General features: G+C 31.4%; 3 protein-coding genes across 6 annotated transcripts; 2 read left to right on the forward strand and 1 right to left on the reverse strand.

Annotated features, from left to right (window-relative positions):
- The first annotated feature begins 38,426 nt into the window (after nucleotides 1–38,426).
- On the forward strand, nucleotides 38,427–45,315 carry LOC123212826 (65-kDa microtubule-associated protein 6-like). Its single transcript, XM_044632035.1, has 12 exons — nucleotides 38,427–38,990; nucleotides 39,848–40,051; nucleotides 40,851–41,108; nucleotides 42,717–42,932; nucleotides 43,010–43,165; nucleotides 43,239–43,398; nucleotides 43,516–43,667; nucleotides 43,913–44,000; nucleotides 44,076–44,149; nucleotides 44,228–44,302; nucleotides 44,547–44,904; nucleotides 45,004–45,315. The coding sequence occupies exons 1-11, from the start codon at nucleotides 38,919–38,921 to the stop codon at nucleotides 44,883–44,885; spliced, it is 1,794 nt and encodes a 597-aa protein (XP_044487970.1). The 5' UTR covers nucleotides 38,427–38,918; the 3' UTR covers nucleotides 44,886–44,904; nucleotides 45,004–45,315.
- Nucleotides 45,316–48,122: 2,807 nt separating this feature from the next.
- Nucleotides 48,123–54,575, forward strand: LOC123214587 (IAA-alanine resistance protein 1-like). 4 transcript variants are annotated; one of them, XR_006501857.1, is made up of 12 exons: nucleotides 48,123–48,807; nucleotides 48,908–48,991; nucleotides 49,092–49,141; nucleotides 49,282–49,333; nucleotides 49,739–49,834; nucleotides 50,752–51,002; nucleotides 51,818–51,967; nucleotides 52,106–52,213; nucleotides 52,877–53,043; nucleotides 54,005–54,106; nucleotides 54,198–54,242; nucleotides 54,333–54,575. XR_006501857.1 is itself a non-coding variant. In XM_044634450.1 (11 exons), the coding sequence occupies exons 1-11, from the start codon at nucleotides 48,489–48,491 to the stop codon at nucleotides 54,486–54,488; spliced, it is 1,413 nt and encodes a 470-aa protein (XP_044490385.1). In that variant the 5' UTR covers nucleotides 48,128–48,488; the 3' UTR covers nucleotides 54,489–54,575. The 4 variants fall into 4 exon arrangements, 2 of the variants coding, with proteins under 2 accessions (XP_044490386.1, XP_044490385.1); XR_006501858.1 differs by lacking the exon at nucleotides 54,333–54,575 and having other exon boundaries at nucleotides 52,877–52,949; XM_044634450.1 differs by lacking the exon at nucleotides 52,877–53,043 and having other exon boundaries at nucleotides 48,128–48,807.
- Nucleotides 54,576–55,679: 1,104 nt separating this feature from the next.
- Nucleotides 55,680–56,992, reverse strand: LOC123214946. The gene is made up of 3 exons (XM_044634977.1): nucleotides 56,752–56,992; nucleotides 56,417–56,584; nucleotides 55,680–56,123 (listed from the first exon to the last, which is right to left on the reverse strand). The coding sequence occupies exons 1-3, from the start codon at nucleotides 56,776–56,778 to the stop codon at nucleotides 55,866–55,868; spliced, it is 453 nt and encodes a 150-aa protein (XP_044490912.1). The 5' UTR covers nucleotides 56,779–56,992; the 3' UTR covers nucleotides 55,680–55,865.
- Between the last annotated feature and the right edge of the window lie 3,956 nt (nucleotides 56,993–60,948).

Raw genomic sequence — 60,948 nt, forward strand, 5'->3', positions numbered from 1 at the left:
ACGGATAAATATATAGTCATGTAAAATTTTTTTTTAGGTATAATGTGATCATTTTGAATGTTCAATGTACTCCATATAACATATTTAGATTATAACAATACAAATATAAACAATTAAATTTATTAGGGTTATAATAGAATGGTTTAGTAAAATTATTATAAAAATAGAGATAGGTTCTTAATCAAATTTAGGTACCATTAAAACTTCACTCCAAAATATCATTATTCAAGACATTACTAGAAAAGAATATCAGTTTTTATCAGATTGATGATTGATCAAACAAAGAAATGATTCCATATCAACTATACTGTAATTAGGTGTGTCTAATTCTCTATATTCATTTTAGTACTTAATAACTTTTATATATATATATATATATATATATATATATATATGAATCTATATTAATGTTAAGATTAGATTAATTGATTATGTGGCTCATTTTATATGAAATCGGTGTAAATTTAAGTGTATATTCCCAAGTCAATGTTTGCAAAAATGTTTTATTAAAATATAGCTTCATGCGAGCACTTGAGTTGAAATATCTCTACATCAATGACAGACAATTGCCGGATTAAGTTCCAAAAGGTTTTATTGAGCTGGGATTCTTTATGCCTTATTAATGTTAGACAATTTCTTTGCGTATGTTAACATTAATTATGATTTTATTTTAAATAAAATAAAAAAATTAAATAATCCCATAACAACTTATAAATAGATTTAGGTGATAATAAACATAAATCTAATACATTTAAAAGTTATTATCTGAGTAAACAAGATAAGTGTGAACATTAAGATTTATTAAAACTTTGAAGAGATTTATTACCCTACTATAAATTAGTTAGATTCCCTCTCAGAAACCAATGCAATATAATTTCACCTATTGAAAAATGTCATTCAATGAGTTTTAAAAACAAAAAACCAATCACTTCAATATAAGTAATTTCAGAAGCTCTATAATTTTATATTGCATGATGGCGTTTTAGGTTTTCCTATAACTCTTAAGTATTCAATTCATCAATATTTTATACCCTATACTTAAATCTTGTGGTATTAAGATTGAATCACCTTTTATTTAGTTCATTCAAAATAAATCTAACAGTTAAAACTTGTCTGACCTATCCAAGCAGATGATTTTGTTACTCAAATTACTTTTAAAACACATTGATTTGATAAGTAGGTAAAGTTTTTGGATGTTTCTCAATCTCTCCTAACCTCACCCACCTTAATCATTTTGACTCCATACTACCTTAATAACATTCATTTTAATGATTTCCCAATGCAACAAATGGGAAATCCACTCTATCAATGATTGACAATTGGAATGTCTAAGTCGAGTGATCGACAATGGAACCCTCAACTACTGAACAGGTAAAACTCTCAATTGAAAACCCAAATTAGACTAAATCTGCACCTAAACCTCTTCACTAACCCTTGACAGGAAAAAAATGACTCTTCTCTGAATTAGTAACCAAGCCAGAAACTCTTGCAAACTTATCCAAAGAGGACTTAATAACTCCTACAAAAATGACATCAGCATGACAAAATACCATTAGATTATCAACAAAGCAAAAGTGAGTGATACATGTTTTCTGACAATGCCAATAGTGTTAGAAATCAAGGACCTAAGTAGTCTCTTACAAGATACCACTCAAACCCTTCATGGCTAACACAAAGAGTTATGGGGATAATGGATCGCCTTGTCTAATTTCTCTGGGTTAAAAGAAAAACCAATGTAACTCTCAATTTAGCGTAACTGAAAAATGCATTATGGACAAACATGTTTCAATCCACTAAACGATTCTATTTGGAACACCCACTGTTTGTAATGCCAAAAGGATAAAATCCCAAGTCACGATGTCAAAGGCCTTACGAATGTCAACCTTCAAAGCACATTAAGCTGGGGAGCCCTTAGTATGGTAATTATGCATAAGCTCAAGTCAACAAAATATTATTTGCAATTTGTGTCTAGAGAAAAAAAATGCCAACTATAAACTCTCAATAATAGTAGGTAACACATCTTTAAACCAATTTGCAATCACCTTGTAAATCACATTACAATAAGAAATCGATCTAAAGAAACTCATTCTTCTAAGACTCTCCACATTAGGAACCAAAGCTATCCTCATAGTATTGACTCATTTATGCAGTCAGAAACAAAGAAATACCTTATTGTAGCTCTAAAATCATCCCCAATAATATCATTGTACCTTTTGAAAAATAATGAAGTAAACTTATCTGGTCGAGGAGATTTATCATTTGGAATAGAGAAAAGTGCATGTTTAATCTCCACTAGAATATAACCAAAAAAATACCTAAAGGCACCCTCAATAGATGGTCATGTTGGGGCATTAAGTAAGCCTTGGAAGAACCATACATCTAAACTACCTAGATCCTACTGATTAGAAGTTGTAACACCTTATCTAGCTATATACCTCTCTACATAATATAACTCAAAGAGACATGTACAACTTGACCTCTTAATTAAAGTAATAGAAATTAATAAAGTAAGCATGTAATTACACTTATACCTATGCATGCAAAAAGGTGCAATAAATTAATTGAATAACTTCATTATAAATTAAACTACTCAAATAATTGTCTTAAAACATCATTATACTAAAATAGTGTATAAATATCCATAAAGGTTATAATTAAAATACAAAATGCATAAATAGAGTAATAATCAACAAAAGATGATTTTGCTCTTCACTCTCATGGACTAGCTTGGTTAGACCATTGGCTCCCCTGTATGCCTCACTACTGACCTCTACTTGTAAACCACAAAAAAGGAAGGCATGAGTGAAAATCATTTAGTAAGTCAATGACCTCTCAACATCTTACATAAAACAAAAAACTGAGAAACCTGGTGTCCTATAATGAGTCTCAGTGTAGTCATAACTCAACACTCCCATGCCCTAACATAAGCCATTGATAAAGGTTATTGAGGCCTAAGTTGATTTTGACATATATGATGCTCTGGCGAAAGCATATGACATTTTGTGTGCCTACATACTATCATGTCTTACGCACATGTCATATGACCTATTAGGATAACTAACTATGATACCCTGGTCAAATAGAAAATATAGTTACAGTCCTTCTCTTATCACATATGTTAGCTATGAGACTACTTTCTGAAAATCATCTTCAAATGGTTACTACCATAGGTACATATATGATACATCTCACTAACCACGTAAGAAACTAACTGAAAAGGCTACATCCCTTACCATGCATACCTAAATTGAATTGAACTGTGTGGATAATATGTCTTAGCATTGAGTACATGATGAATCTTATGAGTGTTTATCTTTTATATAGCCTTATTGCTTTCACTTATTTCACCGTGTATGCACACAATTGGTGGCTATCTAGATATGTACCATTTTCCTTAACTTTCTTGATTTTTGATCCAAATCTGACTTGGTTAAGATTTACATTGTCTTCCACACAGTCAGACACCTTGTCTTTGGCTAACTAACTTGTCTTGTCTTATTGAAGTATTTTTATTCTTTTCCTTTCCTCTTTCCTTTCCTTGCACATAGCTTAAGGGTAAAATAGTCTTTTTCTATTTCTTAGTGGATACATGGGTGTGTCTATGTCTTGCAGTCTTGTGTCCCCGTTCTATGTATATACATATGTGTGTTGTTCTAGACACACCCTTGTGTACTTACTAACACCGATACATAGGTGTGCCAACTTTAAAACACAACGTCCACTTTTGGAAAGTCACACATAGGCATATGTCTTATACCACATGGCTTTATATGCCTCTCCTCAAAACAAACGCGTAAAAAACAAAACTTTACTTTTTCATGTAAGGGATACACGACATTGTATCGTGATCTATACATTGTTCCCTATGGGTCTCTACAAATTCCGGCTAACTACCAACAACCTACTTATATACAAATGATCTTATCATGCTCTAAGCAATTATAATCCATTTTCTCTAATTATAAAAACTTATACATACATAACAATCGTAGATCATGTCATTATCATTAACAAAACACAGTTTTATCTTAACTAGCATGTCAACAAGATTCATAATGTCAATATAGCATAGTTTATACACATAATGATATAATATAGATCATCAAAACTCTATTAGAATACCTTGAAAACTGTCATTCAATAACTTAGTGCATAATTTCCTTTTTGTCAATCTTAAACAACCAAGAAAATAACCGACTTACTTATCCTTTGAAGAATACGTTAATCTTCACGTGGTTGTGACTTTTCCAAAACCCTTAATCTCAACTCCCTCCCTTCTCTTTTAGTTCGTGTGGCTAGATTCTATAAAGAATAACACAACTATGTTAAACACTCATTTCTATTTTCATTTTTGAACACAATTTATGAGCATGTATTTTATACACACAAGTGTGTATGACATTATACAACTAAGACAGTTTTCAATTCTGTCACAATTTTCATCTTATCTTAAATTCAAACTTTGTTGACGATGCATAGACATGTATACCAACATATATGGGTATGCACCCCCACTAAAAACTCATATTAAACTCAAATAAATATAAGGGGAAGTACCAAATTGCCTTTAGGCCCTTTATATGAATTTTATCTCCAAAATTCACTCAAAACGTTATAGAAATCTTTGTCTCATGTCTTACTCAACCTTTCATGTGGGCTCTTTAACTCTGTAATTCCTTTATAGAACCTTGATTAAGGGAATTTCTCTACGTCTAAGCTTTTTGACTCGTTTGTCTAAAATCTGAATTAGGTGCACCTCATACATCAACTTATCATTGAGCTCAACATCCTCAATTGTTAGCACATAAGTGAGGGTGCTAATATAATTACACAACAATGACACATGGAATATGTTATGAATATGATTCACGCTTGTTGGTAACACAAGCTAATATGCAACCTTATCTATGCCTTATAAGATTTCAAATGGTCCTACAAATCTTAGAGTTAACTTGTCTTTCTTGTTGAACCTCATGACATACTTATTAGGGCTGCTCTAACAAACACTTTATCGCCCACCTCAAACTTGAGATCTCATCTTCTTTTATCTGTATAACTCTTCTGACAATTTTAAGCTTGCCTCATCTTTTCCCTTATCTATCTGACATCCTCTATCATCATTTGGGTTATCTCAAGTCCCAATGCCTTAGTCAAGCCATCCTTCTTGTTTATCTCATCTTAATATAATGATGATTTGCACTTTTTATATAAAGCCTCATATGGTGACATCTTAATAGTTGTTTGGTAATAATTGTTGTACATAAACTCTATTAGTAGCAAAATATCCATCTAATTCACTCTTTTGTCTAGGCACATATCTTCAATCACCTAATTGACCCTTTCAATTTGTCCATTAGTCTAAGGATCATACGTTGTGCTAAAATCTAATCTCGTACCTAGGGACCTCTGCATACTTAACTAGAAAATTGAAACTAACATGGTATCTTAATATGATACTATGGTCTTGGGTAACCCATGAAGTTTGACTATCTTTTTAACATATATTTGACCTAACTGATTAAATCTTTTGGTGTCCTTAACTAAAACAAAGTATGTTAAATTGCTCAATCAATCAACTATAATCAATAACCATTATATCCTCTTCTAACCCTTGACAAACCAACCACAAAGACTATTGAGATATATTTATATTTTCACTTCGAAATACTAAAAGGTTATAATAACCATGATGGTTTCTTGTGTTTAGCCTTGACCTATTGAAAACAAGGCACTTAGCCACAAAATCTGTTATATTTTTCTTTATTCCAAACTACCAAAAAAATCACCTTAGATCTTGATACATCTTTACACTCTTAGGGTAGGTAGTGTAAAAGGAACTATTCATCTCAGTGAGGATCTTGTCTCTCAAACCCTGATCTCAAGGAATATATATTCAATCTCTGAATCTCATAATGTCCTCTTCTACACTAAAATCTACCTCGGTACCCTTAACAACTTTTTATCTCATCTGAACACACCATTCATCTAATACTTAGGCTACCAAATCTTGTCTAAAAGGGTTAACTAAATTTAAAAACCTACCTACTATCCTGTGATTATCACAATCTGTTTTCTAATTAACTTTTATTGTAACTTTTAATGAGTTATGACCTATGACATGACTACTTTCCTACTTAGGATATCTGTAACTACATTGGTATGGCATAGATGTTATCTGATCTCACAACATAATCTTTCACTAGCTCCAACCACTACCTCTATCTGAGCTCCTTCTTGTGTAAAGATATACTTTAGGCTCTTGCCATCTGTATATATATCACTTTTGACCCTATACAGGTAATGTGACCATATCTTTAGTGCAAATACAACTGTTGCCAGCTCAAGGTCATGTGTCAAGTACAGGGTCTCATACTTTTTTAACTGATGAAAGGTATAGGAAATGACTTTTCTTTTCTATATCAACACCACCCTCAATCCCTAATATGAGGTATCTATGAAAATGTCATACTCTTTGCCCTTCATTGGTAAGTTCAAAATGGGAGCTAATATCAACCTCCTTTTTAACTCTTGAAAACTTTGCTTACACATATCGAACCATCTAAAAAAACATCCTTGTGAGTCAACTTTATGAGTGGTCAAGCTAACTTGACAAAAACTTGCATGTAGTCTCTTGCCAACCCAAGGAAACTTCTCACCTCTTCAGCTATCTTAGGCCTCTGCCACTCTAATGTAGTCTCTATCTTACGAGGGTCTACCAAGATACCATCTGCTAAGACCACATGTCTAACAACCCGAGGAAAGTTACTCGGTTCAATCAGAACTCACACTTAGAAAACTTGGCATACAGTTGCCTCTCTCTTAACTTTTATATCATAAACCTTAGATGTTATATATGCTCTTATTGTGTTCTAGAGTACACCAAGATATCATATATAAACACCACTATGAATTTGTCTAAGTAGTCTTAGAGCAACCTGTTTATAAGATCCATAAACATTGTTAACGGCAAACTTATAATGCTCATACCTTATTCTAAATGTAGACTTGGGTATGTTTTGCTTGGTAACCTAGACTTGATGATATCCTGACCTTAGGTCAAATAAATCATTTATCCTAAGGAGTAGACACTTATTCTTCATTGTATCTTTGTTCAACTTCTTGTAATCGATGTACATCCTCATTGATTTATTCTTTTTTTTTACAAATAGGATCGGTGCACCCCATCATGAGTGACTTACTCTGATGAAGCCACTATCTAACAGTTCTTGCAATTGTTTCTTCAACTCTTATAGTTTAGTTAAAGTCATTCTATATGGTGTTTTTTACATTAATGTTATGTCCAAGGCTAACTCAATGTTGAACTTCACCTCCCTCTCTGGTGTTAACTTTGGAAGGTTGTTAAGGAACACATTTGAAAACTTTTGAACCATTGGAGTATCTCTCACACCCAAGACTACCTCATCTATCTTGTTTACTATATGCACCAAAAATGTAATGCACCCCTTACTCAACATCTTTTTGGCCTTAACAATATTGATCATCATATTGAGAACTCAACCCTTCCCAATGACGAACTTCTCATCATTATCTAAGCCAAAATAAACCTTCTTCATTCTATAGTCAATTTCTACCCCATATCAGCTCAAGAAGTCTATGTTAAGTATCACATCAAAATATGGCATGTCTATCACTATTAGGACTATGGTCAATTCTCAACCTTTCAAAGAAATTGTCTTTTTAATTAACATATGACTATTATGGATTATGTCTCCATTAGGCATCTTTATATTGCTCCATAAGATTAGTGTAAGCTCTAGTCCTATTCTCTCTACTATGCCACTTGTAATAAAATAATGCATAGCACCAAAGTCAATTAATGCATACAAAAAACAAGAATAAATTCATCACTATTATCAGACTGGCCTTGGCTTGAGTCTGGGTAGTTGCATACATTCTAGCATGTCCTCCCCTAACTCTTTGATCTATAAGGGTTGATGTTATTGTGGTTCACCTTAGGCAAAGTGGTCTGATTATTTACACTTATGGTATACCCTCTGACTGGCTAGGCACTCACTAACATGTCTTTGCCTACATTTATGGTAAGTAGAAAGATCATCACGTATGTCTAAAATTTGAATCAAGTGCTCCTTATACAACAAGTTATCCTTAATCTCAACATTATTAATTCTTAGCACATGGTTGGTTCACTGATATACTTGTGCAGTAATGACACATAGAACACGTTATGAATACAATTCATGTTTGCCAAGAGCACGAGTTGGTAAGAAACCTTATTTGTACCCTCTAATACTTCAAATGGTCCCACAAATCTTAATGCTAACTTGTCTTTTCTATCGAACCTTATGACATGTTTATAGGGAGATACTCTGACAAACACTTTTGCACCCATCTTAAGTTCAAGATGTTGTCTCCCTTGATCAATATGCAGAATCAATGTACAGTGAGCACGATAGAAGATGCATGTAGAAATCAACACAAGGAAAAGGCTTTTTGGTAAAGAAGATAATAGATTTAGGATGCCAAAGATCAGACAGAATTGGATCACCGACAAACGATATTCAGAATCCTATTAAGGCACCAAAAAATGAGTCTAACACAATCATGCAGCCAACGTGAAATGATGAATTTACCCTTCTCAATACATGAATGGACGTCTACCCTATGGTGCATGTCCATTTCAATTCACAAACAATAATTACTCAAATTAAATTCCCCAAATTCAAAAGCAAAGCAAAAAACAAAAATACTCTTAAGCATACCTATAAGTGTTATATTGAACGAATATTATTAACAAAATATTGTATAATATATAATATTATAATATAGTCTGAAATTGAATCCTAATACTATGAAATAGGAAAAATAATATACAAACAATTAAAACAAATCAAATGAAATCAAAATTAGGATCTAATCAAACAAAAGAGTATTGACTAGTTTTATGCTTATTATGATATTTTATTATTATGCCCTCTCAAGATCATGGTCAATGAGAAAGCATTGATTTTGAAACAAAGAGATTGTAGTTGTTGGCGTGACAAAGGTTTTGCAAGAACATCTGTTACTTGATCTTTGGAAGAGACATGGGAGACTCACAATTCACTATTTTGGACCATATCACAAACAAAATAAAATCAATAGCAATGTGTTTCATTTTCAAGTGGAATATTGGATTTGCACATAAATAAGTTACACCAATGTTATTACAATATATTTTAGAAACAGTTGAGAGGCGAACTCCAAATTCTTGCAGTAAAGATTGTAACAATATGATTTTAGCAGTGATGGAGGCTACAATACAATATGCAACTTTGGTGGAGGAGCAGACAACTGATCATCGTTTTCCTAAAACTCTAAGAAATTGTGTTATGATTAAAAAAAAAAAAAAAAAAAACAACAACAACAGAAGCACTCTGATGGTAATTAAAGTCTTTCATGGACTCCGCGAGCCTTCTAAACTAATCACTTACGTGTGTGTCCGGCCATTTCCACTTTATTTTGCTCTTCAGTCACAACTTAATACTATTTAAGAGTGATTGACGATCTTCAGTCCTGGTCACAACTTAATACTATTTAAGAGTGATTAATGGTCTTCCTGAACTCACGGCCTGTGTTGTAGGCATGTCGTTTACATCTGCCAAATCATCTTATATAATTCATTTCATCATGGCCATCGAGATTGATTGATGACCAACTTCCATTTCTGATCATTAATAATTCTGTGGACCACGGTACAATTAGTACACGAGCTACATTTAATTTGTGGCTTAGTAACTTTATCAATTTTGAAGATGATGTTCACTACAATTATTGGAAAGGCAAGGCAACAACCTCTGCGTTACCCCTTTCTATCTTCTCACCCAATCTCTGCTTCGGATTCCCCGGGGTGGAATACAGATGGTTTATAGAATCCAATTTTATGGGCCCTCGTCTATATGTCCTAACTCTGAAATAAGGACATATAGCTCTTTGAAAATTTTACGAACTTGGGCATGTTTTAATAAGGTTTTTTAGGTATAATATGATTTTTTTTTTTTAAGGTACAATATGATCATTTTGAATGCTCAATACATTTTATAAAATAAATATAGAGTATAATGATATAAGTATGAGTTATTAAATGTGTTGGATTTATGATGGGAAACCCAATAAAATTATTACAAAAAGAGAACTAGGTTTCTTTCCAAATACACACAAGATTAAAACTCCATTCCAAAATATCATTATTCAAAGCATCTGTAAAAAAGGTCAGATTCAAAGCATCAATCATTTTATATGAATTTGTGTAAAGTTAATCATACATTCCCAAGTCAGAGTTAGTAAAAATGTTTTATAAAAGTAAAGATTCAGGAGAGCATTTGGAGCTGGAATATCTCTGAATTAATGGCCGATAATTATCGGATTAAATTCTAAAAAGTTTTATGAAGTTGGTATTCATTACGTCCTACTAAAACTTCGCTGATCTATCCAGGCATATGATTTTGCTAATCAAGTTACTCCTAAAACACATTAATTTGATTAGTAGGTAGAGTTTTTGGTGTTTCTCTTTAAAAATTTATTTCCAAGTTGCATGGGAAAATCATTAAAATGAATGCCACTGAATTTGGTAGCACCGAGTCTAAATGATGAACGTGGGTGAGGTTAGGAGAGATTCTCGATACTCACAGCCTGTCTCTTCCAAATTTTGGTCTTTATCCAGAGGGAGGAAACATAATATTTAACTACTTATGATGAGTACTATCAAATAATATTGAAGGACCCACTTCGACCCACCAGTTCTCCATTTTTAGCGACCTTGCTTTCAAGCAAGTTCGATGCCCTTACTGCATCTGCGCTGCACCAACTCTACTAACTTGTTTTGTTGGGTACTTCCTGTATTTATTATTTCTCTAGTAATGTGCTATCATAATTATCTTGTACTTCCTATTCTATTCAGTTGTTATGTCTCTATGTATTGTATTCTTTCTTCTGACATGCATGATATGATGCCTGCACCAAACGCTCACGTAGTTTCTCTTTCTCTGGCTTAGAATTTCGAGTTAGCTTGTACAAATGTAATCGGTGATTTTGTCATTTTCTTGATAGTTTGGATTCACATGCTGCTACAATGCTGCAACCCTAGGCAGTAAATACATATATAATTTATGTATTAATCATAATTTTATATAATTCACATATTAAATATATTTTTAAAAAATTTAATTTAAAATATATTAAATTTATATTTTATGTCTTTTTTGTATTAAATAAAATTATACACTATATTTTATATTTATCATATTTTTAAATTTTTTATTAAATTTAAAGTACAAAATTATCTATTTATTTTTAATTATTTACAAAAATTTCACTGTCATTTAAAAAAAAACTAACAACATTTCTTTCTGAATTCTTAACGTTAAATTTGTGTTTTCCTCCTCTATGGGCTATACAAAAATTTACTCTAATCTGAAGTTTGAAATTCAAACTGATTAATCTGTTTATTTTTCCTAACTGACTAATACGTTATTTATTGTATAAAGAATTTTAATTATATATTTTATTATATTATGTTTAATAGTTAATTAAATATTTTATATTTGAATTGTTATATTGATTTTCAATAGAAGATTCGTGAAAATTACTAAAATTATTATAATATTACTATATTTTTATAAACATATTATTGACAATGTGTCATGTTAAACTCATATATACACATTTTGTATCTTTTCTATATAAAAATTTTAGGGGGTTTTTTACAAACGTATTTTTCATTATTCGTCGTATTATACTCGTATAATTTAAGCACCATTTTTTTTCAGTTTCTGTATTTACTAACTAGGTTTGCAATAAGCCAAACAAGATAAAAAATCTGTTGGAGGTGCATGATGTGTCGGATTAATCACATCAATTTTAACATATATATTCATCCAACTAATTAATTAAACCTAAACATTATAATTTGTACACATATAGGTTATAGAATACAGGAATTAAAAGTGTAGAGATACAAATAAATTTGGTAGTTGATATAGAAGTAATTCAAATCCCATTGATTTTTTATCTATGAACCAATCTTCTTCCTCAATAACACACAATATAAAATGTAATGACTATGAGTGGATACATATATGGCTTCTATATGTTTTGAGAAGGGATCTAATCCTTTTATAATAAGTTTATTGAGTCATTCCATTACAAGTCCAATAGACTACAATAACCCATATTTGTTACCCAAATTAAAAGACCCAATATAAAATATAATAGGTTTTTACAATATAATCTTATAATACCCAATAAACTGAGTCTAGACTATACATTTACCAAGTTTTATTATAATCAAATGAAAAGTATAATTAATGTATGCCCACATAAGAAATTCCAATACTCTCCCACTTAGGCAATATTGATTATCAATTTTTTTTCTTAAGAAAAGAAAACCTTTTTCATTAGTTAAACGACCATTCAATTTTTAAAATGGCTACTCATTTTATGGAAAATAGTATAGTTCAGAAACAACACTTTCACCAAGCAATCTTGTCAATATGATTATTGATAAATACCCAAAACAATCTATATATATCAAAACAATATAAAATATTCATGATTACAATTACTGACAGTCATATCACATGGATCACTAATTTGAAAGTGTGACAAGAATACTATCCAAAAGTAATTACAAAAATATGTTATCACATGTTAGTTCTCATTATAATTTTTCTTTAATTAATATGTTTAAATATAAAATATATATAAATCCACATCTTCTAATAAAGCTAGTATGTTTCACCAATAGTCTCAAGATAAATAAAAATATATATTCATATAACTGTAATACTCAAGATGAATCATATTCTTAAGACAAATATTGTGTATATATATTTTAGTATAATCAACCATGCAACTGTTATACTCAAGAGAAACTTTATTCTTGAGACACATGTTGCACATATAAATTTTAATAATATAAATCATCAATAGTCTCAAGATAAACAAACATACTCATATAACGGTCATACTTAAGATAAACTATATTCTTGAGACACATATTGTACTATAGCTATATATATATGCACATATATAAAATATAATTATATATTTATATCTAAATGATCATGATCAATGAAATTATCTACTCAATCATAAAGAATATGTCATTAAGTTAACGTACCACAGTATCTCCCACTAACTCTAAATATCAAAAGACCATAAATACCCTCATGTTTGCAATATAACTTTATAAGGTACAGGTTTTAGTCATTTGGTTAGAGGATTTAACATTATCAATTATGTATTTATGTACTCTTTTATAATGATTACCTTCTTTGTATTTATGTACTCTTTTATAATGATTACCTTCTTTATAAGCTTTTTAACTACATAATATTTTATTTCTTTATATATAGATCTATTTATGGTATTGTTATTCTTAGCAAATAACACATATGCATTACTATCATAGTTGATCCAAAGTCATTTGGAAATTGAATAAGCAGTTTAGAATACAATCCTTCAACCACACAATCTGAGACATAACAAGTCATAAATTTCATGTACATGGTTAAGAGCACTACTAACTACTGTTTGACATTTTATTTAGAATATGATCCCTTCAATAAGTATAATAACATATATAGAGCTAGATTTCATTACATCTTGACAAAAATCATTATCCTTGATTTTTTGCTAATATCTCATTACCTCCATAGTTGTAACCCATTAATCAAAATCTAGATTTGTGAGCATCAACTAATAGCTTCAATTGCAAAGGCAATATCAGGTTTCATGCATATTTATATGTACATCTAACTTGCAATAGTTCATCATAAAGGACAATTCATGTGTATTCTTTAAATAGTCATTGATGCTAGTCTTATCTCATTTCACAACAAGCACATCATTTGCCTTGCTATTTTGCATTTTGCACCTATTAAGCATACATTCCATGTATGCCATTTCAAGATAAGTTAAAAAGGTTTATAATTTCTGTTAGTAGATTTCAATACCAAGAACAATTATGTATCTTTTAGATCCTTTACATCAAAGTTTTGGACAAGAACTAGTTTTGGTCTTAAAAACATGGTGTAAATATTACCAACATAAAAAACCATACAATGAAGATACATGTACTCACACTTATCTTCATATTCACATATTGGCTCAATTTGTTCTTTATGAAGTCATGTAAAATTACAACTTCGTTGTTTATAGCATACCATTGTTAAAAAGTCTTGTTCAACCATAAATAGATTTCTTTAGTTTATAGTCTAAAAGCTTCATTTTTTATGCTTCAGACCAAATTGACTACACAAAATAAACTTCTTTATAGAGTCTTCCATTTAGAAATATAAATTTGACAACCATCTAGTAAATCTCTAATCAAATGAGTTATCATGCATATTGACCTTGAATGAGTCCTTGATCGATACTGAAAGAATGACTTATCAATGTGTTCTCTTTGGGTAGACCGTTTTGCAAGTTATTTTGCATCATAACTTTTAATTTTGCCTTTTGAATTCTCTTTTGATTTTGTAAAAAATTTGCAACTCATAAGTCTATCGGTTTATTCCATAAGATCTTACACCTCATTCGAGAGTCAACACAATTTGAGTAGAGTCATTTTATATAAGATACTAAATAACATTATATTAACTATAGAACAAACTTATAGCAACGGAACATATATCCAACCCTTGCATAGGGTTATCTAAGTCCATACTAAGAACAACTAAAACTTTTGGACAAAATTGCTATGTACCCTTACTCCAAAACATATTGCAAATATGGATGTCTTGTCACTTCTAAAAGATCTACTAATAAGCACATGTTCTAAGATAGTAACTAATAGTACACCAATCTCAGAAACTCAAATAACAATAGCCATACTTGCTTTTAGCCATTTTTTCTTATAAGGACACATAAAGCATGACAAATTAGGGTACTAGCTTTAGTAATAACATCACATCATTGCATTCATTATCAGTCCCAACTACTTTAACATAAATGGGACTAAAATGACTCATTCCTTGGACATTAATATATGCGGTAAAAACATCACCTCGAATTATATGACCCTGCCAAATCAGATGCTCAAAACGTAGTCAATGATCATTAATCATTCTTGAAGGAAAAACAATACCATCAAGAAAAAAAAAACTAACGATCCTTGAACATTTAGGATTTGTTCAAAATTAGCTCACATCAGATACATTCTAGAAATTACATGCATGTCTTATAGAGTGTCTAATTACCTATCATAAGAAAGTTATTGTAACACCCTTTTTAGAAGTACTATCATCTAGAGAAGAACATCACTAAATTGTCTATTTTGAGTATGCAATCAATTCAAAACTAGTTATAAATTTATTAAAAAGCTAAATAAAATATCATTTATTAAAAACTAGTAAAATTACTAAAATACTCTTGTCAAAACTAAATCAAAAAATTTCAAAACATGTCAAAACATGAAAACATAAACTAAAATATAGTATGTGTAGTTTGATATATCTATGAAAATCTAAATAAAATAAAAGATAAAAAGATGAAAATGCCCTCACTGCTCTACGCCCGTGGACTACCACTCGGCTCATAACCATTATGAGTACCTATACCTACACACATGAAAGTAGAAAAGTGAATGACAAAACACTTAGTAAATAGAAGATTCTATTGATAACTTTTTATTGAAATACCTAAAATGCCCTTAGTCTTGACCGGTACTAATTTTATCATATGGAGTCGACATTAAACTCCCATGTGGATGATGATCGGTCCTATATGTTGTCTTTGTGCTCATACTATGCTTTAAGGGTTATCTAGGTGGTATATTAACACTCTCGAATTGAAATATGTCATGTTTGGTCACTAAGGAACTACTCCCCCAAATTTCTATCTGGTGTGACCTATATAACATAGTGGAAGATTCTGAATATGAAAACTATAATTGAAGTTATATATTAGGCTAATCGATTTAGATCGAATACAGGGATTTGACACCTTAGTTATGTAAGCTATCTTTTTGTTTCACTATACCAACTGTATCTTAATTAGGCTCTACTATGAGCATGTAACCCATTGTGGATGGTTTAGTGGTTGTATACTCATAGTGCCCCTTCATAACGATCCTATGATATCTAGCATGCATGTATCTCGAGTCTTTGCTTAACTTAGCTTGCTGTCACTTCCACTTAACAGTATATCTCGTGCCCTACTATGACTGAACTCTTAGGCACATTGGGTATTATTGCGTACCTAGAATCTTCATATTATTACTTGAGATAACCTTTAAATCTCTAGCCTAGTTCCCGTACTTTTTTTTTCTTCTATACTGAACACATGGGCATGTACATCTAGACACATGAGGTGTGTCTTTTTGTTTGACTTGCACACAACCACCTCCTCATAACTTCTCCTCATGTGCTATTATTGACAAATACATGAAAATGAGTCCCAACTAACATGGACATGTATCCTTCAGATATTTATGTACTTTTTTTCTATTATTTTCTCAACTATTATATTTCTCAAGAGTATTCTAGTCATTTTACCACACACATAGTCATGTTTAAACTATACATGAGAAGTCCACATATCCTGGTTGACCACTAATCGGTTAATGTTGTCTAATGTTCATCAGAATGTTAATTGAATTTTGAGCTATGTGTATATAGTCGTGTGTCTCATACCACACAACTATGTGTCATATTCAGAATGTAGAAAATGTCTAGTTAAACCCTAATTTGATCTCTAAAGAAAAAGTTTTTCCTTTCATCAAAACAAGCATCTTACTTCTATGATATTATACCCAAGAATCATTAGCACAACATGTTTACCTAACCACAATTCACATACACGAAATGACATCAACGAAACTTGCATAAACACGACATAAGATCAATAGATACAATAGTTATCTCTAACATCATATTCTTATCATTATATCACATACACATCATCATCAACATTCCCAAATATGCCTACCTACCAGGATCATGGCACCAATTCACACTGAGACATGATTCATATATAGATTTCATAAATCTCAATGAAAAGTTATCAACCTAATACAATATCGCACTCTAATCTCCACAACAACAAAACCATACAACCTCAATATGCATCATATATCTACATATTTATATATAAACATTGCAAATCCTACTTACCTTTTAACCAAAAGTCACCAAAGTCCAAGTTAATCTATAGAAGTTGGAATTCATAACTAGGCACCCTTCTTTCTAGATTTTTTCTCACCGTGCCACCAAAAAATGATCACCAAACTTATTACATTGAATCCAGATCATTAATCTCTCTTTCTTTTACTCAAATTTTGAGGATTTTGTACATTTAAAGATTATGAAATCATAATACCAAAAATGGAGTGGTGTGTCATAAATAAACTGAAAACATATTACACATACACAAGTGTGTGTTCAAGGCACATGATTGTGTGTCACTTAATTATGAATTCCTACAAAATCAGTCTAATCTAATTGATATGACATGACACACAGGCATGGCTTCTCCATACACCATCTATGACACCCAAAACTCATATTTTAACTTTCAAATCTTACTGACGCATACAAAAAAAGCTATCTTACTCTATCTTATATGGGTCGATATACTTAGGAGCCAACTCACCTTTTTTTTTAAACCTTATCATATGCCTAAACCAAGCTATTATGATAAAAATTATATCACCTACACAAAACTCCAAATCTTGATGTCTTTGATCTGTGTAACTTTTCTGTTGATCCTAAGCTTATTTCATTCTACATATGATCAGCTGAACATTCCCAATCATTTTTTCTAAGCTAACTATGGTCTAAGAGACTGAATCAAAGCATCTTTCTCACCCTACTCATCCCAATGTAGAAAAGAATGACACATTCTACCATAAAGTGCCATATAGGGCATCATGTTAATTGTCGCATGATAACTATTATCATAGATAAACTCTACTAAGGGCAATATCTTAACCCAACTAGACATATGGTCTAAGCAACATGCTCTCAACAAATCCTCTAACACTTAGCTGGTTCTTTCAATCTGACCATATGTTTATGGGTGATAAATTGTACAGAATGCTAAATAGTGGCTAATGATCTATGCAAACTCGTCCAGAAGGCTAACATAAACCTTATGTCCTTGTCTAATATTGTTGTCTTGGGCACACATGTAACTTGACGATCTCTCAAACATATAACTTCCCTAATTGTTCTATAAGAATAGGCAGAAAATGTATTATTTTAGTCAACTTTTTCAACTATTAACCAAAGTGCATTATATCCACTCTAGAGTCCAACAATAAAGTCCATAGAAACATGTTTCCATTTCTACTCTAATACACTCAAAGGCTAAAGTAATCCTAATGGTCTTTAGTGTTCTGCCTTAATCTATTAATAGGTGAGACACTTAGTCACATACTCACTCACATCTTTCTTCATGTCAGACCACCAGAAACTTCTTCTCAAATCTTAATATATTTGTACACCCTAAGATAGGTAGTGTAAAGAGAATTGTGGGCCTCTGTAAGAATCTTCTACCTTAACTCTGACATTGGTAGAGCACAAACTTTACCTTTGAACCTAAGGACACCATCTAACTCTTGAAAGTCTATCCTAATTCTATTGTGAACTCTCTAAATCCTCAATTTACATCAATCATTTTAAAGCTGAAATGTCTTAATCTCTTATACTAACATGGATTTGATCTCTAATTTGGATAAAGCCCCAATTACTAACTTCATCTACGCTTAATCTAGATCTGTCTGAATCTCCCTCTGAACTGTCAATTGTGGTAGGAACACTTTTCTACTAAGGGCATATACAACTACATTAGCTTTGTCTGGATGATATTTGATATCACAATCATAATCCTTCACTAGCTCGAGCCATCTTTTTTGTCTTATGTTAAACTCTTTATAAGTGAAGAAGTATTTAAGGCTTTTGTGATCAGTGTAGATATTGCGTCTTGCCCCATATAAGTAATGTCTCCAAATCTTGAAGGTAAACACTACAGCTACTAGCTCTAAATCATGAGTGTGGTATTTAGTCTTGAAATCTTTCAACTGTCTAGAAGTATATGTTATAACCTTATCTTTCTATATCAATACTGCTCCTAAACCATCATGAGATACAATGGTGTACAGATCATACTCAACCCCCTCCTCAGGTAAGGCCAATATTACAGTAAAATTTACTCTTCGTTTTAACTTTTGGAAACTTTCATCACAAGAATCTAACCATTAAAACTAAGTTTCTTTTTTGGTAAGAGTTGTGAGAGGTCTTGCTAGCTTGGTGAATCCCTTAACGAACCGTTAGTAGTATCTAACCAAACCTATAAAACTACAAACCTTTTCAATTATCTTTGACCTCTACTAATCTATAACTATCTCAATTTTGCTCAGATCCACTAATATACCCTCTGTTTAAACCACATGCCTTAAGAAGGTCATTCTATCAAGCCAAAATTAACACTTAAAGAACTTTGCATATAGTTGTTTTTCCCTCAACCTCTACAAAGTAAGTCTTAAATGTTGTTCATGCTCCTCATAACTCTTAAAATACACTAATATGTCATTGTTGAAAACCACTATAAACTTATCTAAGTAGTCATGAAATACTTTGTTTATCAAATCCATAAACATTATTGGGGTATTGGTTAGTCCGAACGGTATCATTACAAACTTAAAATGGTCATACCTTGTTTAAAAAGTTATGTTGTGTATGTACTACTTAGATACCCTTACTTGATGATAGTTGGACTTTAGATCAATCTTAGAGAATACCACTGATCTCTTCAACTGATCAAATAGATCATCTATTATAGGTAACGGGTACTTGTTCTTCACTGTGACCTCATTCAACTCTCAATAGTCTATACACATTCTTATAGACCTATTTTTCTTCTTGACAAATAGAATGAGAGCTCCCCAAAGAGAGTAACTCGACCTGATGAATATACTTTCAAGTAACTCTTAGAGTTGTTTCTTTAATTCTTGTAACTCGATAGGTTGTCTTAAAGATAGGTGTTATGTCTAGTGTCAGTTCAATACTAAACTCTATCTCTCACTTAAAAGCTAATCCTAGTAACCTTGTTGGGAACATATACGAAAACTCCTAAACAACTGACATCTCCTTATTACTTGAGCCTAACTTTACCTTACACACTACATAGGCTAAGAGACCTATATACCCTTACTTAACACTTTTCTAACCTTTGTAGCACTTATCATCATACTCTTGATACACCCTTCGTAGTTAATCTCATTCTCCAGACTGAATTAAACTTTCTTACAATAATAGTTAATTTCAACTCTATTTTTCCCTAAGAAATCCATCCCTAGAATCATGTTAAAGTCTGACATCTGAAACACTATTAGGTCCACTAGAAGTTTTTTACCCTATATATCAATGACTTTTCTCATCATCATCTCAGCATTTTTGGTATCTTAACCCTCTAGGCTACCCTAACTAGTTATACTCTTATTCTCTCAATTAAACTTTTGGCTACAAAACAATGTATAGTACTACAATCAACCAAAATGTAATTAAGAATACCAAAAAAAAGAATTTAACTAATAACTATTGTTGGGTTGGCCTTAGTTGAACACTAAGTAATAGTGAACATTCTGGTAGTAGCTTTTCTCATTGGCTACTTGGGCCAAGTTAGAGCCTTGGGAAAAGATTGAGCCATTTGCTATGGCTAGTGTTTGTAGCAAACTATTTGTCCTGTCAAGTACTATCCTCTGTGATGTTTGCTACATCTCTGACATCTTGGAATCTCTAGCCCTCTCTGTTTCTTATTACTCTTCTAACCTTTCTTATTACCTTTAAGTTGGAATAGTATCTTCTCTTTTCTTCTCTAAAAAGGTATCTCTTTGAATCAAGGCACTACTACTGCCTCGACTATGTTATTAGAATTAGTACTGGTAGGGGTACTAATTAGGTTAAGGTCTAACTGTACATCCTCCTCAAAAATACCTCTCCTCTTAAAGCCCTACTTAGAGTCTTACTGTAATCCTAGGGCAATTGTATACTTGTCATGACGTCTCTGGCTATAGCTTGATCAAACTTGTACATAAATTTCTCTATTTGTCATGTCTCTGTACTGGTTATCTCAGGGGCATACATCACCAGATGATTAAAATCAATAGAATACTCATTTACAAAGTTTGTGCCTTGAGTCAAGGTGAGGAACTCTTAAGCTCTGATGCACTTTACATCTACCCCTTTATACTTGGCCTCAAATCTCCTTCTAAACTCTATTTAGAACATTTTAAAGGTCTTGGTCATCTTCCTAAACAGATTCTACCATGTTCGAGCACTTGACTAAAAAAAGTAAATGGCATATCTAACTTTCTCCTAGTTGGTCATATCAAATAAGGTTATAGCACTTTCCACCGACTCTAGCCATTCCTCAATTACAATCAAATCCTTAGCACCATTAAATATCTAGGGCTAATGCATGTTCAATAAATTTAAGATAGGGTGCAACTGAGTCTTGGTTGGTGCTACTATTAGTACTACTGTCAACAGTGAGGTCACCTCTACTAAGCTTTATACTTGTGTCAATAGTACCTATATCGACTCACTAGCTTGAGCTGGATAACCTCTCTACTCCTTAAACTTCTCCCTGAATATGTCTCTAACATCTTGAGCACTTAGACTTACTTGGGAAACTAAAGGTATAACCCCCTTACTCTAGCTTTTTTATGGGTTTTCAATCTGAGTATTCTTGGTGTTAACTTTTGTTCTCCTCATCTTTCATGAAAAACCCATAACTATGAGTCTCTATGAAAACTTAACAGGTACAAATAAAATTGAACTTACAATGTTTGATTATGAGTATTGTCAATGTGGTGTGAAAGACTGATATTCCTACTTGATTTGACTACACATATGTTTTAAAACATCTTTTAGGTACCAAAACTATACTCTGATACTAACTTATAACACTTTTTCCAAAAGTATTACTCTTCAGAGGAAATCACTAAATTGTCTATTTTGAGCATATAATTAATTCAAACCAGTAATAAATTTATTAAATAGTTGAGTAAAACCCTATTTATTAAAAACAGGTAAAAATACTTATATACCCTTGTCAAAACTAAATCAGAAACGTTCAAAAGATATTAAAACACGAAAACATAAATTAAAAACATAGTATGTGTAGTCTGATACATCTATGAAAATCTTAATAAAATAAAAACTAAAAAGATGGAAACATCCTCGCTACTCTACTCTCGCAAACCACTATTCAATCCATAGCCATCACGAATATCTGTACCTACACACATGAAAGTAAGGAAGTGAGCGATAAAACACTCAATAAGGAAAAGACTTTATTAATAACTTTTTACTAGAATCCCAAAAACGCCTTTTAGTCTTGATCCATACTAACTTTGTCATCCAAAGTTAGTATTAAACTCTTCTATGGATGATGACGAGTCATATATACTGTCTTTGTGCTTATACTATGCTCTAGAGGTTGTCTAAATAGTATATCAAAACTCTTAGGTCAAACTATGTCTCGTTCGATCACTAAGGAACCACTTTCCTAAATTTTTGTCTATTATAACCCTATTTGACTTAATGGAAGCTTCTGAATCTAAAACTATAACTGAAGTTGTATGCCAGGCCGATCAATCTAGATCGAATATAGGGGTTCAGCACCTTGGCCATGTAAGTTGTCTTTCTATTTCACTATACCAACTGTATTTTAACTTGAGCTATACTGCGAGCATATACCCTACTATAGGTCCGATATCCTACTTTTGACAGTGTAGTAACTATATACTTAATATGCCCTCTTATAATAATTCTATGATGTCTAGCTTGCATGCATCTTAAGTCTTTACTTAACTTAACTCGCTCTTGCTTCCATCTAACAATATATCTCATGCCTTACTATAACTAAAATTTTTAGCACATGAGGTACTATTGCTTACCCGGAATCTCTATATTGTTACTCAAGACAACCTTTAAATCTCTAGTCTAGACTTTTTTTTTTCTTTTGCCTTAAACACACGAACATGTACATATAGACACACGAGGTGTGTCTTTTTGTTTCTCGCACATGACCACTTCTCCATGGCTTTTTCTCGTGTGCTATTATTGACAATTACACAAGCGTATGTCCCAACTAACATGGGTATGTATCTTTAAGATATTTATGTACTTTCTTTTTTTGTTCTTATCTCAGTTGCTATATTTCTCAAGGGTATTCTAGTTATTTCACTGCACACATGATCGTGTTTAAGCTATACATAAGAACTTCACGTGTCTTGGTTAACCACTCACCGGTCAATGACATTTGACATTCGTTAGAATGCCAAAAAGCATCGTCTGAATTTTGAGCTATGTGTATATAGTTGTGTCTCTTATATGACACGATAATATGTCATATTCAAAATGTAAAAAATGTCCATTTGAACCCTAATTCGATCTCTAAAGAAAGTATTTTTCTTTTCGTAGAAACAAGCACCTCACTTCTATGATATTATGCCTCAAGGATCATTCTCATAGCAAGTTTACTTAACATAATTGAAATACGCATAATGACATCAACAAAACTTGCATAAACATGACATAGGATCAATATATACAACACAGATGTCCAACATCATATTTTCATCATTATATCACATATACATCATTATCAACATTCTTAGATATGCCTACCCACAAGGAACATGGCACCAATTCATATTGAGGCATGATTCATATATAGATTCCATAAATCTGAATGAAAAGCTATCAACCCAATATAATATCACACTATAATTTCCATAACAACAAAACTATACAACCTCAATAGGCATGATATATCTACATATCTATATATAAACATTGCATATCCTACTTACCTTTTAACCAAAAGTTGCCAAAGTCCAAGTTGATCTCTAGAAGTTGGAATGCATAACTAGGTTCCCTTCTCTCTAGATTTCCTCTCACCATGTCACCGAAAAATGATTGTCGAAGTTGCTACATGGAAGTCAGTTGATTAATCTCTCTCCTTCACTCAAATTTTAGGGATTTTGTGTGTTTAGAGATTATGAGATCATAATCCCAAAAAAGCAAAAATGTGTCATATATAAACTGAAAACACGTTACATACACATGAGCATGTATTCTTAATTATGAATTCTCGCAGAATCAGTCTAATCCGATTGATGTGGCACAACACACAGGCATGGTCTCTCTATACACAATTGTGTGTCACTTATAACTCATATTTTGACTTTCAAATCATGCCAACTCATGTAAAAAGACTATTTTACCCTTGAGTCATACATGTAGGTATTACAACTATGCATCCTAGGTGAAGGTGAAAGTTTTCTCTAGTGTGGCTCCATATTTTTCCAATTAGTATCTTGCATACCATGCAAAAAATTTTCAAAATTATCATGGTCACCAAAAGACAACATTGACACATTTGTTCCATGAATTCCACCATATTACAATCTAGGAAAATTATCATCCACCATTTAACGATTATGACCAAATATATCCATTTGAGAAGGTTTTAATAGAATATCACCTAAAAGCATTTCTAGTCTTAGCCATTTCATTCTAAGACAAGAAAACAATCATATTATGAAGTCTCAAAATCTTGAAATTTTTGGCAAAAATATCATTGTGCCTTACTTCAACGTTTGCATTGTTCTCAATTATTAATTTGGACTCCTTCTTACTTAGTCTTCATCTATTAACCAGCCACATGTTCTTATAAAAAAACTTGATTCCTTTGGAAATCTCATCGGAGTTAAATCACTCACAAATTGAGAGACTCAATTATTTCCAATGTATTAAACTTCTAACTTTGGTGATAAACTCTTAAACATTTATGATTTAAGGCAAAAGATAATTTAGGTAATCAACAATGTATGTGTGTGTGTGTCTGTGCATATATATATATATGTGTATGTGTGTGTGTGTATGTATATATATGTATGTATGTATGTATGTATGTATGTATGTATGTATGTATGTATGAATGTTTATGTATATCTATATGTATGTATGTATGTATGTATGTATGTATATGTATGTATGTATGTGTGTGTGTATGTATATATATATGTGTGTGTGCGTGTGTATGTATATATATATGTGTGTGTGCATGTGTGTGTGTATGTATGTATATATGTGTGTGTGTGTGTGTGTGTGTGTGTGTGTGTGTGTGTGTGTGTGTGTGTGTATCGAAGGCAAGCGATAATAGCTCATTGGAATTCCCCCACTCAAAATGGAAATCCTTTTTTGTTCAAATGAACTTTTATCTCTATGCTTGGGTGGTTCATCAACTCACAAGGCTAATTTTATATCCTTGATATGCATTACGGACTTAATATCATACCTCCAACTTTTAAAGTTAGAGTTAGTCTAGACCTTTATTGTGGCATCACTATTATTGTTCCCATTAATAAAGTCTATCAAATAAAACAATGCAACAAAGCAATATTATTAGCAATAAATAGTTTCAAAACTTTATAAGCTACTCTTTATAGTCTTCCTAATGCATTAACATGAACTCTCCTTTGGGCAAAGAATATGACATGCAATTAGAGTCCCTCTAAGCACAAGGTTACCAATAACAAGTACATATAACTTTGGAAAGTCTATTTCTTTTGGGCAAACAAGCCTCATAAGTTATTGTTTTCTTTCTCACCAATAGGAAATACATATATCAATTGAAAAATCATAAACACCTTTAGATGAATTGTAATTTTCATGACCAATATAATTTCACAATCACCTCATGCAACCATAAATTTCTGTACATACAATAACTACCTTTGGGTAAGAAATCATATGCATCAAAATTGAATAATGTCTCTTATACTAAATATAAAAATTTTACATGCTTCAATTAATGCATTGCTTTAACAGTCAAATATTCTAACAACTTATAATAATTTTTATTTAAGACTAAATGTAATTGCCAAAATTAAGATTTTATAAAATACAACACAATTATCTCGAATAATCTTAATATATATTGTAACAAAACAATATTATTAAATAATAAATAATCAAAATAGTTTTGAAACATTATGAGCTACATCTTACATGGAATCTTGGTGCATCATCATTAACTCCTATTTGGGTAGGAAAAATGACAAGCTATTAGGATCTCAAAGACAAGATTGTAAAGATAAAATGAGGATCTTTTGAACATATGATTTTTGAAAGAAATAACACCTTTAAGTAGATAAACTTTTTATACTACTGTTCATCCTCTACCAGATAGAAAAACAAATGTCAATTAAATAAACCTAATGACCTTTGGGTGTATTGAATATATTCACGACCAGTGTATTTTCAAAAAATTACCCTTATGCTTAAAAAAATTGAAGAATGTAATATTGCTATATGAAAATTTTGTAAGTTTTAACGAATGTACTATTTTGCCAATTAAACATTCTAACAAAAACAAAATTATTCCAATTATACCAAATATTATTATTTTAATTAAGATTTCATGAGAAATGATACCATATTATCTCTGACAATCTTAATAAAAATTTTTACATCTTAACCTGTGAACAATAATTTTTAAGCCTTATGTACTATCTTAGCGACATGATATAAAATTGATACTATAATATTATATATTCATCAATTCGAACATAAAAAGAGTGCTTTATCATAATATTTAATTCATAATTCAATTCAACTCTAAATAGAGTCTCATAAGCATCTCATACGCCTTTACATACCACCACAAGCCTTTTGTGCATCACCATACATTGTTACTTGCCTTTCACATGTTACCATACACTTTCACATGCACCATGTGTCATTCATGCACTTTGATGTGCTTCAATAAGTCATTCATGCCCTCTTAAGCACTAACACGTATCTTTAATGCACGTCACACGCCACCTTAAATTTTTAATGGACTATAATATGTTTCAATTATCTTTATGCACTCATACTCACTCTAAAAAACCTTTGATGAGCACTAATGCACTTTTAGAAACCCTCACACACTCTTAGGACCATTTCATGTGCCTCTGTGCACTATAGAAACACTTCACACATCAACTTAACACAATTATAAATCGTTAAGTGCATGCACGCACTTCGACACACCAAAACAATGTTTTAACATGTAGCCACCTATGATCACATGTCACCACACACTAGAATATCACCATTACGCATACTCACACATTTAAAAACCCATACACTTGCCTACATGTGTCGAAGGAATGTTATCATGTGCTCACACATGTTGACCACCACTCAAACTCTTTTGCACGTGCTTTCACGCACCAATAAGAGTCAAAAAGACATCAACATGCACTCTCACACGCTGATGGGAATCAAAAAGACATCATGTCACATCATCATGCGCTCATATGTCATATCTTGCTTTAACACGCACTGTCTCAAATTAATAGAATTAATCCATGTGCCACATGCACATTAATTACCCTTTTACGTGCAAGTAGATTCATGTGCTAACAAGTTGGATCAAGCTTATCCATCATGTATTCAGATCGAGTTTTTGGGAATTCCCACCTAGATGTAACCCATGATTTGATAAACCCTAGATTTCGAAACCTAATGTTGATCCAACTAATTCTGCCTTAGATTAGTCATTTCAATCAACAATTAAGATACTTAACATATCGATAGTAACAACAAAGGTTAGAAAATGTTGGATTCAGCTAAAAATGATTCCAACTGTTAGAATTGCGTCGCGATAGAAAGGTGAAAATTACTTCCTTCAATAGCAATTTAAGGCTCAATTAAGCTTGAAGATGGTGCTAGAGACAACGTTTGATGATCACCAGGTCACAATGATGTCCAATTTCTCTCCAAAATCTACTTAAATCAATTCAATAAAAAAATTTCCTAATTTGCCTATAAATCCTAAATAGGAATTATCCAAATTAATCCACAATCGTCAATTTTAATTTGACATAGTGATTCTATAGCCTAATATGCAAGTCTCTAATATCATATGTTGGATTAATCACACGAATTTTAACATATATATTCATGCAACTAATCAGTTAAGCCTAAACATTATAATTCATTCACATATAGGTTATAGAATACAAGAATTAAAAGTTTAGGGATACAGAAAACCTTGGTAGTTGATTTAGAAGCAATTCAAATCCTATCGATTGTCAATCTGTGAACTGGTCTTTCTATCCAATAACACTCAAAACCAAAATGCAATTACTATAAATGAGTACATGTATTGCTTTTGTATGTCTTGGGAATGAGACTTAGCCCTTTTATAATAAGTTTATTGAGTTCTCTCATTAAAAGTCTAATAGGCTACAACAATTCACACTTGTCATCCAAATTAAAAAATCTAATATGAAATGTAATGAATCTTTATAATATAATCACATAATACTCAATAACTGAGTTTGAACTATACATTTATTCGGTTTTATTTTAATCAAATGAAAAGTATAATCAATGTATGCCCACATAAGAAATTTCAATATGATGATCTAATAAACTTTCCATACGGGTTTCCTTGAAATTTTTCTGAATATTAATTCCAATTTATTATATAATATTCTCATGTCCATCTCTAACTGTATCAACTATGTTGGGCACATGTGTGAAACATTCTGGTGCAAGTTTAGTTTTGCCATTGAACATTTTATGATTTGGAAGTATAAACTCTGAATCATGCTTCTGTTTTGGGGTCATAAAATCTGATTTATGTCAGAAAATGAGGTGTTCAAGAGACAAAGATCTAAGCATACAAATGAAAGTTTTATTATTGAATGCAGTGAAGTTTATAACAGCATCCAAAGAAGAGGATACTGTTGAGATTGTCCAAGACATTCTAAAGCATGTGTTTGAGCCATGTTGATTCCAAGCTCGTGAAGATAAAGCATCTTATGGGTAAGCATTTTCAGTCACTTTATACTATGCTGTTGAATGATTGCCATGATTTAGTGGTTTAAAATATGTAGGGAAAAAACAGTGGGACCTTTAATAAAATTGAGAAAATACTTTCCAACTCATATTAGGGTTGGGATCTGATGGCACGTGGGCTCTTCCACACGGCCAGTTAATTTCACTTGGGAATTGACGTCAACTTTACCACTTTTTTATTGCCTGCCGGCCATTTTGATTTTAGAAAAACATCGTTTATAATGCGTAAAGTTAACAGATTCAAAACAGAAATTATTAATATAAATTTGATGTTCCTTGTGTTAAAGTGTTACAACATCTATAAGGAAAAAATATTGCTTATACTATGACAATTAAAACATAATGAAATGTTTGAGGGTTTTGAGTAGGAATCTAATAGATGACAAAATAGAGAAGGTTGGTGGTTTCTTCACTATAGCTAGATAATTGTATTAAATTCATGAGTCGAAGATGGACATGAAGACCCTATATAGTTAATGTGTGAATGTATAATCCTGCAATCAAGTTGTTTCTTAATTATCATCTTTATGGTATTGTGTTTATGGCTTGTATCTTTTAAATACTTCTCCGTAGCAGCCATGATTGAAATCATTATAATAGAAATCTCAGAGCTCTTATCATTCAACATTTTCATATGTAAAGTTTACATTTAAAAGTGTTATTTATGTTGCCAAAAGCTAGTCTACACCACGTTTTTATGTTTTCTGAATAAGAATTGTCAAGGATTTTCATATAAGAACAATTATATAAATACCCTTAAAAACATCTTATATCAAGAAATGAATACAATAATACTTTTTGTACAAATAATGGATATTAACGAATAAAAACAAACTAATATATTATTATATGATTTGTAATTTTAAATTAAAAATAATATAAACAATTAAATCTTTCAAACACATAATAATATCTTAGTTTATTTGTACATGTTAATAGTCTGTGTTTGTTTATGTAGTAATGTTCAATTTATTGTTATAATTTTTTATTATTTTATAAGCACAACAAATATAGTTTTTTTTTTTATTGTCAATATCTATATTTTATTTTTATAAATCTGGATTATTGTTCATTTTTGTCATTTAATATTAAAAAGACAAAATTCTAAATCTTTGAGGTAAAGAAAGTTTAGTCAAATTTTGTTTAGTGCTATCCCATATTGATATATTTCTCATAAAAAAATGTTAACAATTATATCAAAAAAGTTGAAACAAACATGACCAGATTTTGTTTCATCGTTGTATACAAACAATATGATATGTCTTCAATTTTCTACGCATGAGTCTCTCTCGTTGTAAATACAATAGTGAATATTGACAAAAGTCACAAATAATTTCTTTAATAATAAAATTTGATTAATAATTTATTATATATCAATTGATTTAAATAAATTCATAAAATCAATATTTAATTAGATAATTTAAGAAAAAATAAATACAACAAATTATTTTACCCATTAATACTTATCCTTCTTACATCTAATATTACTCTTTTCTTTAAGGTATCCAATGTCAATGGCATACAAGGTCACTTTACTTAATTTTGTCCACTAATAATAATTCGAAACAAAACAGCCAACCCCACTTACTCCAATAAATCAAAGTTGCCAAAGTATGCACACAAATTATGAGGTAATTTTATACTTATTTTCTTTTCTAATTTTAGTTTTAATTTCTTTAATTGTAATATCTTAGGTTGAATGACTGTTTCCCACCTGACATTGAAGAAATGACATTTTCCACCCAAAGTATTTGAAAAGTTTATTTTTCAACTTATCTTATCAAAGTAAGAAGGTATTTTTATTATTTTGTATAATACATAATATGGTTGACATTATTTACACCCTAATGGTACAAATAAATTATATTTTCACCATAACTATTTTATATTATTCTCCTCTTCATCTTTTTTTTTTTTTTTTTCCATTTCTCCTTGCATTCATTTCTTGGCTGCCGGAAACAACCAAGGGCAGTCACCTCCTTGCCACTTCAATCAATCAGCAAACAAACTTTCAAAATCACTACTACCACCTTTCAGTTCAATTCAAAATATAAATCTCAATATCTAATTACAAAGAGAAAAGAAATATAAGCTTAATTCACCTTCCTTGGCCACAAAATCTCCCTCTCCGCTCAAATCCAAAAACAACATTTTGAACTCAATTGTACCAAACTTACAAGTCCTCGCTGCCACTCAAGTCAAGGGCATTCATACACCAAGACAAGTTTGCCAAGACAAGGTAATCAACAACGCTTAATTGAGTTGCAACAACAATTGCAAAGACAATTATAAGTAACTAAGAACAAAGTCGTAATGTTAGTTTTAAACTCCAAAACTTCAGGTAAACTCCGCTCACTAATTTCTCACAAAACACCAATTTTGTCTTCCTCATTTTTAAGCAAACAACACAAACAAAGTTGACGTTGGTGTACGGATCAACTTGGAAGACTAAGCAAGCAAAGAGGTGTCATCTTTCATAAATGAGATATTCATGCTTAATTTATCAGTAATGATCAAAATTAATAATAATATAGGCTTGAAAGAGAAACGATGAAATTTTAGCTTAAATCAAAATCTCATTTCAACTCTCCACTCTCCATTTCCAATAACAAAAAAAAAACAAAAACAAATATAATAAAGGTACTTCACTTTTACTAGATCTAAAATCCTCTAAATCACAATAAACAAATCACAGTCTTAATCTTATAGGATCCCACTATGATTCATTATCACAACAACTAGATTTCCTACAAATCAAAATCTCATTTTCTCAATTTTGCTTATAGGATACAATTATGATTGGTTATCACAACAATTAGATTTCTTACAAATCAAAATCCCATTTTCTCAATTATAAATATTTCCAAGGTAATATTCCAACTCAACACTTTTTGTCTTTCTCAATATAATCAGCATAAAAGTTTCATTTTAATGAGCCAAAATAAGATTTTGTTGCAGTTTAAATGTTGTGATTGGATCCATTGGACTTTGATGTCAAGAGCTTTGTTCAAAAGTTGATTTGTAGAGCTTGTTAGCAGGTAATTAGTTATTTTCAGTCAAATTTTCGATCATATTTTTGCTTTATTGGATTTTGTTTGTTGACATTTTAGAGTTTGGTAACTAAGTTTGTGTTCAGAGACAGAAAGATGTTGTACAAAAAACAATGAGAAAAAAATAGATTTTTCAAACTTAAAAAATAAAAAAAATCTTCTATCAAAGTTCGGGTGAAAAATAGTCATTTAACCTAATATGTTGTGAGGATGTTTTATTTTTGGTTTTACTTCAATCCGGTTGTTAGGACAAAATAAGTTTTTCATTAATTTGACTTTCTTATCATAATTTTGGTTGTTTTTCATAATTGACAAGTGACACCTTTGACTTGCTTACTAATATGGTGAAAATGAAGATTATGCTCATACAATAGGTAATAAAGCATCACTTTTTAGTATATGGTAAACTAATCAGTTTACTTTTAAAATCTTTATCCAATCTTCACTAATTAAGAATTTAAAGTGCAATTATGAACATGAATCAATCATTCAGCAATCTACCACTTTGCTTTATCATTTATAGCAGCAAAAATATATCCTCTTCTCTTTAATCTTTCTACTGTTCTCCTACCTGCAATGATGCTCAGATTCCAACTTTCTCCATGTCCATGGCTTAACCATGGAGACAAACTCGCCCTTTTTGGGTCCCCAATAATGTCTACATAACACAAAACACTTCTGAAAAGGCAATAAATGTGTCCAGTACTCATTCTTCATATAACCCTACATACATATTCCTGAAGAATTATCATTTGATTTTGTGAAGGAAAACTTATTCTGGTATACCTGTCCAAGAAAATGGAAGAATACCGATTGATAAATCCGTGATGATATATTATTGGATTGAGGTTATTTTTGCCTTGGAAAAAATAAAATAAATAAAAGTGGGGGCATGGAAATGAAGTAACTTCGTACTGATGGTGAGATAATGAACCCAGCATCTTTTTTTTTTTTGTACGATTGTGATGATGAATACTGAAATCACAGGGAGGGCCTCCATTATCTTCCTACATTTTTCAACGGCCAGCTGTAGCTGCTTTGTCTTTGTCTTTCTTTTTTAACTCTCTCTTGTAAAGTAGGATATCTCGTAGGGTGATTAAATAATTTTTTTTAAAATTAAAAGAATATTTATTTGAAATATGATATCAGTAGTAATTTAGGTTATAATTAAAGATTATTTTATTTTTAATTTAAAAACAAATAATTATATAATGATAAATTATTTATACATTTAAATTATATATATGTATAATTTTATTGATATAATATTTTAGTTTATTTTTTAATAATAAGTGATTTATTTTCTAATAAAAATAATATTTAAGACCTAATCCATCAATAATTAAAGATAAACATATTATTATGGAAATAATTAAGTGGGTAGATCAAACAAACATCATATTATTAAATTTGAACTTCAACATAGTCACCCTATTCTAGTGCAACAATATTATATAGTATATAAATAATACATTATATGTTAATTTATTTTTTATGAAGGAAAATAATTTACACTATAAATGATATAATATTAAATAAACTAAGGTTTCAATTCAAGACAGCTGAGATAGAACAGACAGCATCTAAAGTAATAACAACTTCCAACATGTTCCTGCTAACAAACTTAATTATGTATCTTAATCAATTAACAAAGTACTTGACTTCAAACGGAATCATATTTTTTATTTGAAAACATTTTACTCAGTATAACAAGGTATTTTGGACTTCATCTTTTAGACATCCAAAGAGAGAATCTTCAAAAGACAGTTTTATCAACTTGCTTGGAGTTAGCTCTACCATGAAAAGCTTCAATGTGTCTCTAAAAGTCCGAAATCTGTCATATTTTTTTAGTAGAGTCGTCCGCAGGGCAGGTCGGGCTATGTCTTGTTTGTGTTTGTCAATCACACCCAGAAGTCAAGTCATGTATATCAACCAAAATACCACCGCTCAATACATGACTTCTAATCCTTTCAGTCGTACCTTTCTGAACCTTTTTGTGGGTGGATATGAGTGAGTGCTTTTTGGGTTAATCTATCATATTTTATTATTTTAATTTTTAAAATTTTTTAAAATTATTAATTCTATTATTTTGTTGAAGTCAACAAAACGGTACCTCTAAGATTTTATTTTAAAATTAAAAAAAAAAACTATAATTTATGAGAGAGGAAAACTGTAGCTATATAATAGAATAATTATACATAAAAAATAAACTCATATCATATCATGTTTATTATAAATATGCAAGTATCATATTTTTTAATTATTTTCCATATTTAAATTTTTAAAATCTACTTCATTATTATTAAAAGAAATGCGCATAAATATAATCTATTCTACCTGGTTGCTCTTAACTAGGGATGACAATAGGGAAAGGCGGAAAGGGGATCTCAACCCTAGTCTCGTTCTCGTCCCTATAAGAGATATCAATTTTTACCTCTAATTTATCCCTACTGTAGGTATAAAAATGATTCTTCGTTCCATTCCCAAGAAGAAAAATCTTTTCCCTATCACCACGAAGAAAAATTCTCTACCAATACCCTTAAAAAAAATCTCATTTTTATACCCTCTAAATATAATATAAATATATTAAATAACAAAATTAAGTAAAATTGAAATAACCCACTATTTCAACTGTCACAAATATAATATATTAAACATTTTAATATGCATAACAAAAACTTAAATAAATTTAAAAACATAAATAATCTAAAATTATAATGATATGTTAGTATTTTAAGTAAATATATTAATATAAAATAACGGAGATGAGAGTGAGGTGAGAAAGGGGCGAGGCAAGGTGGAGAAGGGACACGTGTATTCTCATCCTCTTTGCTATTTTTATCGAAGAATTTCCTTTCTGTTAAGATCAATAAGAGTCAAAACCTCTAAAATCTAGTGAAATTTTTATCTCTATTCTTAACATGACTCACAAAATTACAAACTTTAGGTCAACAAAGGCCATTTAACATTTTGAGCCATTGAGTAAAATTGAATGTGCATAAAAAATGATCTTGTGTAGAGTGATATTTAATTTATAAGAATAAATAATTAACACAATCTATATTTATGATAACAACATATCATTATGAATTATTCTTCTATTATTCATAAGTCATTTATAATAAATATTAAAATAAATATTATATTATAATACTATAAAATTTAATATTCTTTTATTCGTCGTTATTTCAATACACCATCAAGTTCTCAATTTGATATTTCACATCTTTTTATTATTTTTAAAGCAATTATTAGTCCCTTTTATTGAAAAAAAGAAGTTTATAAGGAACAATAAAATTATATGCATAAATAATAATATATTATCATATATTTAGGTATTATTTTATTTTTAAATTTTAATTATCTAATTATATGATAATATGTTATAATTTATATATAAAATTATATATATAATATTATTTTTTGAAAAATATGTTGAAAATGAAAAACTTTGTTTTTATTTACATCTGTATTTAAATTGATAAGCAAAAAGGAATGAAACATCTCGATCAATCCAATTTTTTAAGTATAAATAAATTTTAAAAAAAAAAGTGATTGGGAGCAACAAAACAAAGAAATGGTTGAGGCATCAATTCCTTGCAGCAAGTGCCAAGTATTTCTCATAATAAATTTTTGAAACTCTTCTTTGAACGGACCATAATTAAAGATTTATTTTAAAAGGATTAAAAATATCTAATGTAAATTTAAGAGAATGACATGGCATCCTTAATTACTTATTAGTCACAAATGCTTCGATTAAACTAGTTTAACAATAAATAGGTGTCCAGAGAATATCAAGATTACCAAACTTAACCTAAATTAGGTGAAATTATTCATTTATTTACACATTAGATTGAACTTTTTACTAAATCCTCTTAGGTTTGAATTACCACAGTAATTATTATATTTATGAGGTATGATCAATAAAGAAAAAAGACTTCTTCTAAGTCTAAGGAGCTATACATAAAAAATTTAAGATTGTGATTTTATAAATATTTCTAATAATAGTAACTATATTTATCTTGATAATATTTAAACTACGGTATCGTAATCCAATATTATATGTTGATATCCAACCAGAATTGGATTTAATTCAGAAAAAGCCCAATTGAGACTTAATTTGAAATTAATTTAAATTTAAAAAAATAAGATAGAGATCGATTTGAGATTATCGAATTAAAATTTAAATTTGATTAAATAAAAATTTTAATTTTAGATTTGATTTAAGTCGATTTGAACTTAAATAATTCAAACTGACTAATTCGTTTGATCTAAATTTAAATTTAAGTTTGAATAACTCTATGATATCATTCATATCTCGGTTTTACCTAAATAACTCATTAGTATTTATTAGTTTTGCTTTTATTTTTTTATAATATTAATTCATTTAACATATTTAAATATTTTAACAAATAGAATGATGCTGACACACGAGATTATGCTAACTTAAGATGAGCAATATTAAATTAATAAACAAATTTTATAAATTTCTCTATAATTTATCAAATATCATTAGATGATTTTAAATTGAACAAAAATAAATAATCATATTATTATTACATGCTACTAGATCAATATCTATAATAAATTAATATTATTATATAATATCTTTATTTATTAATACTAATCTTTCTCCTTTGCTTTGAAACATAAACAATTTTCAGATCTGATGTGAATAATTTACATAAATAATATCATAAATCCCAACGCTATAATATAACCATATATATTTTTTAAATTTAAATAATTTAATTTTTAGATGAAAAAATAATATAAAAATTACGTTAAATTCTCCTTAAAAAAAAAAAAGAAAGACATAACATCTATGAAAATTAATTTTATCACACATAACTATGTGGCCAATGCGAAATTAAGTTTTGAAAAGGATTTAGTTGTATATTAACTAATGACTAATAATATATAAACTAACAATACAAATATTGATATGTCATGATTTAATATCATATTATTTTATTTTTAATTTAAAATTAATTAATTATTTAATAACATGTCAATATATATATTTATATTTGTATAAATCATTATTAATATTATATATAAATTATGGGTTAGGTTAGTATATGATTTGTTAGTGCATCGCATAAAAATTATAGGTTAGATTATTATAATACAAAATTTTAAAGCAAAGTTATAATTTGTGATATTGATTTTACAATAATATAATAGGGATATTAATTAAAATAACGATTTTTTTTTGTTTTTTATACATATGTAATTATATTTTTTTTATTATATAAATATAATAATATTTTAATTTGATTTTATCTCTAAAATAAGAAGCTTTTGAGATTTAGATTGTTTAGTTGACAATAGTTGGGTAGGTTGGTTAGCTGGTTATGGTTGGGTAGATTAAGTAGCTGACTAAATTTGCTATTTTATGTTTTGGTTGAATGAATTTATGTCTTAGTTAGATGAATAAAAAATTTAAGAGTATTTTAAATATTTTATATTTTAAATTATATATGTATAATAAAAAAAAACTATTTTAATTAATACCCCAATTTAATGGCTTAAAAGTATTTATTTAGTATAATATCAATGATATCTTGAACTATAATATTTTATTAGCTTAAATTAAATTATTATCCTGAATTATTTGTTGTGTAATAATTTAACAAATAATATATTATTAGAGATTATTTTAATTATAAATAGAAAATAATGTTATATTTATAAAAATATATAAATTACATCATATTAGGATAAAAATTTATGAAAATAAATTATTGATTGAAGATTAATAATGTCAACTAAGCAATGATACTAATTAAACTATATTTATAAATATTTTTTAATAATTTATACATATAATAAATTAATGTGTTTGGTGATATAATTGTATAATTTTTTATTAATTTAAAATTAGTTTACTTATACCATATTTATTTGTATCAATTTTTATGAATACATTAATAATAAATATTTTTATATATAATTAAAAATCAAATTAGTTTTTTTAATTATAACTATATATAATTGTCTAATCTTATTCAATGTAATGATGCCTACCTTACCAATTCCATTAAAAATTAAAATTTTTGAAAAATATTTTTACAAATGTAAAAAATAAAAATAAAATGGATTTAAGCTAACCCACCTCCTTTTTCTCGTGAACGATCAGATTGTTTAATTAAATTAGTCAGATTGCTCTTGTATAAAATATTTAGATTAATTAATTTAAAATATAATAATAAAATATTATAATAAAATAAAATTCTATATTATATAATATAATATTTATAAATCTAATTATTATATCACAAAATTCAACTATTAGAGGTTCGGTTCATGAAAAAATTTAATAATAGATATAAAAAAAAATTGAATAAAAAATCCTGTGGAAAAATAGGTGCGCGTAGAAAGCACGCTCCTAAAGAGAGAAGTGGAAATGTGTGGGGGTTACAGAGTTTGACAGAAGTATGTTAAGCCAGTTGAGTTCACTGTGTTAATTTTCTACTTCACTTACTTCGTCCTTCTCCAAGAAATAAAAGTCGCCATAAGTCCTCTAAAGTACGCAGATCCCTTCCATCTGACCCCTTCTACCTGCTACATTTCGGCTCATTTTAGCTTAACCCCATAAACCCTAGCTCATCATCTTCTTCTTCTTCCTTTCACCCTTTATGCGTAATCCTTCACTTTTCTTAACTGGCAGACAATCATTAACGTCTCTTTTACTTTCTTCATTACACTTTGTTTCTCTATCATATAAACTTTTTATTTCTTTTTTTTCTGCTTTGCGTTTTTTCAAGTTGAGGTTGAAGAGAGAGTGTTGAATTTCATCAAAAAAAATGTTATTTTGAGGTTCAGATCTGGAGAAGTTAAGGCTTTGTTTCAAACAACGTCTCTTCTTTTTCTTGGATTCTTTTTTACCTTTTTTTAAGCTGACATAAAAGTATAAAACCATTACTGCTTGACTCCAATTCCTTCTTCAAGGGAGTTTTTGTACAGACAGAGAGTGGAAATGTTAGCGATTGGGAGTCCTTGCAGTCTCCGTACCACCTCTAGTTGTAATGCTTTACTCAGAGAGCTTCAGGTCTTTTCGCCTTCTTCTTCTACTTAATGGGGTTTTGCAGAAAGCTTAAGTTCTTCCGGTTATGTTAAAAGACAAAAAAATTTGTTTTGATAATGGGTCTACTTTACCTATGAAATGAATTAGCTTCTCCTTTTTACCTCATTTTTGTATAGGGACAACAGTTTTGTGCTTTACTTTTGATTAAAGCTTCTTTCTTTACTGATCTGCTCGCCGGAAGTTTTGGAAATTGAATACCTTTTGGTTTTGTCATTTTTCTTTTTATTTCAAATTGGTCTGTCAAAATTTCTTTATTTGTTGGCAAATTTATGTTGAAATCCAAAATTTACTGGGAGGTAGTTTTTGGTTGATGATTAATGGCGAGTTCTTCTTTAAAAGATTCAATTGCTATACACTATTTTTTTTCCTGGTGGGCCTCAAAGAAGATTAGATATAACAGTGGTTTATGGATGTTTAAGTTGGTTATTTTTAATTTAGTTGCTTCTCTCACAATTTATTTTCTGTGTACTCTTAAGAATTTTTATGCTTGTTTTTTTTTATTTGTGAACTTAAACTACATTAATACCTTGATGTTTATAAAAATACGTTTTTTTCTCTTGATTTTTGATGATTACTGGTCCATTGCTCTGTTCAGATATCACGTAGTATATTCTCTCAAAGTTCAATTTTCTCTGGATGGGTTCAGTATAATGTTCGGGTTTTGGGTTTATTGGGTTTTATTCATTGTGTCATTTTCTTTGATTAGAAAATTAATTGTGCTGTTTTCACATTTAATTTTGAGCAGATATATTGTAAAGGTGATGAAAGTAGCAGGAAATTTTGAATAATTTAAACTGCTTTTAATTTTGTATTGGAAACAGCAAATATGGAGTGACATCGGCGAGAGTGAAGCGGAAAAAGACCGCATGCTGATGGAGTTGGAGAGGGAGTGCTTAGAAGTTTACAGGAGAAAAGTCGAGGAAGCTGCCAATGCAAAGGCCCGTCTTCATCAGACTGTTGCAGCGAAGGAAGCTGAGCTGGCAACACTCATGGCTTCTCTTGGGGAAATTCATATTCACTCACCGGTAAACTCAATTTCCTGGCACTGAAACATCAGAGTATCATGTTTCTTTTGTTTCTAGTATGATTCAGTCCTGATTTGAAGGTTACTCATGTCTATGTTCCATCTCAGTGTCCAACATCTTTGGGTTTTCTTGATTTTGAATGTAGAAGTTCATGTACATTAACTGGAATGACTAAATGACGAAGTTTTGTGCTTGAGTAATCAAGTTATTATATGTGTGTATCATTTCACTATCATGGCTTGTGGATCATTCAAGAAAACTTGAAAACCTTCTCAGTGGGGTGACTGGTGAATGTCAAACAGGTTTACCTGTCTGTTGTTGACATATCAATGTGAGGGGCTGTTTGAGGTCTGATGTACTGAAAATGAACTGTTGCTCAAACGAATTGTCATGATTGAATATTTAGTTCTTTAAAGGGTCTTCTACTACCTGTTGACAAACATGGAAGGCTCATTCGCTTTGATACCATTTTGAGTACTCCTCCTGCATGTTCTTGATTAGATGTTGTGCAGGAAAAAAAAAACAGAATTTGAGATTGCAGCTATTGTGTTGAGATTAATGGAGAAAGTTATGTTCAACTTTCCTCAATCTCCATTTTTGGGTTACCTGAATGCTAACTCAGGCTCCCAACTCCATTTATTGTTGTTATTTTTCTTGTTTCCTGTTGTTATGCTGCAAATTTTCACAAAGGATAGTACTTTTGGGATGTTACCACCACTTTGACTGTTGAAGATCAAGCATTTTATTCATATGGTTTGGTTTACTCACTTGATCCTATTCTTAAAATTTGCTGATTCAGACGGAGAAAAGATCAGCATCATTAAAAGAAAAACTTGCCTCTGTTGCACCTCTGGTGGATAATCTTAGAGTAAAGAAAGAAGAACGTATGAAGCAATTCTCTGACATAAAGGCACAAATCACAAAGATTAGTGGGGAGATTTCTGGGTATGACCATCTGAACAATTCTCTAATCAATTTATCTCTGGAAGAAGAAGACTTGTCTATGAGAAGGCTCGTTGACTACCAAACACATCTTCGCACCCTTCAAAAGGAAAAGGTATGCATGTCATGCTCATAATTGACACTCAAGAATTTTGGGCTGCTTATATTCTCATAAAGATAAGAACTTAGTGTATCAAAAAAAAAAAAAACTTAGTGCATATTTTGAATTTTATTATTTTTTCTATACCATTGGTGACTTGGATTTATTGAATTTGATTATGTTGGGATGGTGTGGTACCTATAATGGCATTAAAGCAATCAAATTAGAACTTTGAACATATGAAACAAATACATCACAATATATATTGACTTTGGCCGAAATGGAAGGGGTAATTTGGTGCAAACATGCTTATTCATGGAAATAGAATCTTTCAATGAATGCAACTGACGCAAAATAGTTCACTTCATTGCATATGTTGAATTGGTGATGCTAATTCATGTTCTAGATTCAAAAAAATGACTAATGATTTATTCTTTCATTTGAATGAATGTTTGATAAGATGTCCTCATGTCTTAGTACAAGTGTTTAAAACTTGGATGGGACTGGTTGGTTAAATTGGTTTGACCAGAACTTGATGTTCAGTTTGGTTTGGGTCAAAGTTTAAACCATTATGTTGATGTCAACATGATTTTATAAAATTTTTTGTAATTGTTGGAATTCGAATTGCAAGGATGTGCACTACACCTCCAAGCCATAATTTTGTTTGGTTATACATCGTTTTCTAATTTTTATTTAATTTGTTTTAATTGAACTGTATATTAGAAAAAAAATGTAAAATTTTTTGCAATTTCTAGGATTCGAACTTGGGCCCTAGTCAGTGTTTTCAAACTTGATCAAGGGGTCAGTTCAGGTCTGCCGATTGGATCATGACATCAACATTGTTAGATGAAATAATACAAAATTGAAAAAAATGCACTCTTTTCAACATTAGTACAATATATAACAAACAAAAAAAAGATTGTGCTCTAGTGGTATAGAGCATTTCTTTGCAATTACTGGGTCTTAGGTTTGAGTCCTTACAATTCCTAAATTTTTCATTTTCCTTCTAATATCCAATTCAATTAAAACATATTGAATATAAGTGTAGTGCTATGTGCGCAATTTTTTGTGCATAATGGCATGACATCATGTTATTGGATAGTTAAAAATTAAAGATAAAATAACACCTAATCACATTGTGACACATTGTTGTTTGTGCACATAGTATTATTGTAAGTATAAATTAGAATAACATATAACTGAACATAATTGTGGTCCACTGGTATAGTGCATATTTTGTAATTGCTACAGTAATGGTTTGGCTGGAATGATCTGATGGTTGAATTGTGACCTGACGCAATTTGCTTGGTCCAATGGTTATGGCAGTTTAAACTTTGATTCAGAGTGGACTGACCACCAGACTGGACTAACCATGGGTCCTGATCAAACTGATTTGATTGGCCAGTCCAGTCCGGGTTTTAAAAATCAAGTCCAAACAACTGCAAGGATATGCACTATACCATAAAACCACAATTCTGTTTGGTTATATGTTGTCCCAATGTTGAAAAGAGAACATTTTCTTTTCAGGTTTCAAAACATTGCTTGGTGCATTGGATTAATGTGTTTAGCTTAATATAATCAGTATGTTTTGGTTTTTATGGTTGTAATACATGCCTTTTGCAGTCTGACCGCCTGAATAAGGTTTTGGAATATGTGAATGAGGTGCATTCTCTTTGTGGTGTGCTTGGGTTGGATTTTGGCCAGACAGTGAGTGATGTGCATCCGAGCTTGCATGGTACCGGCATGGGGCATTCAACAAATATAAGCAATAGCACATTAGAAGGCTTAGAGCAGGCCATTGTTAAATTAAAAGCCGAAAGAAAGTTCCGAATACAGAAGGTAATGAAGTTATTCCTGAACCTATTTACTTATTTGCACCTTAGCTATTTGAAGCAAAATTGTACTGTGAAATGCAGCTGAAAAATATATTGGAGTCACTCTTTGATCTTTGGAACTTGATGGACTCGCCAAAAGAAGAGAAGAGCAGCTTTTCAAAGATTACTTGTGTTCTTACATTATCAGAGCCTGAAGTTACAGAACCGGGTGTTCTATCTACTGAGATAATTGAAGAGGTTTGGAAACACTCTGGTTAATTTTTGCTTATCGTGAAAAAGTAGATCTTCAAGTTTCACTTCTCTCTCTCAGGCATCAGAAGAAGTGGATAGGCTTACTAAACTTAAGGCGACTCGACTGAAAGAACTTGTTATGAAAAAGAGGTCAGAATTGGAGGAAATATGCAAAATGACTCACATTGAACCTGATACAAGCACAGCTGCTGAAAAATCCAGTGCTTTGATAGATTCTGGTATGGACATATCTTTATCCTTAAATAAAGCCAGTTAAATAGATCATTGTATTTTCTTTTAGTCACCAAGAATATGCTTTTCAATATGAATTTATGAGCCTTCACATGATTGTTCAGGTCTAGTGGATCCTTCTGAACTTCTGGGCAATATTGAGTCACAGATTAGCAAAGTTAAAGATGAAGCACTAAGCCGAAAAGATATTATGGATAGGATAGACCGATGGCTTTCAGCATGTGAAGAGGAAAAATGGCTGGAAGAATATAATCAAGTAATCTGCAACCTTTTGTGCTTGATAGCATATCAACAAATGATGATAAGATTAGAACTTAATTAGGATTCCTGTCTGTTACTTCCTCTTCTTCTGCTTTCTCTTACATAGTTTTTTGTCTCCTGCATTTGTGATTTATCATTACAATTGCTCAAAAGTTATACATTGATAATCGGCAATCCATCTGTTGGTGCAACAGCATATATCCTTGTTCTTATTTTGACATAATTTCTCTTTAATACCAGGATTATAACAGATATAATGCCGGCAGAGGTGCACACATTAATCTGAAACGTGCAGAGCGAGCTCGAGTAACTGTGACCAAAATTCCAGGTATTGCTTTCTTTAATGCTCATATCCTATATTTGAACCTAACAACATTTTGTGCTGATGAGGTTGAGTTTCCAGCAATGGTTGACAATCTGATAAACAGAACACTAGCGTGGGAAGAGGAGAAAAATACGTACTTTCTTTATGATGGAGTGAGTTACTCATTTGCAGTGTTGGCTATTTTGGACTGTCTTCTCTTGTAGATTCCCTAACTATCTACTATATTTCAGGTCAGGTTGGTGTCAATACTTGATGATTACAAGCTGGCCAGACAACAGAGGGAAGAAGAGAAGAGAAGATGCAGGGTAATATACCTTTATGCTGTTGTATGAAGGTCTTTTTGATTTCCATGCAATTTTCTTGTATAAATTGGCCATTGGTATTCAAAACTTGTGATTGGTTTTTCCTTGTTGCGACATCTTAATCAACCTTTATAAGGAAGAAAAGATCCTTTAAAACTTATTGAATTGATGTCCACATGGTTTCACACTGAGTGTTCCCAATGTATTTGTGGATAATGCATGACAAATTTTTATCACACTTCCACAGGACCAAAAGAAGCTCCAGGATCTCCTCATGACAGAGAAGGAAGCTATATATGGGTCAAAGCCTAGTCCTAGAAAAACTAGCAGCTTTAGGAAGCCAAATGGATATCGTGCAAATGGAAATGGAACGATGACTCCCACCCCCCGTCGGAACTCTATTGGCAGTGGAGCTTCTGAGCTCCTCACTTCTCGATCCTACTCGGGGCGTCAAAATGGACATTTCAAGGAAATGCGAAGGCTCTCAACTGCTCCACTGAACTTTGTGGCCATATCAAAAGAAGATACAATGTCAACATACACATCTGTTTGTGGCTCTGAGCTAGGGTCTCCTCCACATGGTTGATTCTACATACCTGGAAATGGTATGTTCTGATCTCTTTTTGTTCTATTTTGAACAAACCCTTTAAGTTCATGTCTCATTTAGTTCAATCATGTCGGTATTTGATTATGTATTGATGCAGGAACGCATCCGGCTATTAAAATTCAACAACTGTACACTCAATTGAATCAATGAAAGGCTTTGTGAATACGGAAAGGATTGTACACTATGATTGTGAATTGTAAAGTACTTGGAGAGAAGGGGTAACTGACAGTTGAAGACATGCATTTAGATGTAATTTGTGCTGCTTGTTGACAGTTGAAATAGAAGTGCTATAGTAATACTGACCTCGTATTTTGATTGATCTTGATTGTGTTTTGCATTGCCCTATGTATATAAAACCTATATACCAGTGTGGTTGCTTTCATTTTGATGCAGTAGGAAGTTTGGGAAATGTGTTTGCAGGGGTTTTATGAAGCTGTATCACGCCAATAAAATCGATGTCTGCCACTGCCATTCTTTGTAATTCATTTTCAGCAGAAATGCTCTTATCTTCCACAACTGTGTGGCAACATGCAAGGGTACAAGTCCTGTGAATCCGGGAATGTCAGTGTTGTAACATAGTAACAGGAATGGATTAAGGGTAGAATAATAAATAATATTAACGATATCATTAATAATTAAATTGACAATTATTATTAGTGTATTTGCAATTTTATTTTGTAACTGATTGATTTACAATTTTTTCAAGAGGTTTGGTTTTAAAACACCTTTTTATTATTTACTAAACACAAATAATTATTTGTCTACTTAAATTTAAAACATGCCATGTTGTTAGAGAAAAACGATGATTTTATTATTAAAAAATTAAAAAAAAAAAAAAAAATGACTTTTTATGGCTTTATATTAATATTTTAAATATGATAATTTGATTTTTTAAAAATAAATTTAGGAATTTGTAATTGAACTCTACGATATGCCCCTGAAACTTTAATATCCGTTCAAATCCAAGCCACACCTAATTTCAAACCCTCCAGAACTGTTGCCTATTGAAACCCAGTGAACTTCTATATTTTAAGTTTGGAACTCTTTAACCGTCATAACCACCATTCATCATAACCCAAACCCACCAGAATTGTTACTCACCTAAGCCCAAGCTCATCAAAATTATTTATTCACCAAAACCCAAACCTACTAAAATCATCTGCAAAGAAAAAGAGGGTGTTTCTGACAAATTTGATATGTAAAAGATTATTTTAAATTTGTATTAATTTGGAGTGATATCATAATTAAAAAAAATGAAATAATTTGGGATAATATAATAATTCAATAAATCTATATGTATGTATTTTAGATATACAAATGGGTAAACATTTTATAGATGTGTGATTTTAAATTAAGGATAAAATGACATTTTATTAAATGACAATATACATAAATGTATATCCATTTGTATTTCTCAAAATAGATACATATAATATTATTCATAATAATTTAATCTTTAAATTTTATGTCAAGATTCTTTTCTGTGAATTGAGTTATATTTTGTGTGAAAAAAATATGATTTACCTTGAATGTATGAAAAAACGTTTCCACACCTTACTGGGAGAGGAAAATCACTTTTTGTTATTCATCTAGACTTAAAAAATTGACCTTTGGACACGCGTTTCATATATTTGTAAGTAGGGAACCGTGTTTTACTTTTGACGGCTAGTGTATGAATTTATGTTATATTTGAAAATTACATTTGCCCCCGACTGAAAGTTTGAAAAGTAATAAAAACTTCCCTAGAGTTTGTTACTCTTTTTTCGGTGCTGATTTCTCTTTTTTCGACCATCCTTTCTCCTCTCTTATCTCTCCCTCCAATCTCTCTCCCTTGCCTCTTTAATTGTTTTTGGTTGGAGACAAAGGCAAAATGTTTTCGCCTCAGACAAAGATTGTTTGTTTTTGTTTGAGAGATGAAGACAATTTCGTCTTTATCTTCAGTAGGAGAGGTAAAGGAGAGAGACTGAAAGAGAGATAAGGGGGCGGAGAGAATGATTGAAGGTCAGAGAAAGAGAAATCGACACTAGAGAAAGAGGAACAAACCCTATGGGGGTTTTTGTCACTTTTCAAACTTTCAGTCAGGGGCAAATGTAATTTTTTCAATATAAAAGAAAAAATTGTGATAAAACTTTAATTTTTTTAATAAATAACGGATTTACCCTTAATTTTAACTGAGATTTTTAATAAAAATTTAGTTGTTTGGGCTTTTAAAAATCTGAGAGTAAGATTTTGAGATTTCATTATACCTTAGGTGGGAAATTGTCCTTTGGCCTCAAAATAAGTACATATTCCTTTTGTTGAAAAGTTAGGCAATGGTTGTCTACGTTAATTATTCATAGGCCAAACGACTATTTCCCACCCAAGGTTTGACGTTTTTTCAAAAGTCTCCTCTTTAATTATGAAGACACCAAATACCCACCTATGACTGGTTAGATTTAACAAAACCCTAACGCCTGAAATTTTTATCTCTTTTTGCCCTCCTAAACTTTAAAAACTAAAAATTTTCCCTCAGCCTAAGTTTTAAAAAATGACAGTTTCACCCTAGGGTTTGGTTTTGAAATCTTTGGCGACCATTCCGGTTCCATTGCCGACGATCTCTCTCTCCCGAAGCAGCCTCTCCTTTCGACGAATGCTTTCCTCCCATTTGAGGCTCGATCGACGTTAGTGCTTTGGAGACGCCTTGGGAGACGAAGAGACGAAGACGACGTCTTCGTCCCAGACGAAGACGATGGCTCGTCTTCCGAGAAGTTCTTCGTCTCCCAAGGCGTCTCCGACGCCGATCGAGCCTCCAAATGAGAGGAAAGCATTCACCGAAAGGAGAGACTGCTTTGGGAGAGAGAGATCGTCGGCAATGAAGCTAGAACGGTCGTCGAAGATTTCAAAATCAAACTCTAGGGTGAAAATGTCATTTTTTAAAACTTAGGCTGGGGAAAAATTTTTAGTTTTTAAAGTTTAGGGGGGCAAAATTAGATTCTATTTTAGTTTATTTTTAATATTATAGCAAAAATGATGATTTTACCCTTACCACCATTAGAGTTTTGATAAATCTAACCGGTCATGGGTGGGTATTTGGTGTTTCCATAGTTAAAGAGGAGACTTTTGAGAAAACGTCAAACCTTAGGTGGGACATAGTCGTTTGGCCTTATTCATATATTAACCTAGATTAAATATTATAATTTTATCAGCTAACCCATGGTAACTTGAATAAAGTAACCTTATCTTGTCTATCCTCCGACTTCAGATGCCCAACTGTACTCCAAAAAACTATAATCTCGCCTTACCAGATTTTCAATTGAAGATTCCAATAATATTTTCCTTTGAAAGGAAATTAAAAAAAAAGAAAAGAAAATAAACTAGAATTTCGCACTTTGTACTAAAAGATGGATGTCATAACATTTGGTGTTATAATCGGGATAATCGTTCTTTTCTTATGCATTGTTTGTTTCATCACCATCGAAGGCACCTGTAAACGCCGTTCTTAGTAAACCTTTTCTAATACGCCCTAATAAACCCATGTTCTCAGATCCCTTTTAAATTCTTCGTTACTTCACATCCTTTTTTCACTTGAAAATTAGACTACCGATGTCGTCTTTCAAGACCCAGATCTTTGTTTTCTCAGTTTTGGATCTTATCTTACTCTCTGGGTTTTGTTTCGATCTGGGTTTCGCCACTGGAACGACGCCGTCGCATGACCACCACCACCACCACCACCACCACCACCACCACCACCACCACCATGACCACAATCTTGGTGGGCATCAGCATACGGACAAGAAAATGTTACTGCCAGAGGAGCTGGCTGAGGAGGAAGATATGAGATTGTACGGATTTGGGCCTTACTATCACGATCACGATCACGATCAAGATCACCATGTTGGTGATCTGCAGCACGTGGGTTTCGGTAAATTGAGTTAAATTCATCTTGTGTATAATTTTGTGGAGTAAAAATGTGGAAAATGTATTTTTTGGAGTATTTTTTTGATTTTTTTTTTAATTCATAGGGCTGTGGTTTAATGCATTGGGTTGTTCACTTTTGGTGAGCTTAGCGTCTTTGATTTCCTTGATAATCTTGCCAGTAATCTTTAGTAAGTAATTGTCAATACTCGCTTGGTGAACTTGTTTTTACTTCAGTTTACAAACGGATTTATGATTGTTATGAAAATGTAATCATTTGTGTTGTAACAGTACAGGGGAAGCCATCCAAAGCGGTTGTTGATTCATTGGCTTTGTTTGGGGTCAGTTTCTTTATGCTTATTTATTGGGTTCTTGATTTGATTGTATTCTTTTTGTATGGATGAGTTCATGGATATACACCTTATGTTCTTATGGTGTTTTGAATGGTTTGATTGAGTTGGATTGAGGTGTTTGTTTACAGGCTGGAGCTATGTTAGGGGATGCTTTTCTTCACCAATTGCCTCATGCTTTTGGTATGGTATTGAACAAAGTATTTTTAAGTACTCTTATAACATTCCTCTTAGTCACAAATTATAACTTGTGAGACAATTTATATAACTTCTATTGGTTCAAATAAGCTATCATCAGAGGGTGCTCTTTTTTCACTGGCTTGTTTATGTCGGTAACAGGGTGATTTGAAGATTTCATGTGTGGCTTTATTTTATATAGGATTTTGTTTCTTTTATTTTCATTACTTTGGTATATATGTCCAATTATGTTCTAGAATCCTTACTGCTATTAAAGGAGGTATTCTTGTTTACTTCATGTTTTAGAAGCCCTTATGTTCTGAATCTTGTTGGATAGACACAATTTGCTTTTCTATGTCACGTTTTATGTGCTTTTGTCAGATCTGTCATTAAAAAGGTTATGTTTTGCAGGTGGAGAGCATTCCCACTCACACGATCACCATGAGGATCATACACATCAGCATTCACATTCTTTGAAAGATCTTTCCGTGGGAATATCTGTTCTAGGTGAGTAGTAAAGCACTTGTGCATTTGTGATTCACCTGTATCCACTCTATGCCTTATTGTTTGCAGAATCACTAAAACACTCCAATGTGTGTTTTTATTTGTGCCACTCACATGCATGCATGCATGAACACTTATCAATAAGTTTTTATATACCAATTACTGAAAACATTATGTGTTGTGATTGGGAACTGGTTAGAATTGTTCTCTCATCAAATAGCTTGCAAATTCAATAAGCTGAGTTTTGTTGAGAATGCTTTGCTTGTGTTGTAAATGAGTTCTGAGGATATACATCTGTGTTCGTGTCTCTGCACATGTGCACCTTGTTTAACCCTGATCAATGAATTAATTGCCATTAAAGAAAAAAGTCTTCTTGAATGGCATCTGGTAACAGATTTAATATATGCATTATATTATAATCTCATGCCGTACTTTCAAGTAATATAGGGATATATGCAACACTCAACTGAAAAAGTTTTGCTGACTTTCTTGCTGATTATCGCTTTTTGCTAAATGCTTTTCTTTTCCATGGGAAACTGCTCCTGGTCAGGGCTTTATTTTCCCACAGTTAATTTAACTCAATCTAACTTTCATATAAGAATTGAAATATATTTGCTGATTCTGTCCTGTTCCCACCTTCTATCTCTTATTGCTTTTCTGCTGTGGAAATAGTAAGCCATTGCAGAAACCTTCTCTTAAAATACTCTGTTCTGTAGCTGTAGCTGTAGCTATCTAATATCTTATTGAACTTGTATGAAATTCCTGTTATATAAGTTTGTGGATTATTCTCTTCATCTTCAATTACATGTTTTTTCCTTTCTTGATTTCATTGACCATCTGCTTAATATTAGTATATCAGGGGCTTTGCAGATTGTGTTGTAACCCCTTGAATTCTTATTATCATAAATGAATCGTTGCAGTGGGAATTGTACTCTTTCTTCTGGTTGAGAAATTGGTAAGATATGTTGATGAGAACTCTGGAGAAACTGATTCATGGGGTCATGGTCATCACCACCACCATCATAATAATACAAAATTGAAGAATGATGATGATATTAATGGAAAGAAGCAATCGCAACCCTGTTGTGGAATTGAAGAAAAAGGTTCAAATCAAATGTCTGAAGACTCATTGAATAGAGATAGTGTTATTCAGCAGGAGTCTCTTCGGAGGGTAAGCTGAGGAATTACCATATTGTGATTAGTTGCTGCAAACTTAGGAAGTTTGAGATCTGATCTGATGAAGCATGTGTTTGGTATTGTTCTGGAGATGGTTAAAAGAGCTTTCTCATAGTGAGAAGAGCTTTTTCAATTTTATACTTGTTTGGATGCACTTTAAATGTGTTTTTTCCTTTATTTATTTTTTATTTACCCGAAAGATGCATTTACTTTAGCTAAGAGTGTCTCATTAACTTGTAATGAGGTTTTAAAACATCCAAAACTCCGATTGACAAGATTTTTCTTATCTATGGCCAAGCAACTGGCGGTTTTTGCTTATGGCTCAATTTGTAAATGCTTTGCTACTAAAAGCCCTACTTTGAATAAATTTTATGAATGAAGTATTATTCTCTATCTTCTGGCCATTTCAGCATTAATTATGCACCCGAAGTAAGGTTTCGGCAAGATTAGGAATAAATATGTTTCTGGAAAAGAAAGTACCATTTGGAAGTACAATTAGAAATGCTATGTTTTAAGCCTAGGGCTTGGTGGTAGAGTTAGGGCTAAGTTTCTAGGAAGAAAAGAATTTGGCTTGGCAAGGAGCACATGCCATGTATGTGTGCTGGGTAAAATATATTTTTGGGAAAAGGATTTGGCCTAGCCTCAGCTTAAACATTTGGACCAAACATCTATTTGGGTACATTTTTTGGGATGTGTGCTTTGTAAAAATATAAATTCTAGAACTTGAAAGATGCCATCTATATGGAATTTTAACTTAAATGGAATTGTTTTAATTAACATTGAACATAATCAGATTCTTGCATTGTGCAGAGAAAGACTTCCTCTAGTGCTGGGGATGATAAATCAGATGTAGATGCCATAGATAGCTTGTCCAATGATCCTAAATCCTTGGAAAAGAAAGAACCTGCTCAATCATCAAATCTTGTGTTTGGTTATCTCAATCTTTTTTCTGATGGTGTTGTAAGTATGTGTTCCTGAACATTTGTACTTGAGCATTCATGTTCATATATTTGGAGAAGTTTCATGCTCGATTTGAATGATTCTATTTTCCTTGTATATTTGAGTGCAATGAAATGGTTCAAAATTTTAATGTTGCAGCACAATTTTACTGATGGGATGGCATTAGGAAGTGCTTTCCTGCTTTATGGATCTGTTGGTGGGTGGTCTAGAACTTTATTTTTGCTTGCCCATGAGCTTCCTCAAGAGGTTTGAGTCCCCTCCTTTCTTATTTGATGGGTAAAGTTTTTCATATTTTACCTTTTTAAAGACTTGAATCTTATAACTTAGGATTATGATGTTGAAATTGGTATAATGTTTGTTAAATGAAATTGATAAACTAGATATCATTTAACAAACATGGTACAAATTTCAATATCATAATTCTAATTTATATCAATTCTATCTAGTACATGCTATTTTTTAGGTCATATTATGTATTTTTTTTCCTCCACACATTAAGAACAGGTAGGAATTTGGATTTTGCTCCAGAAATGCAGAATATGATTTTCATTTTTGAAGTTGTAATGACACTGATTCTCTTTATAATGAGGGTAGAATTTTCCATCTTTCCGGTATTAATCCCTTACATTCATAATAAGTCATAAAGTAAGGAAGCATGAAAAAGGAAAACAGAATTAGATGGTTTAAAATTTTGCAACATGAATGGGACTCATCAGGCACTGATACAGTCACAATTTTGCTGTTGAATACGTGTTGAAACCTTTATATGGTGGATGTTAATACTTTTTTTTTTTTTTTTTTGGGCTTTGCACACTTCTGACTTCTGAGTTATTATTCCTTTGCTAATAATGCATCTAGTGAAGCCAAGATTTGAGTTCTTCCACATCTTTTTGCTGTTCAATGTTATAGGTATTTACAAATACGAAGGATGCAGAAATTATAGGAATCACCTTGCAGACATTTCCAGTAAAGAAAATTCCCAGTTCAGTTTAATCCTCCCCGTGATTTTAGTTCAAGCTAAAATTGATTTGTTAGCCAGTTCTGACATTTAATAGTAGACAATTGAACCAAATTTGGTACGTCCTAAATTGCTGTGACCTGTTGTAACTGGCGAGTTTAGTTTACATTGGTTTTTCCTGCATTTGAAAGAGTTCATTCTGGAACCAGCTTACCCATTTGAGTTTACATTGTTCTTGATATTATTTCATGAGTAATCTCACTTTAATTGCTTGGTGGACGGCTGCTAGGAATTGCATCTAGGTTTCTCTGCCGTAGTCATAATAAAAAAGAAGGATGAAGTTACAGGAATCATTTTTCTGTCCTTCAATTATTGAAATTGACCAGTAGGATCATGATTTCATTATACCATGTGATAAAAGGAAGAATTATAATTTACAGCCCTTTCACATATTTTCGCGTGTATTTTTTGTGGTTAATCATCATCTGTTTAATTTTGCGAACTTTAAAAGAATTTGGGGATGAAACAGTGACATTAATTATGTTTTTCTTTCACACTATCAAAACAGAATATCTTTTATATATGTTTTGTATGTTTACACTAGGATGTTTGTTTTCTTATAAAAAATTAGATGCATTTCCACATTGGCATGGCGATGGAGGAAATTTTGACTTCACTTACCGTAAAATCTTATTAGCTTTCCAGTCTAATATGACTTAGACTTTGCTGTCATCATAGCAAAAAGTTTTAGGGAGCGTAATTCAAACGTGGATTGATAAATTGTATGGATGTTTGCTGATTTTCACTAATTTAATTTTTCTGGTTATGTTTTTTTTTCCCCCTAATATTTGAAACATTTTGATTTTGTTTACATTTCCCTTTTATACTCCATGTAGTGAGGTTGCACCCTTTTTAGAGTATTCATGTTATTTGTTCTCCCGAGGGAAAAAAAAAAGGAAATAAATATAAAATATTTGGTTCATAATGTAAGTTAAAATAATACTATCACTCTTAGTTATTGTTACCCTTTCAATATTGATTCCTTTTATTCGGTACACTAATGGCTAGGGTATTTATAGGTTGGTGATTTTGGTATTCTGGTGAGATCAGGATTCAGTGTATCCAAAGCTCTGTTCTTCAACTTTCTCTCTGCACTTGTGGCTTTAGCAGGAACTGCAATGGTGAGTGATCTTTCTTGATTGCTGGGGCAATTGTTTTCCATAATTTGCTTGAACCATGAAGATGAAATAATGTTAGTTGCTTTTTCTGTAGGCTTTGCTCTGGGGACAGGATCCTGGACAGTCGTCATTGATTGAGGTAAAGAAGTTCCATAAACAATGCATAGTTTAATTTCATTTTAGATGCCGCATCTATTATTACTTTTGTTGACACCTTTATATCTTATAGGGATTCACGGCAGGTGGATTTATCTACGTCGCCGTTGCTGGAGTTCTTGCAGAAATGAATAATAACGGAAACACAGCACTGAAAAGTACCGCTGTCCAATTAACCTCACTGATATTGGGCATGTGTGTCGCCCTTTGTATTTCGCTTGTTGAATGACAAAAAACATTTGGAAATGTAAAAATTAGCCACACAAGTACATGATTTATTTTAAGAGTTTTCAATCAAAATTGATGTCATTAGTAACTTCTGCAATTTACTAATTGGAGCACGAAGGAAAATGGTGTTATGGAAGGTATTCATGGATGTGGTAGGAGATACAAAAATAACCTGAGGTTTTGGTGCCTGGTTACTATTATGCATTGTAAGGGAGACTTGTTCCCACTCTAAATTTTTGTTTATTGTCAATAGAAGTAGCTTCTCTCGGATTCTTGTGGAGAAGCAACTCATGAATCTCACAAAATGCCTATCTAAAACTTGAAAAACTGATAGACTTGCATTTTCACTTGGTCTTATTTATTCAATTTTTTTATCCTATGAGCCGTTGGAGAGGCAAATTTTAATTGTGTGCGCCAGGCAAAGGCTAAATGTCATTACTCGAAACTTTTTAAGTATCCAATGGTTGAGATGGGTGGTTGGGTAACCCAGCGGTAGTCTCCTAATATCAAAATCTAATTCAAGTAATGATTTTCTTTGACTATGTTTTTGTCTTTTAATACTGTGAGGATGCTTTATTATGGGAGACTGATTCCACAAAGAACTTTGCGCATTTTTTGGTGGTAAAGACAAGCCTCAAATCTTCACTTTAAATATTAGAAATGGGTTTAAAATTGCCTCAATTAGAAAAGGGTTCAGTCAAAAGTCACCAGAAGAAGTCATTCCAAGAATATAATAGTGGGTTTCACCCTTTTCGACATTCTGTCGTCAACATTCAACACTCATCATAACTTCACAAATGGGGGCATATAGAATATCAAGTTTACACCAGAACATTAGTCACAATTTCAACATTTTACACTGGGCAATTTCTGTATTCTAAATTGTATGAAAAGTCACAAAAGCATATATTTTGTTATATAATTCACAAATTAAAGTCGCAGGTATAGCATAATCCTTCTGTACCCATGTAATTTTTGTTGGTTTGACAGCCTATACCGAAACATTTTCCTTTGAATAATACTAGTAGCATCCAATTTTAAGTATGTGATTGAAAATTTAGATGATATATTATCATATAATTAATTATTAATTTATTATTAATTTAAAATCATATTCCATCCAAATACTTAATTAGATACTCATTACTATTTTCTTTGTGAAGTAGCATATAATTTGGTGACATATATGAGAAAGCTACAATTAAACTGGACAAATATTATACGGGACAAGTGTTTCAAAATGATATTACAACTATAAAGAAATCCTGCCTACATTTTGGTTGTGTAAATTTTCTCGAGTAAGGACATTCATACAACAACATAGAGAGATTCTCACTTTTTGAACGTTTGGGCACCAGAAAATAACGGATGGATTTGACTAAGACTCAAACTTGTCGAACTCTTGAAGCATTTCAAAGATGGTGATTTTGGGGGTTTGAGGTGGAGGAAGAGAAGGCATTCTCATGGGAGGCTTTATTGCATTATCCTCGTGTGTCAAAGTGTGATGCCTCTTTCTCACTGCTCGAACTGGACGACCCTCTATTGCTACTTCATTTCCTTCTTTGTTCATTTCTTCTGGTGCTTCTGCTCTCTTTCCCAATCCTTCACCTGTTTTCTCCTCTTGCATTCTTGATTCCTTTTCAAACACACCACATCTTCATCAATTTTAATAAGCAAATAAACCAAAAAAATAATACCTATATTCTCCAAAGACCAACTGAAAATATCCCAACTCGTGCATGAAATCTTTTTTATACTGGATGAATACCACCAAAGAAGATTGGATGTTTATATGATATAAAATTGAATAAAAAGGAATAGGTATTTACTGAATGAAACATATTGCCAATGCCCTTGAAATTCACTCATGTTAGCTATCTCTTATAAAAATAAATCCCCTTAACTGATAAATGGAAGAAAGAAACTTACATTGATAACAGAAGAAGTTGGCATTGGACACTTTACAGGGCGATCTTCATCCTGTGGCTCCATTGGGTGTTCAACAGGCCAGAATTCGAGTTCGAATTCCACCCCATGATCCATAACATTCCTGGCAATTTGCTCCTCGACTAATACAACTTGTTTTTGTTTATAATCCTATCAGGAAAAAATATATATATAAAAAAAGAAACAAAAATGATGTAGAAAATTGATTAACCAGTTCAAAGTAGAGATAATATAATAATAATATATACAGTCAGAGGACGAAAGTATATTGCAGGTACTCAATTACCTAAATTGCCAAAAAAAAAAAATGTACTTACAAAATCATCCCCACATGAAAAACCCATAATGGAGAAACGTTAGCTCATGCCAGAAGAACAGAAAATCTTACTTTGTTTGCGAGTCTGAGAAAGAGAAAGAGAGAGAAGAAAAAAATACGGGAAAAAGAGAGAAAGAGAGCATAAAAAGGAGGAGAATGAGGGATAGAGGGGGGGCGAAGTGGGATCACCTGTACAGTGAAAGAGGAATAAAGATTCCCACCATTTTCATTTTTTCTTTCTACTTTAAATTTAGCCTTTTCCTTTCTTTATTGATGTGGTTTTTGTCCCTCTCTACACTGTCAGTGAATCAATATAAGAGAGAGAGAGCTTTTTCTTCACTTTCTTGCTTTTTACTGTGGTTGTGGCTCTAGTTTGTTTAATTGGTTGAAAATCTAAACAATCTTAACTTTTTTTGCTTTCTTGGTTTTGTAAAAGATTGAAATTGCAGATGAGACAGGCATGAGCTGTTTGTTTGGTTAATTAGAATCAAAGAGAGAATAGGAAACTATGGTGGCCGAGGCTCAAGGTTAAGGAGACAGCGGAAAGCCGCCCAAAGCACTTGCCTCCTTGTACACACTTTCCTTTTCTTCATATACATAGAATCATACTGTATGCACGTATGTGCATATATATAATATTTCAGCTCTATTTTTGCAGTGATTTAATTGATGAGTTGCCAACTACTATATAACAACTCAATTTATGTATACAAATTGAAGTTTTGTGCAAAATAGGTCACAATAGTGATAATTAAAATCCCAAAAGACTTGAGTAGATTTTTCACTATACATGGTTCGGTTTGATGATTGAAATGTTTACATATACAATGTTTTTACAAATTTGAGTATAATAGAGAAATGATACAAAATGATATATGTTATGTATAATATTCTTTCTATTTCCCCCTTTTTTCTTCCCTCATCCTTTTCTCTCTCCCTTCATCCTTATATACAAGTTTTTAAAGAGAAAAAATACATTTGAACTCCTCTATTTTAGGGCCTTGATCCATGATTTGAATTTAAATTAATGAAGTCACGTCTAATTAACAACATTTTTATTTGTAGAAAAGCTAATATATTGCTAGATAACTATTATCTAGATGTTGTTTTTTAGAATTTAACTAAATCCCTTCTTTGATAATTATAAGAGAACCTTCTTTTTTATATACTATAAATATGGTATCGCTTGGTCGCTAGTTGCTTGTTGCAATGTTTGAGTCACAAATATATTATGGGCTTTGGGTTAGAGAGTTATTTAGTTATTGTTTGTTAGTCACTATCTCTGATGATACTTTGAAGGTTCCCCTTCTTTGATAACCATTAGATAACCTTCTTTTTATAAACTACATATATGGTATCGTTTGGTCGTTAGTTGCTTATCGTAATGTTTAAGTCTCAAATCTATTATGGACTTTAGGCTGGAGAGCTATTTAGTTGTTATTTGTTAGTTACTGTATCTAACTACGCTTTGAATGTTAACTTTGAAGTGCTTAGTTTGATTGTACAACATTTGCCCTAAGTTCTTAAAGCGTGAAGAAATGAGAATGAACTGCTCAAGCCAATGCAAAATTAATAATATTTCAAGGCGTCCTACCTAGAAATGAATAGCAATGCATTGTGCCTTTTTTATATCATCATCTAAGATAGTACCTTTTCTTAACACGACCACTTGTGAAGTAGTCATGTAGAAATTATTATTACTTTGTTGGATTGTGGAGTGTGCCTTCTCGCTTGCTTGACATGATACCATATAGTGTATAGATGTACATAATTGAATTTTGTATGCCACATCCTTAAGGATTCTTTGCATGTGATAGTTGGAATGCTATTGGTATGAGTTATCTTAGACATTGTAAGTACATAAGAAATGATGTTAGCCTTGGAGTCGGTCTACACTTGACAACACATAAGGATGTTACTCCTAGAGCATAAGTATGAAATTTGTGTCACTTAACATCTTAAAGGTGAGGAGCTGACTTGAACATCAAACTCTAGTTATGTTGGCTAGTTGGTGTAACATTACATGTGAACTTGATGACCCTCTTAAGCCCCACACTCTAAGGGATAGGACATTCTTAAGTCATTTATTATGCATTCCTCAATTTAAATACATTCAATCATTTTCTTTGGAGAGGTCCTAAAAGAGAATTTAGGTGGTCTTGTAGATCAAATTTATAGGTTTGATGCCTTTAGTCAGTTAGCCCATAAAAAAAGTTATATTTGTAGTGAGTGGATTGCTTTTAGTTCACTATTGGAGAGTGTCTTTCAATTTTAGGCTTAACAACCTATAACACCTCAACAATTGTAATTGAATATCGTGCCACTAAGAAGTCATAAAATTTAACAAATATTGGATATCCTATTCCATTTAATAATATAATAACATATGTCCTGATAGGGTCAGGTGAAAATATGGATAATGATAACATTTACACCTACTAATTTATGATATCATCTATTAATGTCAAGCGCAAGTCTTTATGGAAGTGGTACCAAGGACACTTGTCACTTGAGCTTTGAATGTGCATGCTTTGGTAGATAGGTTAGGTTGATGGTACAGGTTCGTCAAAATCCTCTTCCAAAAGGTTTTAAGAGGACAAACATCTATTGTAAGAGTAACCATAAAAGAATTGCTTTGGTGGATAGGTTAGGTGATCTTGCTCTATTTTAATCTCCCTCAAACTAGGCTTTTAAGGATGACAAAGAGTTGGTCTAGAGCATTTATTCCAATATAAAGAGTTCATCTTTCAAGATGAATGGGCAAGGTATTGTTGCATGACAACTTCTACAAAGTTGCAACATTTTGTAGAGGACACTGTGCGAGTAATGTCTTTTTCTTATTCTTGTGCTTTATTATTTGTATCTCTTTTTAACTATGGTTTTGTATTTGTATATAGGCCCTTGGTAAATTAACACCTTTCCAATGTAGCATGACCAACATTATTATGCAAACACAACTATTTATGGGAGTTGGAATGCTATTGGGATTAGGTATCTACCATGAAGAAATTTGGGCAAGACAAATGAGTAATCCGAAGCTCACATGGAACATATTAGAGCCAAAAGGAAACCTTGATGAAAAACTTATCATTTTGTCGTGAGAGTTTATGACAACATGATTATGACATATATGCTTTTCATGCTCAAATCGCAAACCCATGATTAAGGAATGGATTGATTGTCTTGAAGTAGGTTGAATAATATTCTTCTCCAGGATGAAGAGATGAATAAGACATTAGCGATTGTTGAGGCTATGATCAAGTATCGAGCTAGGGACATGGTTTTGGAAGTCTTTCTTTGGCTTCATTTTCTATATTACGACTTTTCCTTTTTGGGTTAAAGCTACAAAGAACAAACACAAGAATGAAGGCAAGCCTATATTGTAGTGGAGGATAACTACACTCATTGAGTTGAGGTATGGAACACAGGACTTGCACCATTTAGACAAGTCGCAAATAAAATTCTCGAAGAAACCACTACTTAGGAGGTCACAAGGGTAGCTCGCACTCCCACGTTTTGTCAAGAGACAATTGAATCTCCCTCAAGGTCATCAGTGTGAATACCCACTTATTATATTTTATTATCTCAATTATTATTATTATTTTATTTGTAATCAATTGCATATAAATAAAAGATAAATTCTAAGATATTATAATCTTAGTCTTTCACCAAAGTATACATACAAAAGCTATGTTATTCTGCATAATTCTGATATGACTGAACTTGAAATAAATTAATAAATAAAGTGATGAAATTGTTAAACTCAAAGAAAATGAATTGAATGATAATAAGACTAAGGAAAAACAACCCTTTAGTTTTTGCATGCAATTAATAAATATTCTCACGAGAGGGGCAGATTTGTTTTATTTACACATTATTTTGCTAAAAAAAAAAATCCTCTCTTGATGAGGTTTCCTATAGCTTTCGAAAGATAATAATATTGGTTGGTGTTGTAACTAATTCTATGGTGATAATGACATACCTAAACATAATCTCATTAAGCGTGATCTTCCATGTTTTTTGAGGTTGTGGAAATAGTCTTTATATTTGTTAGTGGTATAGATTTAACCAATAGGGATGGTTTAGAATGCAATACCACTTGTTGAGCAAAAGTGGTATAAAATAAATTACCCAAAATAAAGTGGTATAAAATAATATATTTATTATTAATATCCAATAATTTCAAATTTAACAAGAA

The sequence above is a fragment of the Mangifera indica genome, chromosome 4 (assembly GCF_011075055.1).
Source record: "Mangifera indica cultivar Alphonso chromosome 4, CATAS_Mindica_2.1, whole genome shotgun sequence".
Classification (NCBI taxonomy): Eukaryota; Viridiplantae; Streptophyta; class Magnoliopsida; order Sapindales; family Anacardiaceae; genus Mangifera; species Mangifera indica.

Excerpts from the sequence above, each read along its gene's own strand:
- LOC123212826 (XM_044632035.1), top strand. The coding sequence starts at position 38,919 with ATGTTAGCGATTGGGAGTCCTTGCAGTCTCCGTACCACCTCTAGTTGT. Across the intron at positions 43,668-43,912 it reads GGCTGGAAGAATATAATCAA|GATTATAACAGATATAATGC; the intron begins GTAATCTGCAAC and ends CTTTAATACCAG. Across the intron at positions 44,150-44,227 it reads CGTACTTTCTTTATGATGGA|GTCAGGTTGGTGTCAATACT; the intron begins GTGAGTTACTCA and ends ACTATATTTCAG.
- LOC123214587 (XM_044634450.1), top strand. The coding sequence starts at position 48,489 with ATGTCGTCTTTCAAGACCCAGATCTTTGTTTTCTCAGTTTTGGATCTT. Across the intron at positions 51,968-52,105 it reads ATCTTTTTTCTGATGGTGTT|CACAATTTTACTGATGGGAT; the intron begins GTAAGTATGTGT and ends TTAATGTTGCAG. Across the intron at positions 54,107-54,197 it reads CTTTAGCAGGAACTGCAATG|GCTTTGCTCTGGGGACAGGA; the intron begins GTGAGTGATCTT and ends CTTTTTCTGTAG.
- LOC123214946 (XM_044634977.1), bottom strand. The coding sequence starts at position 56,778 with ATGGGTTTTTCATGTGGGGATGATTTT. Across the intron at positions 56,585-56,751 it reads TTTCATGTGGGGATGATTTT|GATTATAAACAAAAACAAGT; the intron begins GTAAGTACATTT and ends TTTTCCTGATAG. Across the intron at positions 56,124-56,416 it reads CAACTTCTTCTGTTATCAAT|GAATCAAGAATGCAAGAGGA; the intron begins GTAAGTTTCTTT and ends GTGTTTGAAAAG.